This window comes from Lycium ferocissimum, chromosome 5 (assembly GCF_029784015.1).
Source record: "Lycium ferocissimum isolate CSIRO_LF1 chromosome 5, AGI_CSIRO_Lferr_CH_V1, whole genome shotgun sequence".
NCBI lineage: Eukaryota > Viridiplantae > Streptophyta > Magnoliopsida > Solanales > Solanaceae > Lycium > Lycium ferocissimum.
Window position 1 is genome coordinate 27,585 of NC_081346.1, and position 71,395 is coordinate 98,979.

At 34.9% G+C, this 71,395-nt stretch overlaps 6 protein-coding genes across 7 annotated transcripts; 5 read left to right on the forward strand and 1 right to left on the reverse strand.

Annotated features, from left to right (window-relative positions):
- The first annotated feature begins 1,803 nt into the window (after nt 1–1,803).
- On the forward strand, nt 1,804–4,573 carry LOC132055221 (large ribosomal subunit protein uL22y-like). The gene is made up of 7 exons (XM_059446922.1): nt 1,804–1,917; nt 2,009–2,045; nt 2,188–2,228; nt 3,613–3,843; nt 3,950–4,052; nt 4,127–4,194; nt 4,363–4,573. Exons 1-7 carry the CDS (start codon nt 1,915–1,917, stop codon nt 4,399–4,401), a joined length of 522 nt encoding a protein of 173 aa, XP_059302905.1. The 5' UTR covers nt 1,804–1,914; the 3' UTR covers nt 4,402–4,573.
- Nucleotides 4,574–11,949: 7,376 nt separating this feature from the next.
- Nucleotides 11,950–15,254, forward strand: LOC132055222 (large ribosomal subunit protein uL22y). The gene is made up of 7 exons (XM_059446923.1): nt 11,950–12,069; nt 12,155–12,191; nt 12,322–12,362; nt 14,252–14,482; nt 14,589–14,691; nt 14,775–14,842; nt 15,022–15,254. The coding sequence occupies exons 1-7, from the start codon at nt 12,067–12,069 to the stop codon at nt 15,058–15,060; spliced, it is 522 nt and encodes a 173-aa protein (XP_059302906.1). The 5' UTR covers nt 11,950–12,066; the 3' UTR covers nt 15,061–15,254.
- A 3,158-nt stretch (nt 15,255–18,412) lies between these two features.
- On the forward strand, nt 18,413–21,105 carry LOC132055223 (SWI/SNF complex component SNF12 homolog). Its single transcript, XM_059446924.1, has 2 exons — nt 18,413–20,113; nt 20,475–21,105. Exons 1-2 carry the CDS (start codon nt 18,615–18,617, stop codon nt 20,545–20,547), a joined length of 1,572 nt encoding a protein of 523 aa, XP_059302907.1. The 5' UTR covers nt 18,413–18,614; the 3' UTR covers nt 20,548–21,105.
- A 2,710-nt stretch (nt 21,106–23,815) lies between these two features.
- On the forward strand, nt 23,816–36,271 carry LOC132055224 (ribonuclease J). Of its 2 annotated transcripts, XM_059446926.1 has the most exons (18): nt 23,819–24,195; nt 25,148–25,376; nt 25,767–25,890; nt 26,283–26,339; nt 27,098–27,289; nt 27,411–27,488; nt 28,268–28,450; nt 28,572–28,652; nt 29,646–29,711; nt 29,788–29,880; nt 30,817–30,942; nt 31,602–31,715; nt 33,029–33,124; nt 33,234–33,331; nt 33,410–33,861; nt 34,733–34,818; nt 34,906–35,184; nt 35,631–36,271. In XM_059446926.1, the coding sequence occupies exons 1-18, from the start codon at nt 24,093–24,095 to the stop codon at nt 35,724–35,726; spliced, it is 2,553 nt and encodes an 850-aa protein (XP_059302909.1). In that variant the 5' UTR covers nt 23,819–24,092; the 3' UTR covers nt 35,727–36,271. The 2 variants fall into 2 exon arrangements, with proteins under 2 accessions (XP_059302908.1, XP_059302909.1); XM_059446925.1 differs by having other exon boundaries at nt 23,816–24,195; nt 34,733–35,184.
- Nucleotides 36,272–38,550: 2,279 nt separating this feature from the next.
- Nucleotides 38,551–46,481, forward strand: LOC132055225 (uncharacterized). Its single transcript, XM_059446927.1, has 6 exons — nt 38,551–38,735; nt 40,347–40,392; nt 40,837–40,951; nt 41,058–41,134; nt 44,561–44,658; nt 46,215–46,481. Exons 1-6 carry the CDS (start codon nt 38,616–38,618, stop codon nt 46,251–46,253), a joined length of 495 nt encoding a protein of 164 aa, XP_059302910.1. The 5' UTR covers nt 38,551–38,615; the 3' UTR covers nt 46,254–46,481.
- Nucleotides 46,482–64,156: 17,675 nt separating this feature from the next.
- Nucleotides 64,157–65,970, reverse strand: LOC132055226 (cytochrome P450 94B3-like). Its single transcript, XM_059446928.1, has one exon. It carries the CDS (start codon nt 65,887–65,889, stop codon nt 64,375–64,377), a length of 1,515 nt encoding a protein of 504 aa, XP_059302911.1. The 5' UTR covers nt 65,890–65,970; the 3' UTR covers nt 64,157–64,374.
- Nucleotides 65,971–71,395: the final 5,425 nt, after the last annotated feature.

Consider the following 71,395-nt stretch of genomic DNA (forward strand, 5'->3'; position numbering starts at 1 on the left):
GTTGGCTATAGCCATTCCCATTACCACATTGAATATGAACAAAATAGAAATGAATAAGTTCCCCTTTAGGACTTAAAAAAGAAATGCCTAAACGAAATGGCAACATTCATATCGGGCGATCACAATCGGCGGTTATCACGTGTTCACGGAATGAAGCACTTGTTCTTCAATTACTTACCCTAAAACTCAATGTTTTCCATCTAGATGGAAAGGTTGAGTAGTTGATAAAGGTACGATCCATTTGTGTTAAGGCTTAACATTAGTTATAAATATTGTTCCCTTTCATTCATGCATCAATTCACAATTTTAATCTTCAAATTTTAGCTAATACAGGTGTTACCGATACAATTGTCAACAGAAGTATCATTCACATTGCCTTGTGAAACTCTAATCACACAGAAAGAAGCTTGAAAGAAATTTTCTTTGCTCTGATTCATTAATGTCAAAAAATACTCAAATTCATATACACCACAAGTTCGTGTTTAGTATTATGTGGAGATTATTTTTTCTTACATAGTTAAATAAATAATGTATTATTTTATGCGATGTTTTTTATATTGGAATAATTGTTTAGTGTTTGCCCTTGGATTACAGAAGTAAAAAGAGGCCAGGAACAATGGACTGGTCTGCAAGTAAGTGTTGGTAGCAGTTTGGGGGCAATGGTCTATCATACTTGGAGAGCCTAGAATTGAAAATTATTTAAAAGCACATATGTCTAGATAGTTGAGGTAGTTACACAGATTAAAAGAGAGATTTTTGTTAGAGACCTTATAGATGTAGAGCTTTCTTGCAAAGGCTAAAAGTGTAATTAGTTTTGATTTGTTGGGGCCTGATCTGCACAATAAATAAAATCTATTTGTTTGGTTATACAGTTCAACCTCTCTATAACGACGTCATTTGTTCCAATAATTTTTGGCCGCCATAACGAGTTGTTGTTCTAGACAACATATAATACAACATAATATGAAAGGTCAAATCCACATAAAACATGATTGTTATAGTAGAGTGTTATTATATAATGATGCTGTTATAAAGACATCTCGATTGTAAAAAAATTCTTGTGATTGCCGCTTCTTTTGGGGTGGTCTTTAAATATTTTTTCTCGCTATTTGTGGTCTTTTTAAGTTTTGCCTTGACTTGAAAAATGGCCTTATCGAGGTTACCGAGTTGAACCTCCATTCGAGCATAAATTAAAAAAAAAAAATTGCAAGGCAAGGCTTGGCTTTCTCGCGTGTATACGAACCCGGCATACACTTGTTAAGGAATAACAAAGTTATGCGGACCGGCATCTTATGCGCTTGTATGGGCAAACTTTTAGTTAAGCCTTAACTAAAAGTACGCAGCAAAACAGACTTTTCCTTAAGACATAGTTTAGTTATGCCTTATGGGCGGACTTTTAGTTAGGCATAACTAAAAGTATGCACTGAAACGAACTTTTCATTAAGGCATAAACTTTGCCTTATAGGCGGAACTTATAGTTATGCGGATATTCACTGGAAAGTGTATGCAGTGCGGCGTACACGCGACAGCACTTGCTTTGCGATTTTTTTAATTTATGCCTAAGCGAGGGTTCGACAGGCGCCGTGGTACATTTGCTGGAAAATTCAGGAGTTCTGTATTGTGAAGAATGAAAATTAAAGACCAAACATTTTGAGGGGCAAAAACTAAAGACCATCCCAAAGGAAGGGCAATCGTGCGAATTGCCCATTGTAACTTGTATAACTACTGTACAAAAAGCGAACACCAAGAAAAACAAATAATTGGGAGGCCCATTACTGTAGAAAGCCCACTAGGCTAGCCCAATTGACATGTAAAACCCTATCATCTTCCCATTTAAGCTGAAAACCTAACTTTGTATTTCCTCTCCTTTGGGTTAACAAAGAACGGACTGACCTGAAGCAGCAGCTGGAAGCAATGGTAAGCCACCAATTAGTTTGCCGGTCGATTCATTATGACCAACAACCTTAACAAATTTTTTACTTACGTGGAAATGCTTTGGTTAATGTAGGTGAAGTATTCAAAGGAACCCGATAACCCCACCAAATGTGAGTACCTAATATTATTTGCATTTAGTTTTCGAGCTATGATCTATTCACATGTGTAGATTCGATTTATTGGACGTTGCTTTATATATTTTATTTTATTTTCTTTATAAAAATTTGAGTTTAATTCGCGTTCATGCATTAGCTTGCAAATCCAGGGGTTCAAGTCTCAGAGTTCATTTCAAGGTTCGTAATTTTACCTCTCATTGTCAATTGCTTGCACCCTTTATATTCATTTAAGTAACATAATTTTCTTAGAATAGATGCCTTCTCAAATTGTAATTTTATAGTATTCATTAAGTAACAAAAATTATTTATAAACTGGACCTTCCTCGAGACCCATCATTAACACAGTGTATGTGTAATACTGATAAATAAAAGCTGTGCATGTTTGGAATTAGTCTTAAACAGTGTCAGCTTGATGGTAGCAAGTAATTCAAAGGTGTAAGAAAACACTTCCCCTTGATCATAGAAGCATGCTATGAGTCTGCTGTTGATATAAATGTGGACAACTCTTAATTTGCTGTAACTAGTGAATGCCAAACAAGTGTGGTACTATATGAATGGATTTGGAGGGCGTATTTCAGTTTAAACTTAGAAGCAAGCTTGCATGTCGTAGTACGCCCTGAGGTGTGACCTAGTGGTCAATGTAGTGTCAAGCCTTGGTGGGGACACATTTACCCCTTACCTGTTCTGGTGGAGTTAGCATGTACCTCGTGGAATTAGCCTAGGTTTGTGCAACTAGTCCCAACACCACAATTATCAATAAAGAAGGTTTTGGAACCACTTGCCATTATGAAAACAGTCTCCGATGTTTCATTTGCCAAGCTGTTGCTAGTTGCAAATTGTTTATGGAAAATGAGTTTAGCTATTGACGAAAATAGTAATTTCAACAAAGTATTTTGCACTTCGATGGTTTCTGCAGAGTCTAGGTCGAGTTGTTTTCCAACATTCATTTTCAGATTCCCAATGTTTACTGTTAAACTATCTCACTTCAGATCTTGCATATCACATTTTGATCAATCCAAATATTTCTTTGACAACTAAAGTCGCAATGCCTTGTCTTTTCAATAATTCATGAGGGCGCAAGTTGTTATGTCACTCTTTTTGGTTTGAACATATGACTTATATGTCCTCAATTTCATTCTGGGTTTTAGTCCATTTTGCTTCAGCTATGTGTTACTTAATTTTTGTCATTCTTGTTGGCATTTAAGTGGTTTAAACATTCAGATGTATTTAACATGAGCTTCTGTTCTTTCATTTTTTTCTTTCTTATTTTAAATATATTTTGGTAAATAAGACTGATCTAGTAATATTCAGTGGTAATTTTTAGTGAGGTCCTTGTCGAAATAAATTTACTGAGGTACTTGGTGCAAAACCCAGGTCATGAATTAACCTTGATTCTAACCATTCCTGTGTAGCACAAAGCACTTTCTCAAAAATGAATTGGAATACTGTCTACAAATACGACCCCTTTCACCCTTTGTTGGAATTAGTAGTTCTGGAATTTCTGATGGTTTTGCTATCCTTACCAGTCCTTACTAAATATGTATGCATTATCGACTTACAGAATACACGAGAGACAGCACATGCACTTAGGAAGATGCCGTTGGACAAGGCCAAGAGATACCTTGAGGATGTTCTTGCCCACAAACAAGCCATCCCGTTCACACGCTTTTGTCGTGGGGTTGGTCGTACTGCTCAGGCAAAGAATCGCCATTCAAATGGTCAAGGACGTTGGCCTGTGAAATCTGCAGGGTTTATTCTAGATTTACTCAAAAATGCTGAGAGCAATGCTGAGGTAATGTCAGATTATGTTATGTTTTTTCCTAAAAAGAATATGCATAGCTTTCTTGATTGTTCTATGTGCCTTAAGCTGTTTTCGTTGTTCTTTTGAGTTTATTTAGGTTAAAGGCTTGGATGTGGATTCACTTTTCATTTCTCACATCCAAGTAAATGAAGCACAAAAACAGAGGCGCCGCACGTACCGAGCTCATGGACGAATCAACCGTAAGTGTCCTTGTTTTCTTCTTCTTGTATCTAGTGATGGATATCTCAATCCTAACCTCTTGGCATTTTTGTAGCCTATATGTCTCACCCTTGCCATATTGAGTTGACATTGTCTGAGAAGGAAGAGTCCGTCAAGAAGGAGGTAAACTATTTTCTTGTCACTGTTTATTTTATGATTTGCATATGCAGTGGAATCTTGCACTTGCTTATAGCTTGCCTATTGCTTTCTTTTGTCATCTGGATACCAGTTCTTTGTCTTTGCCAAACATGTTTTTTGAAATGTGCCTAAAACATTCTCATTGTGATGCAGCCGGAGACTCAGTTGGCTTCTAGAAAGACAAAGGCGTAAGCAATGAATACCGGAATGCAGAAGATGTTAAGTTTTAATGTCGTTATAGTCTCTGTTATGAAACAATTTTGGCAGATTGAACCATGTTCCTCCAGAAATTTGGTTTTGCATATTCTTACTTTTCCAAAACTTGAGTTGGATGTTACCTTATTCTATGGCTTAGTTGCTGGAATTTTTTCCTTGGTGGATCACAGTCTTTCATTTTCTATGCATAATCGTCTTAGTGGGTTTAACTACGGGTAGTTTTGCTGCGTTTGTTGTTTCGGGGGTGTGCAAAGATTATGACTAACGCATAATCCTGGGACTAATTTATCCGAGCTCTCACGTGGAATAAAATAACACCAAGTTTGTGGTATAAATTTATCTTGGAAGTTATACCTTCAACCAATCGAATTATAAGTTTAATTCCAAATTTAATCATGTGATATCCGCCTTTACCAAACGACCCGAGCAACTCAAGGTGTTGCTTTATACCCCACTAGTATTTAATGCAGAACAAAGCTAATCATAGTATGTTTTGTTCTGAAGGCCAAAGTGGCTAAATTGGTCGTTTGAAATACAAGTTTCCGTTAATGATGAATACATGTTCCAATTGGGGATTTTGAATCTAATGTTTTTCCCCATTCGTAGCATAAGAAAGATGTAATTGTTGTGTGCAGTTTTTTTAAACCAAATCAAAATCCTTGGAGAAACATTGACTTAGTAACTTCGATCCTACGAGGCGTTTCTGATCTTCAATTATCTTCGGAGGTTACTCAAGCATTGGCATATTATCTTTTGTATGTGAGATAGTGAGTTGACATGCAAAGTTTAGGAAGTAAAACGGTCTCTGACTATAAAGAAATTGATTCAACATGTGAAGAGGAAACGGATCAAACGAATGTTAAACGAATTTCGTCACTTGTATGTAGTTGATGAACACGAGTGTAATTTGATAAATTTTGGAGAGGAATCGAGTTGAAAAGGATGTTCTTGGTTAAGGTTATCTTGTTGACTTGACTCGCCTTATCGCCATTCCTTATGAAATTGACCAACATGCAAGAATATACCCATTTTGGTCCTTTATGTAAATGTTTCTTCTATTCACAAAGCAATTTACTATCATTAACTAAGCTTACATACGAATTTTGGTACGGGGTTGCATTTGTTAGGAAGTGTTTTATTTCTCAACGTGAGATTTTTCAATGCGAATCTGAATTTGGTCAGGCCTAATGAAAGTATCTGACAGTGGTTGAGAAACCAAAAGCCGCATTGGTTCATTTTAACCATCATCGGTAATAATGTGATGGTAATAATGTTAACTATCATCATCTTTCTGACTAAGGCCTCGTTTGTTTGCACTTGTTGGAGGTGCGAATCGAATGGTTCGGACCTTAAGCCATTAAGTGCATTTGTTTTGTGTCACGATTCAACCCGACATTCTTGATCGGGGTGTGATGGGCACCGAGCCACGTCCAACCGGAGCCAGCGAACCCGGCCGGCCTTACTACGTAAATTTTTTTTTTTGAAAACCTTTAAGACAAGTAAACATAAATAGATACTCCCCAAATTTCTTTTGTTGCTTTTAAGTTAAATAAAATATGTTGTATATAACTCGTGTCATAATACGATCGACTCCGGAACACCTCCACTCTGTCTGCACCAAGTCTCTGCCCTAATCGAAATCCACCCGTGTGCTATGACTCGGCTACACTCCACCCCCACTCAAATCACGACTACCACATCTCCACCATTACTAGTGAACATAAATGTTTTATTTTTTTTTTATCAAATAATATATTTTTTTTAATTAAATTTGTATTTATTTTCTACTATTTAGTTACTTTTTAATTTGAATCGTATATTTATTACGTTTAAATAAATACATGCAAACGTATATTGAAAAACAAATAGTCTTAATCATTCATTGTTCGCATCTAGAGACAACATCATGTGTACGCGCATTGACTTTTGTGCGTCTTAGTCTTAATGAAACAAACGGGGCCTAAACCTATCAGAGGACCAAATCTACATTTTGATGATTACCATGTTTGTACATCCCAAAATTACTTTTAAGCTTGGAGGCCTGCACTTCGACAATTAGAGAAATTTTTGCAACAACATTAATTTGTTTCTTCTTAGTTTGTACATAGTACACATACATACCTCCATTTGGGAAAACGTGAATGCCTTTTTACTGCCGGTACGGACGCGGGCTACAGTGCACCGCTCTCCCGGACCCACTCCTGTGCAAAAATTCCCGGTATATCATATTATATATATATATAGCGAGCTTAAGGAACGGACGCGCGTGGGTAGAATTTCTCCCATAAATACCCGCGTCCGGGCATCCGCGTCGGGATGACAACTTCTATCGGGTGGACAAAATTTGCCCTTAAATTTTCCCCGCGTATACGGTGTATACAAATACGTTCGTCAATATCGGGTATTATATACATTATCATATAAATAATTAAACGCATGCGTGGGAGCAAGACAAAAAAAAGCGCTATCGGAGTGACGTAAGTCGGTAACCTCAACTTTTATTATCAAAATAACCATGGGCGCTTTAAAAAGTCATTGAAGGAACTAGTAGTATTCAGTGAGATAATCAATGGAGGTCATACATTATGAATGAACATGGAATAGAATCAAAGTATGGCATTTCGTTACTTTGGAACCTTTAGACATAAGATCATTCTCGTCTTTAAGTTATCATAGTATCATTCCCGTTTTTTTTGACATCGTCGTATACCTTTCTTATTTACGGCATCATTATTATCATCGCAGCACTATGGTCGTCGTTTTAGTGTATAGGGCTTTTAATATTATAAAACTTGGTTTTTTTGAAGAAAAATGAGTATTTTATAAAACCCTTGTAAACTTTTGGGAAGAAAATCATGCGTTGGGGTCATAGGTTTAATTAAAACAACTACTAATTTGATAGTAGGAACGATAACCAAAAACTTTTATTAGCGATAACATGGAAATAAGCTTAATGTAACAATAAGAAGGGGTTTGGGAATAGTGGGCCCGCCTCGGTCGAATGAGGCGGCGTACACAATTTACGTATAATACGTTTCATAATGTTGCTTATGGAAGTCTTAGGACGATCGGGTCGGATTCTTGCAAGTCCTAGGGTATTTCGACCTTTCTTTCACTATTCCAGAACTTTTGGTTCAATGCCACTGAATGAATAGTAACTAGTTTTCAATCTCGGATTTCTAGAGTTGGGGAAGTCCCCGAGGCGCGAAATCAAGCCTATACGTCTAGGACATGCCAAAAAGGACCCAAGTGAAGTCTTACATACCTCTTGGCTCTACGCTTTCGAACTACCAAATCCAAGTTAAAATTCGCCGAGAAATCTCTGAATTGGTCATTTTTACCAAACCTTAGTTAAGCCATTCATGAGTTGATTCTTGAAAATAACACTTTATCTGTACGGAAATTTCGGCCATCGACTTTCTTTAAATACACCCGTACCCCAAGTTCAACTTGGCCCGATTTAAATTAACAACAACGAATTCAACGGCCAAACCATTCACAATCCATATTATCAACCATACATTAACACCGTTACTTATGCATTACAAAAATTGACTAATGTTGCATTTACTTCTCGACATTCCGATAGTGATTACAACTTCGTTTTAGAAAAAAAACCTTCATTTTTCATCATGGATTCTTAAGCAACATAACAACTAAAATATCAAATAGAGGTTAATTAGAAAAAAGAATCAAACACGCCTCATTATGAGCCCGTACCACCCCAACTACATGCATATTTTAACCGAATTTTCATCAATTTCTATACGTTACAACAACAACCAATATACTACATAAAGTTTAATCCATTTTTTTTTCTACATAACATCACGCTACACAGGAATTTGACCGTCACGCATTCGTACACCACCTTGATCAAAATGATCTCTTATTACTTCGTCCATTTTACATTATGGAATTCTGTATGCTTTGACAATCAAACTACTAGAATAAAATTAATTCATCATTTCTACGCAACACCTATGGATTTCGCCAACAGTGGTACATCGAAGTACTTTATGAATTTCATTCATTTCTTACCTACAACATATATGAACCATTAATGCTTACACTGAAAAGAGATGAAATGTTACGTTTATATTATTTCCAACTTGGTTTAGGATTGCTAAATTGATGAAACAAATATTTATCTTCAAAAAATATAACTATTTATGATACGTTGTAAGGGCCGCGTATATGACTTTGGTAGGAACACATGAAGGAAATAATTTTTGGAGCAAGATTTTCATGGGGACAAAAATCATGGAGCATCCCGAATGTATCTTCATTTTCTTTTTCTTCTTTTTTTTTTCTTTCTTTCTTTTCTTTCTTTCTCTCCTCTTCTAATTAAAAGATGACCAACTATATATATAATTCTCCCATCATCTTTCCATTTTTATTAGTTAGTCCTCGAAGTATGGCCTCGTATTTCTTTTTCCTATTCTGAACATGAAAATTTTCCTTTCTTTTTCTTGAATTTCTTGATTTTCCACAAGGATGACTAATTCTCTTCTTTGTCTCTTTTCTCTTTTCTTTTGTGTCCTGGCCAATTTGGCCTTTTTAAAATTTTCATGAACCCAAGTAAAGGTAAAAATTAAATTTCTTACCTTACTTTCTTAAAATATTTTAAGTTTCGTCCTAGTCTCACGAGCATTATTTTACGACCCATTTTGCGAATTTCCTTTTTCGCCCTCACCGCTGAAAACATTTCCATACTAATAATAGTCGTAAATAATATTTACAACAACTCGTCATATTAAATAAAATAATTTCTAAGAATGGTCTCGCCACTTAACTTTTCACGACGACTTTGGAATTTCCAAACGTACAATATACGGGCTATAACAGTTTGCATTAAGATCTAAGCACTTATTGGTTGTGAATCAGTCTTAATCATTAAGATCTTGAACCAAATCTTAATATCATTAAGTAGTATTTTTGTATGAAACTTTTTTTTGACTCCGACTCGACTCCCTCGACCCGTCGCCTCAGCCTTACCCACGACCACTCCATCAAACCTGCCCCTTATCTCGCACGCAGAGAGAGCGACCCACTACTCCTCCACCCCGCCCGGGAACGGGCCACGACCAGACCGGGATCCCTTTGCGGGAAACGGGATCAACCTCATCCTACCGTACGGATCTTCCACCACCGCCCGCGCACCGCGTCCTCTACGCGACTGCCATCGGCCAATAACGAGCTCGGGGAGCCCTGCCCCGCCTTGGCCTCGATACTCCGCTCCACAGTTCTCCACGCGCCTGACTCTCGCCCGTTCTGGACCTTACCCCTGCCCGACCACCCGCAAGCCCCCCTCCACCCTCTATGCTAACCCGTCAAGATGCGTAAATCTCCCGCATTTTTACTAGTGAACATAAATGTTTCATTTTTTTTTATCAAATAATATATTTTTTTAATTAAATTTGTATTTATTTTCTACTTATTTAGCTACTTTTTAATTTGAATTGTATATTTATTATGTTTAAATAAATACATTATGCACGTTCGGATATTGAAAAACGACCACGTCTTAATCATTCGTTGTTAGGACACAGAGACAATCTTAATAATTCGGACGTGCGTTCCGTGGGGATTCGAACGTCTTAGTCTTAATGAAAACAAATGGGGCCTAAACCTATCATCTCTCGGACCAAATCTACATTTTGATGATTACCATGTTTGTACATCCCAAAATTACTTTGAAGCTTGCAAGTTTGGCACTTCGACAATTAGAGAAATGATTGCAACAACATTAATTTGTATTAGCTTCTTAGTTTGGCTTGTACACATACATACCTCCATTGTGGGCAATTAGCAAGAATGCCCTTATTACGGGGTGGTCTTTAAGTTTTGCCCTTCAAAATGGTGGTCTTTAAATTTTGCCCTTTCTTTAGGCAAAATCCACACACACTTGGTCACGGGTTCAAAACCGTTCGCTCGAGCGATTTTTTTTAAAAAAAATGCTCCAAGAAAACCAAATAAGTTTTAGAAAAAGACGAGTTTAAGAAAGAAAGGCGAAATTTGCGAAATGGGTAGACATGCCTTTTTTTACAACACGTATTTGCAAAAAAAAAAAAAATTCGGCTGAGCGGGAGTTCGAACCGTGACCAAGGGGTCCTAGCGAAGGGCAAACCTTAAAGACCTCCGATTTGAAGGGCAAAACTTAAAGACCACCTAAATGAAGGACAATCCCCGAAAAAAAAAAGCTCCGTTGTAGGATTTCAAATCAAATTTCACATAACAACTTTTAAAAGTCAAGCAACAAATTCATGCGAAACCGATAAAAAGTCTTTGAAAAATAAAATAAAATTCAGTGTGTATAATCTGTATAGTTAAATAGTGAGTATAATTACTGTATGATCTCTATACAATTAGTGTAATTTTTTTTTTTTTTTTTTATTTTTTAACATGGATTGTCCTTCATTTGGGGTAGTCTTTAATTTTTATCCTCCAAATTGGTGGTCTTTAATTTTTTCCTCTGCCTTTGCACATTCTGCCTTAAAGTAGAATTTTGAATTTGCAAACGTAGAGGCCAAGAATTAAAGATCACCAATTTGAGGGACAAGAATTAAAGATCTGGTATGTTGTGTAATTAAGTTAATATGTTCTGTAAATAAGAAAAAATATCTTTATATTTTGTAATATAGAGTCTTAAGTAGTATTATTAGGTTATTTTCCCAATAATTTTGAGCATGCACAAATAGAAAAAATGAAAAAAAGAAGGCAACTTAAAATGAGTCGGAACCAAAATGACCCAAAAAAAAACATTTTGAACAAAAATACATTATGAAACAACAAAAAAAAAAGGTTACAAAACTACCTTTAGGGCGGTAAAACAACTTCTTTCAATTCATAAACAATATTTAACAACTAATTAATTCATAATCAATATTTCAAATAATCAATTAACAAAATAATAATTCATCTAACAATTCATAAACAATTAATAAATTAACAACTCATAAACATATAACAAATTAACAGTTGTATAAACTTTTTAAAAATTAACTTATAAACATTTAGCAAATAATGAATTAAATAAATAAATATCTGAGAATCTGGCAAAAACTTTCCGAACAAGAACAATTTAATAGAAAGGATTAAAACGTTTTTGGATATAAGTATACCAAAAAAATAACCTAACAAAAGGTTTAGCCTCCAATGATTTTTTTCAATTTTTTTTTGCCTTTGGAGGGACCCATGGTGGAACCACGGGATTTAATATTGGGTCTAAACTTTCCCGACGAAATTTAATAAAAAATGACTTTTGGGATATAGGTGAGAGCATTTTCCAAAAATCCTTTAGCGCGGAAAAAAAAATCTTGTGCTAAAGCACTTAACGGGCCGTTACGGTTAAGTGCTTTAGCGCGATTTTTCTTGCCTTAAAAAGGTAGTTTTGTAATTTTTTTTTTTTTTTTTTTTGTTGGGGTATTTTAGTTTAAAATGTTTTTTTGGGGTCATTTTGGTTCCGGACTCACTTAAAATTGGGAGGCCCATTACTCTAAAAGGCCGACTAGCCTAGCCCAATTGACATGTAAAACCCTATCATCATCCCACTTCAGTTGGAAACCCTATTTTTCATCTCCTTTCTTTTTGGGTTAACGAACAAGGGACTGACCTGGAGCAGCAGCATCGCCGGTAGACATGGTAAGACGATTAGTTTGTCGTAGAATCATTATGCCCAACAACCTTATAAGTTTTTACTTACGTGGTAATGCTTTGGTTAATGCAGGTTAAGTATTCCAAGGAACCCGATAACCCCACCAAATGTGAGTACCTAATTTGATTTGCATATACACTTCTTTCATGTTTCATGAATCGTGTCATGCGATGTTGCTTGATCTATTTTTTTCTTTTGTGAATATAATTTGTGGCTGTTTCGTGTTTTTTTTTTTATAGCTTGCAAATCCAGGGGTTCAAGTCTCCGAGTTCATTTTAAGGTGCCTACTTTCTCCTTTCATCATCTATTGCTTGCACCTTAAAGTTATTGTTATAGTGTTGGGTTGTAACAATTAGCAGTCTATGGCAACTAAATAACTTGCGAATAATCATCAAGTAATGCTTTGGTAATGTTTCTATTAATTTCTTACTTTTCTTGTTTGTAAGTTGGATTATTTGTATTGTCAAAAAAAGTTGGATTATATGTTTTGTTACTAATGTGAATGAGTAAAATACATACAAGTTTGGATTCTGTTTTGTCTTAGTGTATGTCAAGATTAGTGTCGAGTGATAACTGGTATGGATAAATAAAAGATATACAACTTGGTAATTTGCCTTAAACAGTGTCAGCTTGTTGATGGTAACAAGTGATTTAGTAGCCGTTTGGCCATAGATACCAAAAACAAATTCACTTTTTTTGGAATTTTTGAAGTCGGAGTTGGAGTTGTGTTTGGCCATAATTTTTGGTGAAATGTAGTTGTAAAAAAGTGTAATTTTTTTGAAAAATAAGTTTTTTGAGTTTTTGGTATTCCGGAATACAACTTCAAGTTGTATTCGTAATATTTATGGCCAAACGCCCAAAAGTGAAAAAAAATTCCGGAAAAAAGTGAATAATTTTTATGGCCAAACGGCACCTCAAAGGTTGAAGAAAATATTTCCCCTTGATCATAGAAGCATGCCTAGTGGTCAATGTTGAGAGTTAAGAACCCTGAGATCTCATGTTCAAGCCTTGGTGGACACACTTACCTGTGCAAGTGAGAGGTATTAGGTACCCGTGGAATTAGTTGATGTGTGTGCAAGCTGGCCAAGCAACACAATTATTAAAAAAGGTTCTGGAATCACTTGCCGTTACAAAAACTTAGTTCTGAGGATTCCTTTGCCAAACTGTTGTATTGCAAAGTCTTTAAGTAAAATATTTAGCTATTGACAAAATAAAATAAGTTTCGCTATCCACAAATCATTTTGCACTTTGTACTTAGTCGAGCATTCTCTACTTTCCCTCATCTTCTACTATTTTATTCTTCGATTTTATTATTATATGTTTCCTTTGCTCTGGTTACACTACTGTATTTCCTTTCGATACTTGTTTTTGTTATGCTTTACTTGAGTCGGGAGTCTATCGGAAACATCGTCTCTACCTTCACAAGGTAAGGGTACGGCTGCATACACACCACCCTCCCCAGACCCCAAACGTGGGATTACACGGGTTATGTTGTTGTTCCTGGGCAGGCTACCTTGAGTATTTTCCAGCATTCATTTTCAGATTCTCAACATGTGCTGTTAAAACAATCTCACTTCAAAATCTTTCACAGCACATTTTGATCACTCCAAATTTTTCAGTGATAGCCAAAGTTGGTTTAATCATTCATTTCGTAAGTTGGCATGTCACTCTTTTTGGTTCGAACATATGGTTTATTATGGTCATAAATGATCAGCTTGACCTTTCATTCTTGTCTGTGGTCCATCTTTGCTTGACCTATATGTTAATGAATTTTTGTCATTCTGGTTGACATTTAACTGGTTTGGTCCTTCCGATGTATTTAACATGAGCTTCCTTTGTCTTTTTCTTCTCATTCTTATTTTAATTATATTTTGGTAAATAGGACTGATCTAGTAATATACATTTTAGTTTGGTCTTTACTCATTTTAGTTTGGTCTTTACTAAAAGAAATTTAATGAGGTATTTGCCTATTTAATGCCAAACCCCAGGCCAGGAGGTTTCCTTGATTCTAACCATTTCTATGTAGTACAGAGCTCTTTCTCCAAAATGAACTGGAATACTGTTTACAAATACGATCTTTTCACCCCAAGTTGGAATTACCAGTTCTGGATTTCTGATGGTAGTTCTATCCTTAACCGTTCTTACTAAATATGCATTATCTACTTACAGAATACACGAGAGACAGCGCATGCACTTAGGAAGATGCCGTTGGACAAGGCCAAGAGATACCTTGAAGATGTTCTTGCCCACAAACAAGCCATTCCCTTCACACGCTTTTGTCGTGGGGTTGGTCGTACTGCTCAGGCGAAGAATCGCCATTCAAATGGTCAAGGACGCTGGCCTGTTAAATCTGCAGGGTTTATTCTAGATTTACTCAAGAATGCTGAGAGCAACGCTGAGGTAATATCAGATTATGTTTTTTTTTTTCTAGAAAGAATGTGTACAGCTTTCATGATTGTTCTATGTGCCATGAAGCTGATTTCGCTGTTCCTTTGAACTTATTTAGGTTAAAGGGTTGGATGTGGATTCACTTTTCATTTCTCACATCCAAGTAAATCAAGCACAAAAACAGAGGCGCCGCACATACCGAGCACACGGAAGAATTAACCGTAAGTGCTCTTATTTTCTATCTGCATCTTGTTGTATCTAGTCATTGATATATCTCAATCCTAACCTCTTGTCCTTTTTGCAGCCTATATGTCTCACCCCTGCCATATTGAGTTGACATTGTCTGAGAAGGAAGAGTCCGTCAAGAAGGAGGTAAACTATTTCCTTGTCACTGTTTATTTTATTATTTGCATATTCAGTGGACTCTTGCACTTGCATATAGCTTGCCTTTTGTTTTCTTCTGTCTTCTGCATAACGGTTAAATTTGCCAGTTCTTTGTCTTCTCCTAGCATTTTTAGAAATGTTCCTAAACATTTTCTTTTGTAATGCAGCCTGAGAGTCAGTTGGCTTCTAGAAAGGCAAAGGCGTGAGCTAAGAATCTTCTTGGAATGCAGAATGTGTTAAGTTTGTGTGTCCTTATAGTATCTGTTTTGAAACAATTTTGGCACCTTTGAACCACGTTTAGAAACTTGTGGTTCCATTATGCTTATTCTTACTATTCCGAGACTTGAGTTGGATGTTTACCTTATTTTATGGCTTAGACTGCTGGAATTTTTTTCCTTGATTGGATCTATCTGTCATTTTCCATTAATACTCGTCAGTGTGGGTCGAAGTACGATTGTAGTTTTGGTACCTCGTAAAGTTCCCCACCGAGTGCTTTCGCAACTCAAGGTGTTGCTTTATACCGCACTATTTAATGCACCGTAAAGGTAATTAATTATATATGGATTTACTGCTGGCCAAAATGACTGAAATTACTCGGGTGAAATATAAGGTTCCATCAATGATTAATATACATGTTAATTGGTGATTTGGGTCTTCTACGTTCATAGTAGAAAGAGCATGTAATACTTTGGTACTTGTTTTCTTCGTTAGAGCAAAGTGTTATCAATTCAGTTTCTCCCAAAATCTTTGCGAGGTACACACTTGCCTAGCATTATCATTCTTCTTACTTTTTGGTCATCTATCTTTGCAATATAAATCGATCAAGCTTAAAACCACTTAGGTTTTTAACGTTCGCTTTTATTCTATTCAAAGTAATTCGTATCTCTAGTAGAGTAGTAATTATATCACTGAGTTTAAGTTATATGCCTTTACTCTGTAAATGGATATTTGCCAATCTGTTCAAGTAAAAATATATATAGGTTTTACTCATAAACATTATTGGTAATAAAAACAACATACATAACCACTATTATAAATCAGTTAGCGTAAAAAACCATTTTAGTCTCTCTGTACTATTAGTGTATATAATCAAATTTTAGGTGTATACCTCCCATTTGAGGTCATATAATTTTACAGATACAATTCATTATTAAAAATGCAAACTTTCATGGATGGTGGCGGATGAGAATGTAAGGACTGAGGAGGGACTCAACGTTTTCAATCCAGTTCTTAGAAATATATGTGAAAATTAGTAAATTGTACTCCCTCCGTATCATAATAAGTGTCACATTAGCTAAAAAAAATTGTCCCATAATAAGTGTCACCTTAGGAAATCAAGACACAAATTGAATAGTTTTTTTCAATTCTATCCTTAGACAAAAATTGACAAGTTAAAGTATCATCTAAATGATGATTAGAAAAGTCACATGGTAATTTGGTATTGTTGGATTCTCAATATCAAAAGGTTTACTACTTGTGCATGCTCTAATCAAGAGGAAAAAGTAATTTATTTTTATTATATAGGGGTAATTTGGTAAATTTTACATTGCATTATTGATTTCTTAATATGCGTGTTTTTTTGTTAAGGTGACACTTATTATGGGACGGAGAGAGTAATAAATTACAGATTATAAACCCATAATCTCGAAAGTGTAATGGATTTAGCGCATAGACCGGGTTGTTCGGCTTTTTCAAATATCAAATCACACCAATCGGGTTTTTCAACCTCGGATTTTTTTGGATTTTTCTGTTTTCTTGGGTTTTTCTGGTTTTTTTTTTTAAAAAAAAAGTCTTCGTACAAAATATATAACTTTTACTTCAAATATTTATTTAGTCCTAGTAAGATACAACTATATATTAAAGTGTATCTTAAAGAAAATAAAATAAATGTGAGATGAGTGATGACATTGTAATAAAATATTCAACAAAAAAGATAATGAAATTGCATAAAATAAATATTGCTGATTAAGCCATAGTGAAATGATCATAATCTAAAAATACTAACTTATGCTAAAATAAGTGTTAATTACATGACAAAGAAAAAAATAAAATCAAATTATTTATTTTCACTATCTAAACCAATCAAAACTAAAGAATAGATATCCAATATTATTGTCATTGCTAGTGTTAGAATTGAATTTCTTTTGTTAGCATTAGTATTGATTTGGACTTTATTTGAATTACTAACATTTATGTGCTATAAAATTACTTTTTTTTTTGTGCGGATTGTCCTTCAAAGGCACAGAGCTTTAATTTTTGCACCTCAAATTGGTGGTCTTTCATTTTTCCTTTGCCTAATACCCCGAGGTTTTGGGTTCGAACCCCGGCTCAATAAAAAAAAAAAAAAAAAAATTTTGCACAACGAGGTTTATAGCGAAGTTAGGCATTAAGACAGAGGTTTGCCTTAAGGCAAACTTTTCTCAATATTAGGCCTTAAGGCAAATCTCTGCGTTAAGGCCTAACTTTTGCACAAAATTACGCTTATTTGGGCAAAAGTTAGGCCTTAATTCAAAGGTTTGTAAAATTCCAACTAAGTTAAAAAAAAAAAAAAAAAAAATTGCCCTAAGGCAGAGTTTTGCCTGCTTGAAGGCAAAACTATGCCTGTCTTGTGGTGAAGGCAAAACTCTACCATAAGGTAGAGTTTGAAACTCTGCCTTGCAAATCTAAACTCTACTTTACAATTTTTTTTAAAGAAAATTTTGACTGATCGGGGGTTCGAATCAGAAACCAAAGGATTTTTAGTGAAGGACAAAAAATTAAAGACCAGTGCCTTTGAAGGACAATTGTGCAAATGACCCTAAAATTTATTGGATCATTCAAAAGTTTAGGTCTAAGCTTGAAATAATATGTTAAAAGATCGAAAAATATGTATAGTTTTAAGAAATATTTATAAATTACATTACAAATAAATATTTTAATGTATAAAATATTTTAAAAAGTGTATACATGTAATGTCGGGTTGATTTGTTTCAGTGTGATTTTTTTTAGTTAAAACCAAACCAATTTTGGTCGATTTTTTTTTTCCAATACCAAATCAAGTCAAATCACTAATCAAGTTTTTTTCTCGGTTTGACTCAGATTATCGGTTTAGTGCGGTTTATCGATTTTCTTTTTGTACCCCTTCTCTATTCATGAGCAGAAATTGTCATTTGGGACAACTGTTTAGTAAATGGTCCACTTTTTATACTATGAATCTTTTTGAGCAAACTGAAAATTGTATGAGGAAACAGTAGAATAAAGTCTAAAACTTTGTAATTTATACAGATAGTAGACGATAGTCTAATATTTTGCTTGGAACGTTGAGAAATATAGGAGCAAACACTAGATCCGAGTATAACTCTGTCAGAAAGGATAACTTATAAGGAGCTATATTTGCGCAAATTTAAAAAATTAGGACAAATTCTAAATGATGGCCTAAAAAAGGGAATATTTGCATAAATCAGCCTTTTTAAAACGAACTTATTTGGGTTGTTTTCATGAAAGGGTTGGCAATCCGTGTTCCCTTTGGGCCGTATTATGGGCCAAGAAACAAGTGCATTTAAGTGCTGGCGCAGTAGTTGGGCCAACGATATTGAACGATCACTCTCCCTCACCGGCGAACTTGCTACTTCCGTCTCTTTCTCCGGCGAACTTCACCCGATTTTCCGGTATACTCCTTTTTCAGGTAAAATCCGTTTTGTGTTTCTATAATTGTTCAAAAGACCTCTATATTAAAACTTGAAAAGAAACCCTAATTCTGGTTTGTAGGTAGAAATCCGCTATGAATAATAACAATCCAGTTAAGAACGTCAGTTTAGCAAACTTAGTTTCTCAATCTATGCCCATAAACCACAATCAACCACCACCACCACATCACTTCTCTCAATCACCAGCACAACGTGGTTCACCCTACCCTGGCCATTTTCAATTATCCGAATCACAAACCCAACGTTCTAATGCTCAATTCCAAAGCCAAGCTCAAGCCTTTAGCCATTACATCACTTCAGGTGTTAACACCAATGCTGGTGGTGTCTCATCAACCGCTAATTCTACACCCAACACAGCCTCTGGTGGTGGTAATAGAAAAGTGCTGCATCGACCGCCTTCTCGAACCGGTGGTTCATCTAGCCATGGTCAAGCTACTGCTTCACCTTTAAAGACCATAGAACTAACCCCGGCTGTGAGAAGGAAAAAGCGTAAAGTTTCTGATAAGCTTATACCTGATAAAGTGGCTGCGGTGTTGCCCGAGTCAGCACTTTACTCTAATTTGCTTGAACTCGAGGCTCGTGTAGATGCTACTCTTTTTAGAAAGAAGATTGATATGTTGGAATCCCTTAAGAATCCTCCGCGTATCCAGAAAACCCTGAGAATTTATGTGTTCAATACTTTTGCTAATCAGACACCAGATAGTGTTGAGCCAGCTTCATGGTCTCTTAAGATTCTTGGGAGGATTTTGGGGGGTGGGCCGGATCCTTCTAGGTCGGAAATGGAGCAGAAATCGGTCGTTTCTTACCCAAAGTTTTCAGCTTTCTTCAAAAAAATTACTGTTTACTTGGATCAGAATCTATATCCTGATAACCATGTAATCTTGTGGGATAGTTCTCGATCACCAGCGCTTCATGAGGGTTATGAGATTAAGAGGAAAGGGGATAAGGAGTTTACTGCTATCATCAGGCTGGAAATGAATTATATGCCTGAGAAATTTAAACTTTCACCAGCTTTGCAAGAGGTTCTTGGTATTGAGGTTGAGACACGAGCTAGAGTTTTAGCTGCTTTATGGTACTATGTAAAAACTAGGAAGCTACAGATATCTGATGACACCTCCTCGTTCACTTGTGATGCTCCTCTAAAGAAGGTTTTTGGAGAAGAAAAGCTGAAATTTGCCCAGGTTTCCCAAAAGATTACTCAACATTTAACTGCCCCTCAACCTATTCATTTGGAGCACAGGATTAAGCTATCTGGAAATAGCCCAGCTGGGAACACTTGTTATGATGTACTGGTTGATGTTCCCTTGACATTGCAGAAGGAAATGTCCTCTTTCTTATCTAGTTTAGAGAAGAACAAGGAAATTGATGCATATGATGAAACTATTTCCAACGCTATAAAGAAAATCCATGAACATCAAAGAAGGCGAGCTTTCTTTCTGGGATTTAGTCAGTCGCCTGCCGATTTTATTAATGCGTTAGTTGCATCTCAAGCCAGGGATCTTAAGCTTGTTTCTGATGATTCCACCCGTGTTTCAGAAATGGAGAAACGTTCTGAATTCTACAATCAGCCTTGGTAAACTTCTTTCCTAACTATCCTAATTATTGATTATTTGGGCTTAAATTTTGTGGTGTTCACAATGCTGTATAACCACACTCTTTTTGTTCAATATTATGGTCACTATATCTTCTGAAAATAACATAAAATGTTATAATGTCACTTTGATTCTGTGAACATCTCTGATCTAACCCAGGAAAGATTTTCTAATCAAAATGCAGCCGGCTAAAACTTGATCTCCATCTGTCCACAACCATTATGATTTATGCTTTCGTTTGAACTTTGAAACTGTTTTGGTTGATCTGTCTAAGATAATCAACATTATGTGTACCTTACAAACTTTTCAGATCATCTAACCTACTTTCTGTGAACCTTACAGGACTGAAGATGCCGTCATTCACTACTTGAACCGCAAACAGGTTTCTGGTACTGACCATTCTGCAAGAAAATAGGGCTTGTCAGGCCATATTTTTTGGACAAAGGATGTCCTACATAAACTAGGGGATCTTATATAGCAGCATTCTAATAATCTGCTCAAGAGCATGCTTCTGCTGGTAGAAAGAGTGTATCGTATTTCAGTAGGTCTTGAATGTTAGGGATTTGTCAAATGCGCCCTAAGAAAAGGATAAAGAGGAACGAACTCCTGTGAGCAAATGGTTACTATCTGGCGCTTTGTAGTTATGTTGGAAATGCTTTGATTGTTAAGGGCTGGAGTAGAAATCAGAGCCACTCAGCAATTTGTAGTCAGCCATTCTTGACTTTATGATGTTTTATTAGATGTATGCTGGAATAGGAAATTACTCGTAACAACAGCTCACTACCAAGACAAGCTTTATAGGCGCGTAAATGCTTTGCTTTTGTAATCAGAAGTTCTTTTTGACTGAACCATCTAACTGATTGTAATAGGTAGAAACAGCTGATATCTACTTTATGCTTTCGACGGGTAGACAGACAATGGGTACTGTATATGATTAGAGCATATTTTAATAAAGAGGAAATTTCAGAGACCACTATAGTTTACTGCTAGCTAATTACCAGGCGCAGCTATGATTTCAATATTTACAATTCATAGCAAATGTTTGGTTGCCAGCCGCCTGTATCAACTGTATTTATTTGTGCAACGAATGGAACTTGTGTCAACTGTATTAGTTCGTGCTACGAATACAACCTGTATCAATTGTATTTATTCACGCAACGAATAAAACCAAAGCGAAATACAGAAAATAGGGGTGTATACACGGATAAAAACAACAAAAAAACCGGGATACAAACGACAAAAATACATCCCATGCCTAAAAAATAATACATACATGGTGCAAATGAAGGTGAAATATAGAATTACAAGGATATGATGGAAAAATTCTCCTTTGGAATATAGAAATACATCCCAGGTCTAAAAAATGTTTTCAATGCGGGAGAATTTCTCCTGCCCCAGCATGATAGAAGTGTCTCGGTCCGAATCTGATTTTCAAATCATATCAACAGCGGCACTCTGGAGTCTAAAGGGTTCATGTTGAGCAAGACCAAGACGGAATATTTGGAGTGCAAGTTCCATGATGCATCGGATGAGGCTGGCGTAGAAGTGAGGCTTGATATGCAGGTCATTCAAAAGAAAGGAAGTTTCAAATATCTAGGCTCTATTATCCAAGGGAATGGCGAGATTGATGATGACGTCGCACATCGTATTGGGGCAGGGTAGATGAAATGGAGCTAGCATCCGGAGTCTTGTGTGACAAGAAGGTGCCTCCAAAACTTAAAGGCAAGTTCTATAGAGTGGTGGTTAGACCAACTATCTTATATGGGGTGGAGTGTTAGCTAGTCAAGAACTCTTATGTTCAGAAGATTAAAGTTGTGGAAATGAGGATGTTGCGATGGATGTGCGGGCATATTAGGAGAGATAGGATTAGAATTGAAGATATCTGGGACAAAGTAGGAGTGGCCTCGGTGGATGAAAAGATGTGGGAAATGAGGCTGAGATGGTTTGGTCATGTGCAAAGGAAATGCATGGATGCCCCGGTGCGGAGGAGTGAGAGGTTGGCTAGGGACGGTTTCAGGAGAGGGAGGGGTAGGCCAAAGAAGAATTGGGGAGAGGTTATTAGACGGGAACATGGCGAAGGTACAGCTTACTGAGGACATGACCTTAGATAGGAAGCTATGGAGGTCACAGATTAGGGTAGAACGGTAGAGATAGCCGTGTGCCACACTACTTAGTAGGCCGGTAGTGGGAGTCGTAGTATTATATTCTTGACCTTTGACTTTCTGTTACATTCTGTTACGTCTTGTAATGCGATTAGTCCATTTGTATATCGACCGTAGGTACTGCCTTTTCTTAATGTATATCATGCTTTTTACTTTATGTATTTATTGCCTCTGTCTCATGCTTGCTTTATCATGGCTTTTTCGCTCTCGTTATTTTCATTTTCAAATTGCTTTGATCTATTTGTATGTATCTAACCTTTTTGACAAATTTTCTCTTGGTAGGGTCTTTTGGAAACAGCTTCTCTATCTTCCAAGTAGAGGTAAGGTCTGTATACATTCTATCCTTTCCAGACTCCACATTGTAGGATTTCCTTTGGGTATGTTGTTATTAACATCGACGGCACGACGAAAGTTCTCTCCATCAATTGTGGATTTTGTGCATTTGATTTTCAGATCATATCAGCAGCATGATGGAAGTTCTTCCATCAATGGTGGATTTCCTAGATTTAATTTTCAAATCACATCAACAGCAGCACGATGGAAGTTCTTTCCATCAATGGTGGATCTCATATGAGATTCGATGATTTTGAGTTAGGGATGGTGATTCCGACTAGGTGAGGAAGATCGGTAGTGGTGGATTTCGGAGAAGATGCAAAGAGGGTATTTGCTACAAAATAAAAAGTGTAGCTACTAATGGTAATTCCGTGAGAGTATACCTACGAATGTTAAATACAGTTAGATACACCATGTAATTCTTCCTTTAATAAATTGGTTTGAGATACTTTTATCTTCGACGAATGGCCCAACATTCAATGCGGGTCAAAGAATCTGACTGGCGAGTTGGTTAAATGCTTTTAATGAAAATAGTGCCTTCATGTTTGATGAGTGGCCTAACATTCAATGCGGGTCGAAGCGTCTGACTGCCGCATTATTTAACTGTTTTTAATGAAAATAGCAATTCATTATTCTTACCAACAGGCCCCACATTACATATTTCATAAAGGTGTTTGGCTGCCAGTGTTATAATTTAACATATATGGTGGTGTTGTAAAACTTACCCATATCAGGCGTTTGCACTAAACAACATTTGCTTACTATTGTCAAATGATTCATTAATGATTTAATGGAGTGAAATGCACGGTATTCAATCATAATTAAGTATAATAATTTAAATGTAGACACATGTCCTACATTTATTTGTTTTAGGAAACTTGTTGAAGGGCAACTTCAATAATTTATATACTTCGTGCGCTGATATGTAACATTGTAGCTGAATCTAAATACACAAGCGGAGCCATGGTTTAAATTTTATGGATTCTAGATCTTTGAATTATACTAAAACTATTGGATTTGGCCAAACGCGTAGCTAGCTTTCTAGTTCCGCCCCCCGTTAACAATATATTAAATAATCATTTATATATTGAAATAAATAAGAAATGATCTTCAATTACTAACCATTTATGCACACTTTATTTTTCGTTTATCAAGTAAATTCTCCACAATTGCGTTGTCACGTGCCTTACATCATCCCTTTGATCTTTTTCCCCTGTAAGGGAATGCAAATATCAGAGGCCAAAACGATAAGAAAGATATTTTTACGGTCTCACATTCTTTCTTTCAGTTTTCCAGCAAACAAATATCCTTTTTCCCCCCTTTATCTCTCTGCAAACGTAAACTCTCCATTTTCCGCTCTGTTGCAGAGCAATTAGCACTCTAATATAGCTTTTCTTTGTTAGCTAAACTTCCATTCATATACCTTCAATATAGTTGCTATTGTAGTTAAGGAGTATTTATTCACATGGCCGCTTTCAGCGCAATTTCACTGTGTCCGTACAAAATGTGTCATCAGTTAAACCCTAGAAAGGGTTATATTTCTTGCTATACTCCTTCTTCTACTATAGGTACATGGCATTCTTATTTTGCCTTCGTTTTAATTGGTTTGGTTTTGAGTTGAAGTAATGAGAAATGTTAGAGTGAAGTCATATTTGTGGAGTATTTGAAAGAAATCTGTTCACTTTGGTAAAACACTATGTCAGTAACAACATAGGAAACGAATAATTTCCCCACTGGATAAAACTACAAAAGAAATGAAGTAATGGCAATTTAATTGCTTAACTAGTTTTAATGGGTAAATTGCTGCCTAATGGTCAAAAACACCTAAACTCTATCACTTTTTCGTGAGTTTCATACCTCAACTTTCCATGGCTCCATTTACCTTCCTAAACTATCGCTCCTTTTGTATTAAAACACACCTCGATGCTGAGTTGGCTTCACGCGCAGGTTATCGATTGATTTTAAATATTTGGCTAACTCAGCATCGAGTTGTGTTTTAATACAAAGGGAGTGAGTAGTTTAGGTAGGTAAAGGGAACAATGGATAGTTGAGGTATGAAACTCGCGAAAAAGTGATAGTTTAGGTGTTAGTGATTGTAGTTCTTATCATTTGAGATTGACTTATTCGTTTTTGTTGTCGTGAAATGGGACAACTTTATCATTTTTGAACTTTCTAGCCTTCTTTGTAATGTTATCCTTGAGTTTCACAGTAAACCCTCCAGTCCTTTACAACTATAGTTGGATTTGCTGTTAAAGTCAGTCAATGTTATGATTTACGAATACACTTACAAACATATATTGTAGCCCTACTTGCATTACCTCTGAGTAAACTGTATGCTTACGTTTATGTAAGAGGCAGATATAGATACACTATGACCAGTGTTAATATAATTCGATTTAGCTCGGAGATGTTCTTTGATTCTTAATTCTTACATCCCTTCGCTTCTTGAAGCTGCTGTTAAGCTGAACTTCGTTGAAAGTTGTTTATTCTATTTATTGCTGAAAGTTAGTGTCGTTTCAGGTGTCCGCGGATCAAAAGGTCCTCGTAAAAGACCTCCAAAAATGGAGGGTACTGGAAGAAGCATCGACGATTCTGTCCAACGAAGGATGGAACAATTCCATGAAGGGTCTGATGGCCCACCTTTACGTGTTCTTCCTATTGGTGGTCTGGGAGAAATTGGGATGAATTGCATGCTTGTTGGAAATTATGATCGTTATATTCTTATTGATGCTGGAATAATGTTCCCAGGGTAGGTGTTACAAAGTAGTCTTTCGTGCAACTTTTTAACTATCTATTAAGATATCGCTGTGCAGAAAATTTTGCGGAATCTCCCTTTAATGATTCTTTTTGATTACTCTTTCTGTTTTAGTCATTAATCTAATGGTGGAGGTCCAAAGGATCTTTCTGTTTTAGTCGTTAATCTAATGGTGGAGGTCCAAAGGACCAGTCATCATGTCCTACTGAAAGCTCCTCTAAACTTTTATGTATAAGTTAAAAGTTCCTACGGGGAATGATGAACTGTTAAAAGAATTTCTTTCCTTAAATATTACTAGCTATGCTCGGCTTTGAAATTTTAGTTAACTTGTCCGTATTTCTTTGTCATGGACTGACTTGGGATCTTATTGGACGCCCTATCCAGCTATGACGAGCCTGGTGTCCAGAAGATTATTCCTGACACAACATTCATTAAGAAATGGAGCCACAAAATTGAAGCAGTTATTATAACCCATGGACATGAAGACCACATTGGTGCGCTGCCATGGGTAAAGTTTTTATTCTAATCTATTCATAGCGTTATGTGCACTGATGGACATATATTTGCATAGTAGGTTCAGGGAGAATGTACTCACACACTGGATCTAAGTTAAAGAATCATACTTCTAAATTTTCTAAGCAACTTGTCTATGTCATACAGAACTTATCCTTCTGTTAGAGGTCGTGTTTCTAAGGTTCTTTCTTTGATAGGTTTAGTAAGAATTTTCTCATCTTTATTATCCCATGTCCCTTTATGGATTGTCTCCCCTTTGTTGGTATTAGCCTTTTCTGATGCATGGAGTATATTTCTTGGTGTTCCAGTTCCTCTTGTTTAATATCCAAATATACTTGTATGTATTTTTCACAGTTTATGTTTCCTTGACATTTTTTATCCTAACAGGTAATTCCTGCTCTGGATTCTCATACACCGATTTTTGCATCGTCGTTCACAATGGAGGTTTGTTAAGATCCTATAAGTTCCTTGGCTGCTTTTGATTATATAGTAATCCTGTGTCCACAAGGATATGTGGTATTTTTAAGCCTAAAGCCATAAAAACCTAAATCTGCCTTCTATCTCAAAAGAAGAAAAGGAGAAGATCTCAAATCAAAGTGGAACCTTTTTCCTTGAGAAATAGTTGAAAGCATACTAAAACTGTTTATCCTTGAGATCCAGTAACAGAACAAAGTTTTTCGTCTTCTCTCTCCTACGGTCCTACCAAGCAAAGGAAAATCTGAAATTACTTGATTTTTCGTCTCTTCAGTCTTTCATTCATCTGTCTTTTCATTTTTATCTTCATCAAATTGAAAAAGTGAAACTTCCTTCTGATCTATTCTATTTGTTATCCTTGGTATCTCTCTCTCTCTACCTTTGTCTCTGTTTCTAACTTCTTCAGCCTTCTGATCTCCATTTGGAAATTTTCTTTTTGTTCTTTAGTTCTTTTCATTTTCTCCTTTCTATAAGTGCTTGGATGCCTTTCTTATTGTTGTTATTAATGAACAAGGTCAAGTGGTTGGTATACTATCTCATTGGCTGCAAGGCTAATTTAATTTTGTTGGAGCATGATCCAAAACCCATGCAGGACATGAATTGAGACACCAATACCTACTGTTGCATACTTATTGATTAGAGCATCATGTTCCTTTTGCTATAAGCTTTTCAACAGTGTTATATGCCGATATCTGTTGAACTAAGTATCTCTATTGTTTTGTAAGCAGCTAATTAAGAAGCGATTGAAGGAGTTTGGGATATTTGTTCCATCTAGGCTTAAGGTATTTAAAACAAGAAGGAAATTTACGGCTGGGCCCTTTGAGGTAGAACCTATAACGGTTACCCATTCTATTCCAGATTGTAGTGGAATAGTATTACGTTGTTCTGATGGTACCATCCTCCATACAGGTGACTGGAAGGTATTGCATTGTGTCCCTCTTATAGTCTTCCTTTCCGTTTAGGTTTATTATCTGTATTTTAGCATATGAGTGTTCTTTTCTGATTGGTAGCATTATGAGTCTTTTATTCTGTATTTGACAGATAGATGAGTCACCACTCGATGGGAAGGTTTTTGACCGTGAGGCCCTTGAGGAACTCTCAAAAGAAGGTGTTACTTTGGTACGGATAGTATCTTATTGTGGAATTTACTTTTTTCAATTAGACGTTTTACTTTTAGAATGATATTGAAATAAGGTGTGAAGTTATACATATTGAGGGGCTTGAAGAGTGCATGGTCGGCAAGAAATGAATTACTATTAACGTTCTCTAGCAGTAAACTGTGACTGCTATTCAGTTAGATAAAGTACATCCTTAGATACATCTTCTGTGAACTCCTTTCTTTTTCCTTTTAATATTCAGCTGTATGTACCACTATCATGAAATTTTGTGTTATGTTTGGATGATTTTAGGTTCTTTTATCGAGTGTATACATGCATATCTATGATGTATATTCTCCCACTGTGCTCTCCTCCCCCCTTCTCACATTGCTCTGAGCTCAGTCTCTCCCTTTTACATGCATATTTTCTTAAAAGTGTTGAAAAATCCTCTTGAATTAGATTAACACCACAATTTCGTCATTGTAACTTTTCTGTGCTATGAACAGTGTCTTATGTTGGAAAAAATGTCTTTTTATTTTATTTTGGTATATTTACTCTGAACATGTGATGCATATAGCACACCATGTTCGCTTGATTGTACCGGTTTGTTGCTCCATAATGGAAATTATCTCAGCGCCTGCCTCAAATATAGTGTTACTTATTTGCTTTATGCGTATGCACCTCTATTTCTTTTTTTATCATTCTAAAAAGTTTAAGTGCATGGCCGGAAAAAACATGGAGGATATGTTGTTCATTGAAGCAAACCTAAAATAAATTATTGTTGGGTGTATTCCTTTTCAGATGATGAGTGATTCAACAAATGTCCTTTCCCCTGGAAGGACACTCAGTGAAACTGTAGTTGCAGATTCGTTGCTGAGGCACATTTCGGCTGCAAAAGGAAGGGTTATCACTACTCAGTTTGCATCAAATATTCATCGTCTTGGCAGTGTGAAAGCTGCAGCTGACTTGACTGGCAGAAAGCTGGTAAACTGTCTCTCATCTCTGTTATTCAAATCTTTTCCACGTGTTCTTATGATCTTTTAGTGTTGTTTAGACTATCATTTTCTGTTTTCCAGATTCAGATTATAACATGATTGTTTAATAGGTATTTGTTGGCATGTCCTTGAGGACATATCTTGACGCTGCATGGAAAGATGGGAAAGCACCAATCGACCCATCAACTCTGGTAATGGCCTAAATTGTCAAGGTCTCTTTTGACTGGACACTGGAGGACATACCTTATCTGCTTCCAAAGAACCTGATAAGCCAATTGACATGCATAATTGTGCAAGACTGTTAAGCTTACAAGTCTCGACTTACATATTTTTCTATACCATAGTTGTAGTGTTAACCATTATATAAAATATAAATGGTAGAGTGCTTTGTAAGATCGTTACAAGATAAGGTGAGGATTAAATAATTTAGTTTTTCTTCGATTGTATTAAGACGAGATATTTGGAATTCATCCTGATACTTGTTATGTGGTGAAATTAACTTTGGTTCCATCATCACCCCTGAATTATATTCGTTGACATCATATTCAAAGGACACTTTGGCCATCTGAAGTCCTCAAGAGGTAGTTCTAATCCAGGAATCACCTCCTCAATGGCGTTGCTTAATAGATTGTATGCGGTTTGTGATTATGCCAGATTTTTATTACAATACACCAAAAGTGCAAACAAATGGCCATAACATGGTATTCGGTACATGATAGACTGACATGACTGTTTAGCCATGTACTAAAGACCCCTGATGGAAAAAGAGAACACGTTGTTGAGGTTGTTTGTTTCTTTTCTGATCTTCTGACCTGGGGTGTGGTTGGGGAAGGGGATAAGAAGGGGGAGGTGGAGTTTCCTTCCTTTCCCCGTCATACAACATTAAATTTTGTCTCCTCTTTGGATCTGCTACTCTGTTGAAGTTGAAGAATCCAGATCAAATGTCTTGATCAATTAGAATCTGATGATAGAGGGAGGGGAACACCTTGAGCATTAATCTAGTGAGGATTATCATTCAATCTTTTATATGATATCATTGTCTAATCTGTGTAATGCATCTTGTCATATACAGAAGGGATATTTTTGATATGTAACAGTGCCCATTTTCTTAAATTTCTTCCTTATAAATCTACTCTTCATATTCTAATTTCTTCCCCACTCATAAGTACACACATCTAATTCAGGTAAAGGTGGAAGATATTGATGCTTATGCCCCAAAAGATTTGTTGATTGTGACAACAGGTTCTCAAGTAAGTATTGTTGATGTGTCTGCCAGCTTTGGAAGCTTCACTTACACAATATGTAACCTACTCTCTGTCGTGTCAGGCAGAACCACGTGCTGCGTTGAATCTTGCGTCATATGGAAGTAGTCATTCCCTCAAATTAAACAAAGAAGATCTAGTTTTATATTCAGCCAAGGTACCGTATTGTAGAACTCAAGGCAATGTGAATTTTTCATTCATGACAAATTCATTCTCAGGAGTCCTATTCTCAGCAGATGTATCTGATCAATTAAGATCATCCGTGTCTTGACTTTGGCATAATAGCTTTAATCTTTGACTCTGACTCCAATGAGAGACTGTTTGATACATGCACGCCCCCCTGAAGAATTTTATTTCCTTGCAGCCGATGTACTAGTAGTTGAGGAATTTTAGTCTTGGTGTTTGTAGCTTCTCCCCAGATAGCTCTTCTTGTGCTTTCGCCATTTTGTGCTTCCTTACTATCTTAGCCATGTTTTAGTTTAAAGAGTTTATATGCTTTGTTTTAATAGAGCTTATTTGCTCTACAACATCTCTGCCATATGAAAGGAGGTGGTTTTGTTGATTAGTAGCTTTGCAAAGAGAATCTACTTTAAATGATGTGAACTATAAATTTCCCTCTTTGTGACTGAATAGTATCATGCTGCTGAGTTTCCTTCCAATACCAAACAAAATAGGAAAAGTGAAATAAATTTAAGGAAGAGATGCAAAATAAGGTCCTATTGGGGATAAATTTCTAGAGAAGGAGGATTGACAGCAAATGCAGTCTTGATTTGTATCCTTGACTGTTTCCTTTGCTTGCATGATGAACAGCTTAGGATAATCTTTATTTGGTAACTGTGAATATCTTTTTTTCTTTAATTTCTCTTTCCTATTTATATGATGAATGCTCAGGAACGTATCTTCTTGAATATTTTTTGGATCAGGTAAAGTAAAAGGAACACGTCTTCTTGATTTTGTTAATGCTTTTAGGCTCTTTTGAAACTATTCAAGAGAAAGATTCCTTGAGGTGTTCTTTGGAAGTCTTAAGTTTGCAGAAAGATAATTGATAATGTTTTTGGACTGCCATAATCAGCTATGCAATCTTCTTTTGTAGGTGATTCCTGGTAATGATACCCGGGTGATTCAAATGTTGAACCGGATATCAGATATAGGATCAACTATAGTGATGGGAAAGAATGAGCTGCTGCATACATCCGGCCATGCTCATCGTGAAGAGCTGGTAAAGTCTTCTTTTAAGTGAACACTTACACTTTAGGGAGTAAGGCTTCCTTTTTTTACCCAGGGGGGGCCTCTCGAGTCCCATGACTTTATCTTGAGTTATTCCTTTTACTGGTAGAAGCTAGTAGGAGTATACCTGTTAGATCTTCATTGGCTTTCCTCTCGTTCACTAACTTAACGGCGTTTTAAGTATCATTCTTGCTTCCACCTTATAGAAGCAAAATGAAAAGTTGGTTATAAGATCATGTGCATTTCTTTTTATCATATTGTGACAAGAAAATGAAGAAGGTACTTATTGTAATTGGAAAAGGGAAAATTTGAGAGCGGGCAAGTGAATCACATTGCGGGCACTTTTTTTAAGCTGGCTATACTTTTTATGTTCTTCATGGTTGGCCCGTGGATGAAAGACATGTTGAAGAGAGAAGAAGAAGGGCAGGAGGAATATGGTTTTCATTTTTATGAATCTTTTTGCTTTAGAAAAACAAAGAAAGGGACAAGAAATCGTGTCAAATTTCAAGAATTCCAGTTTCTCAGATTATATCCCGGAGCATTACACAGTTCTGATCCCGTTCTATTTTATCAATTTTCTTATCACCTTTTTACAATCTCATGCTCAATGTTCTAAGCTACAATATTTATGATGGATTTCCTGTTCTGAAGGAAGAAGTGTTAAGGATTGTGAAGCCACAACATTTTCTTCCAGTCCATGGCGAGCTCTTATTCCTTAAAGAGCATGAATTATTGGGGAAATCAACTGGAATTCGGCATACAACTGTAAGTAGTATGGTTTTGTTTCGATGTTTGATTAGTAATGCTTGTTGCTTCCAGTACCTTCAAATTGTATGGACATGTAGCCATTGGATTTAAGGTGTGTTGCGGGAACATTTTCTTGAGATAATGAGGGAAATAATTTATCCATAATGGTATTCTTGTTATTTTAGGAAACTGTATCATGATGGAAGCATGTCTCTTTTGGGAGTTTGCTTGAGGTGTATGCTCCAGTGGATTTCTCAAGATTTACAATTCTCCTACTTTCTCAAAATATAACGAATTGATGAAGTCAACTAGTTCGCTTTGTTTCCACGTGCCCATTGTGCTGATACTTGACTCTTTAGTATTCTTTTGTTTAAATTTGCTACTTCAGTTCACCCATAATTATAGAAAGCTCTATTAAGATTTTCTGAATTCCCACATTCCTCCCCAATAGTCCAACATTCAGGTTATGTCTTTCTGGGGCACTTAGCTAACTTGTGAGCTTCTGGAGGTCGATCCCAATCATGGATGATAAACAAGTTTTGTATCTTTATTCTAGAGGTCGACCTAGACCTTGCATTGTGTTCCACTGTGTCCTCTCTTATCTTTGCCAGCAGGAGCTGGGCAATAAGCTTGCAAGGACAATGCAGGTTGAAAGTCCACCTATAATTCCATTAGTGCCTTTCATCTCTGGCTAGAAAAGATGGCTGGGTCAGATGTTGATATCTCACTGGTTTAAGCTCAGAATGTGGCAGATAGTCCTTTTTTTAAACGTATTTTTGTATTTTTAAGATTCTGTATACGTCACCTCCCAGACCCACTATTTTCATCAATGGTAGATATAGTGTTTGAGGAAAGTGTGTCTTAGTATCCAATATGTTGCATACAATTCCTTTTTCAAGATTTAGCTAAGAGCTGTTCTAACAGTTCTAATTGATTCTCTGCTCCATTACCTTTTCTGTGACCAATGGTCCTAATGTCTGAAGATTCTAATTAAAGGATCAACTATTTAGACTGATTTTCTATTTGCCCGAATGGATCTAAGCTGAACAACCAAACAGTGCTTTTATTATGCATATTTCAGTTTCCAGTTTCCTCCCTTGGGTTGCAAGAAGTGCAAGCCTATTTATTTTGATGATTTGTCAAAAATATATGATTATATAGACTTGAAGAAAAATAAAGGGGATGAAAGGCTCCAAGCATTGGGAATGATCTGCAGTGAGAGAATGATTCAGTTGAATCGCTTGCATTATAAGCATTGTTGTTAAGCCTTCTCAGTTCATTCTCGATGCTGATTTAAAGTGACCTCTGTTATTGTAACTGTGTTTGAATAGGTTATCAAGAATGGAGAGATGCTTGGAATCTCTCATTTGAGGAACAGAAAAGTTCTATCCAATGGTTACATTTCCCTGGGGAAGCAAAATTTGCAGGTTTCTCACTCTGTCATTGTGTAAACAAAGACTGCAGTCTTTCATCTTGCTTTCTAGTTTAAGCTGATCTGTGCAGACATGACACTGGTCTTATAATTTGTTTTTGCAGTTGATGTATAGTGATGGCGACAAAGCATTTGGTACAGCTGCTGAACTTTGTATTGATGAGAGACTAAGAATTGCTTCCGATGGTATTATAGTGATCAGGTAATTTTCTTAAGCTTGTGATGCATCACATATTTTTCCACTTTGTGATCTGATTTTTGTAAGATATTTGTAATGCAGTATGGAAATATTACGTCCTCAATCCACGGATGGTATGACAGAGAAAGCTTTGAAAGGAAAAATAAGAATCACCACACGATGCTTGTGGCTTGACAAAGGGAAACTTCTGGATGCGCTTCATAAAGCTGCACATGCTGCACTGTCAAGCTGTCCATTGAATTGCCCATTGTCGCACATGGAAAGAACTGTGTCTGAAGTTCTTAGGAAAATGGTCAGGAAATACAGTAGTAAAAGACCTGAGGTTATTGCCGTTGCCTTTGAAAATCCTGCAGGAGTCCTGGCTGATGAAATCAATGGAAAACTTTCTGGAAAATCACATGTAGGTTTTGGAATTTCAGCACTGAAGAATGTGTTGGATGAAGATCAGAAAAGAAGACAGGCAAGTGGGGCAAGTGCAGAAGAAGGCAATGGCCATGGCTATCCAATTGATGATGCAGCTGAGCAAGTGAAAGGTTTTGTTCCTCTCATGCTTCTTTACAATGAAATAATTTTTCTCAGTAATTCTTTCCAATGCATTCCGTGGTTTTCTAATCTTATAATATGCTAGGCAGAGTAATCTCTTCGGGTTGGTATGCTAGTGATCCTCTTAATGTAATTGCTAATGGACCAATAAGTCTAGGGTTAGGGTGGTGGGGTTGGCCATTCATGTTTGTATATATGAATTTTGAGTAGAACTAGAACATCACTTACACTGAATCTACATGTTGGGGGTCACTCACATATGTACTGCAATTACGGGTTTAACTAACTATAGTTTGTTGTGTTACAATTTGGTTAACATTTGTCATGTTCATAACAAGTACTGAAAGGGGTTGCTCCAATATTTAGAAGCCCTTTAGTGGGTGAAAAGTAAGAGATTTGGTTTTACCCCTCTCACATGTTATGCTACTTTGACTTTTGGTCTTCAGGGAATCCCACTCCCCCAAAACCTGAGTTCTTGATTTCTGCTATTTACAATGGAATTCTCAGGGCATGTATAGCCTATAGCCCCTAGTCCACACCCCCCCCCCCCCACCCCCCCCCACCACCACCACCACAACAAACACACACACACACACAAAAAACCCAGAAAAAGGACAATGGAATTCTCACATGTTCTCTATTTGTCTAAAGGGCATGCAATTCTTGGCTAAAAGTATGCAAGTGTGCTTGTGCATCATGAAATTACTATCTTTTATTTTTCTTTTCTGGACAATTCAATTTCATTAGTCGGAGGATAGATATTACATCGGAAGTTGCTTGTTGATATTCGTCTTCTGATATGATTAGATCCGATACATGATTAAATTTTGCTGTCATTTCTTCCCTAACTTTTACGTGCAGGTGATGATATGGATATTGAGAGACTTACGCACGACGGAGCAACTACTTCAAGCTCAAACTCGCTGGATGAATATTCTCCCGCTCAGGTATTATTAGATGACTCTTCAAAGTCTTTTGTATCATCATCACTACTTGGTCAGTTAAAAGAAGGTAAGTTTGGTGCTTCAACACAGGAGGAATCAGAATCGTCCAGAAAAGAAAGCATTCAAATTGATTCTGGCTTTCCACAATCTATGATGAAATCTTCCAAGCCTTTGAAGAGAAACAGATGGAAACATGAGGAAATAAAGAAATTGATTAAATTGCGCGGGGAACTCCACAGCAGGTTCCAAGTTGTTCGGGGACGAATGGCACTATGGGAAGAGATATCTTCAAATTTACTATCTATTGGAGTCAATCGAAGTCCTGGACAGTGTAAATCTCTCTGGGCTTCTCTGGTTCAAAAGTATGAGGTGAGTGTTTCTTTTTCTTGTTTCCTAATTGAGCGCATGTACATTTGGTTGTGCTGATTAGCATGCTCAAACTTTATTGGAAGAAAATATATTTCACAATAGAACCATAAACCATGCATTTTGACTATCCCTTTCAGAACATTTTTTTCCTGAAGGATATCACATTATTTCTGTCTGAGGACATTGAAATGAAAGTAGGGATAGGTACCCTTTTGTTATGGTGTGTTGTGACCGCTCAAGGGAAAAAAGAGAGAAATAAGATTTATCGATTTCTTGAATTGTAGATACATGGAGACTGCTAAAACAAAATAGACACACAGGAAATATTTTGTATATTTTCTTTTAGTTGAAGATTCGCCTTTCACCTGCATCCTGTTGAAATTCTTGTCCAAAGATTTTCTGTTTGGAGAGCTACTTTTTAACAATGTTTTGGCATTCTATAACAGGAAAACAAGAGTGACAAGAAAAGCCAGGAAAAATGGCCTTATTTTGAGGAGATGAGTAAAATCTTGTCTGATTTGGAGGCAACGGCCCAGAAATGATTGCATATGTGTACTTAAGGGTAGTGTTTGTGGAGGCAATTCTTCATTGGCGGGATATGGAATTTGGATACTGAGATTTATCCAAAAATACTAACGCGCCCTTAACATAAAAGAATCCGGATCAAGACTTCAGCATTTGTCCTGGTCGATAAGCTGTTGCACAAGCTCTTCATATGAAAGCCAAGGCAGGGAAGTGGTTGATTTATTAGGGGTCCTTATATGCTGGGGAAGGACTGGTAAATTCTGCAATGTCTTTTAGTGATTTTAGGGGTTGAAAGTTTGTTATGCTGGTAATATTTTTGGAGTGGATACAGTTGGAAGTGGTTCTAAAGTTGTCGAGATTTTGATGGTAAGAGTTGGCATACGATTGATTTTGGGTACTTGTAGGGTAGTAGACACTATTGATTGTGTATTGCATGTTGTACCAACTATATCATTGAATGTGTTGAAGATGGGATGTAGGAATATTGCTTTATCAAGGAAAAGGTAAAAGGCGATAATTTATAGAACAATTGCTCCAAATTAATTAATTCTTGGTACTGTAACATATAATCTTACTCATAAGGTTTCCTTGCATTAGACGGTTCCACTTTTTCTTCCTAGTTCCATCAATAGTCATTCATATAGAGATTTTAAATTTGAAGTTATGACATGTCCAAACATGCCCAGCAGAAGAGAGCAAAGAACCAAAAAGCTTCATATTTTGGTTTTACTGTATATCGCCTAGTCAACAATTAAAATCTTTATTAGTGAATCGTCATGTTAGCAACTAGAAGTGTTTATTGTCAAGATGTCCAGTCACTGAGGCAGCATGAAGTAATATTCGTGATTTAGTTTGAACTCCTTTACGGGAAAAGTTTCCCATGTGCATACGTTAAAAAAGAATAATAAGTACATTTGGGTGGAACTATACGTGTATATCTAAGAGTTTAATGTTATATATATATTGACAATGTAAATTTATGTTACATTTTTTTAAAACTTAATCAGCTATAGCAGGTTATTACTTTGATTTTTTGGGTTATGTCATCATGCTTGATATGAGAGTTACTCGTTGTTGCAAGTCAACTTTAATCTAATATTGTAAAAAACATTTTTTTTAAAATTTTGTTGTGCATGAGTTCGACATAAACTCAAATTTAATAACTTATTCAAACGCACTAGTTACTCACTCACTTATATTTATGCTTCTCATCTTCCGAAGTTCTAAATACGTCTTCCATAAAGACTTTAAATTTGGTTTGACTTTGCTCAAGAAATTTTTTTTATTTTTGTAAAATTATTAGCTTATAGAAAGAGTTATTCAAGGTTCCCATAGGCAGCAAAAAAAAGTTTACATTAAAGCGAATAGAAGTATTTAATATTCTTAAAATATAACAGTTTATAATAATATTGAATCAGATAGCATTCTATTAACATAGAGGTCATTATTTGAGCTAAAGCCTTGGCCTTAAACCAGTTGTGTTCCAACGTTCCTTCTTAATTAAAAGATTAACAAAATACTACTGCTTAACAACAAAAGAAAGGAATTTTTTTTTTAAAATGAGATACAATTTTCTCTTACAAAATTTTAGCATTTCAGGTTATACAAAATCGGAGCAAAAAAAAAAAAAAAAAAAAAAATAGAAAGAAAAAAAGTGGTATTTAAAAGTGTTATGTAAGGGAAAAATAACTTAGTTGAGTAACTTTTATGTAATTAAACTTTTAGTTAAAATTATATAAGAAAAAATGATTTTTTATACCCGCAAAAAAATGTAAGTTTACCATGTGCATACTCTATACGTGTATATCTAAGAGTTTAATGTTATACATATTGACCATGTAAATTTCTGTTACATTTTTTTAAAACTTAATTTAGTATTACTTTGATTTTTTGGGTTATGTCATCATGCTTGATATGAGAGTTACCCGTTGTTGCAAGTCAATTTTAATCTAATATTGTAAAAAACATTTACACTGTTGTGCATAGGACATAAACTCAAATTTAATAACTTATTCAAACGCACTAGTTACTCACTCACTTATATTTATGCTTCTCACCTCCCGAAGTTCTAAATACGTGCTTCCAAAAGCCGTTTGACTTTGCTCAAGAAATTTTTTATTTTTGTAAAATTATTAGCTTATAGAAAGAGTTATTCGGTTCCCATATTAAAAAAAGTTTACATTAAAGCGAATAGAAGTATTTAATATTCTTAAAATATAACAGTTTATAATAATATTGAATTAGATAGCATTCTATTAACATAGAGCTCATTATTTGAGCTAAAGCCTTAGCCTTAAACCAGTTGTGTTCCAACGTTCCTTCTTTATTAAAAGATTAACAAAATACTACTGCTTAACAACAAAGGAAAGGAATTTTTTTTTTTTTTTAAATGAGATACAGTTTTCTTTTACAAAATTTTAGCATTTCAGGTTATACAAAATCGGAGCAAAAAAAAAAAAAAAAAAAAAAAATAACTATTTAAAAGTGTTATATAAGGGAAAAATAATAAATTTTAAAAGATAAAATTATATTATTAATAATTACCTCCTAGAAAAAGCTTACATATCAAAAGTAAGTGATGATTTTTTTTTATATTTATAAATAATTTAACTAAATATAAATAAATTAAAAGATAATTATTATTAATAATTACCTCCTAGAAAAAGTTATATCAAGTGATTTTTTTTTATATTTATAAATAATTTAACTTTATGAGATATTTTATAACCATATAAATATCTACGGTTTATTTTGTATCATAAATTTCAATAGTTATCATGTTTTTCTTAAACTCGGTATATTTTACCGCCCCCAGGAACATAGAGGGGGGAAAATTCATTTTCCTGCCCTTTGAAGAGAGCCTCCTTTTCTTTCTAACTTGAATCAAATTAGTAGTGTGTGTGATTATGGAGGATAATAATAGCTCATCATCCACCAATGCAACAACTAGTTCCGGTGCTGCCAAATACCTAACCGGCCTCCCTTCTCGAGGCCTCTTCTCCTCCACTGTCCCTTCCTCTACTCCCGTAACTTCTTCTTTCTCCCTCCCCTTAAACCCTAATTTTTTTGCACCCTTTTCCTTTACTGCTGTACAGATAAAATTGAGTAGATATAACCTTTTTTCTTGTCTTTTTATGTTTTGAGTAGATGTAACTGTTATATAATTGTCCCTAACTTATGCTCATTCCATCCCAATTTATGTGAAATAGTTTGACTAGTCACGGAGTTTAAAAAAGAAACGAAAAGTATTTTTTAAACTTGTGGTCTAAAATAAACCATACATATTTGTGTGGCTCTAAATCATTTTATTAAGGGTAAAAGGTGAAGTTTTGAAAATGTATGATTCTTTTTGGGACAGAATAAAATGAAAGTGTATCACATAAATTGGGACAGAGGGAGTAGCTTGTCATCTTTGGTTGGTAAATTCTGGAGATCAAGTTTAGGCTTTATGTTGGATATAGAATTTAGGGAGATCAATGGCAGATCGTTGATACAACCTTATAGTACTGGGTTCATCTGAACCGGTACTTTTAACATGGAGTATAAGCTTATGTGTAAAAGTTTATTAAGATTGCAATAATAGTTGGTCTGAACCTGTAATTTAGAAAAATATAACAGATTCAATGCTAAGAATCTTAGAGGTTGAAGTCGGTAGAGAGGGAGATCTTAGGGAGAATTTAAAATTTTGTTCATTTGATTTCCTCTACTTTTGTTTTGACCTGTACCAAGCATATTAGTACATGTAAAAGAAGTTCAAAGTTACAACTACACTTAACTTGGTCTTTGTTATCCTTATTGTCGAATTCAGTCTTCCTTCAACTATAGAGATTTTCCATGTCAACAGAACTCCTCGTATGTGATCTTAAAACAACGTGGTTGTGATACAAATACAACTATGCACGTTGTAGTATGTTTCCTGGAAAGGATTTCATTTAGACTGAGAAACTGGTCTGGCCCTTCTTGTCTTTTGGTTGGAAGTTGGAACACTATTAAACCCAGCCCACACAGTAATAGTAGTACATATAAAAGAAGTTCAAATTAACAGTTGCACAGGACTTGGTCTTTATTATCCTTCTTGTGGAATTCAGTCTTCCTCCAATTATAGGGATTTTTAACAGAACTACTCGTATGTGGTCTTATAATCAACATGGTGATAAAACTCAACTCATGCAGTAGTGTTTTTTTCTGGAAAGGTTTTATTTAGATTGAGAAACTGTTCTGTCCCTTCTTGCTTTTTGGTTGGAATACTATTAAACCCCAGCCTAGACAGTAACAAGGTTTTATGTCCAAAAGAAATGGCTATCAGGTGATGCTAAGCCGTGCGTGAATCAGTGTATGATCAGAAAGGTGTTTGAAAGATAAATAAGTAGGTGGTACCTCTTATCTGAGTTCAACGGCCTCCTTGCACCTTTTAGAGCAGCAATCAACTTTGTTTTTCTTTCTTTTGTCTTCACTGTAAGATAGTATTATGCATGTGGTCTTAACCTCTTATATGTTTTTGATATCGTCATATCTTCCGGCCAGCATTAAATGGAAATAATTTGGTTATTCAAAAGTGAAGTGAGGCTCTCAGGAAATGTTTAATAATGCTTCTTTCATTTTCTTTTGATCTCCACTAATTTTGAAACTTTATGCAGGGTGGAATGCGAATATATGTTTGCGATCATGAAACGTCACCTCCAGGTCTATTTCTATATATTAATGCCTTTTAAATTTTAATGAGCTGCAATTCTATATTAACGAATTAGCTGAGCAATCCCTTTATTACGGTGAAAATTGATTAAGCCTCTATTCTCCTGTTTTTCTTGTCCTTCGAATGGTTTTACTTGCATATGGTTATTTTATTGCTTAGTTTTTTTTTTTTTTTTTGGACTTTGCCTTTGCACTTTTGTTGTAAGTCTTTCTAAAGCGTTGATATCCTCTCACTGTGTCTCCTTTAGTTTATGGTTAAATCTTAGAGATATCTCGCCATCTCGAGTCTTGATGATTCAGGCAATTTAAATGTCTCTCTCTTTTTAAGATTATAAATTTTATTCTTTCCCCATTTACCATTTTCTTTTGAGGCTAGATTGCTGACTTCATCAATCTGGAGTTCTAGTTATGTTTTACAAAATGTTGTACATGCAGAGGATCAGCTTATTAAGACAAACCAGCAAAACATATTGATTAGGTCTCTCATGCTTAAGAAGCAGAGTTCAAAAGATGGCAAGGCGATTTCCTCAAATGATAATGGTAGAAAAAGGTAATTGGCCATGTTTTCTTTGTTCCTGTTATTGTTATCCTTTACTAGCTAGTGTATCTCTGTTCAGTTAACATATTTGTATCTCCTGATACCACCTAATTTCCAGATCTGCTGAAAAAGCATTGGATAGTAGGGCAGCAACCAAGAAGGCTACAACCAGTAATCAAGTTGCCTCTTCCCAAGGTGAGCCCGTTATTAATCATCACGTACGGTCTTTCTAGGTGGTACAATCAAAAGTATTTTTTAAAAGAAGTGGTCTTTCATCAAAAAGATACTTGGAATTATTGTAGTTGTTCGTGCATCCTTATCTCTATTACTTCATCTATTTAAGTTGTCCAATTTGACTCTTAATCCTAGCTCAAAGCTTTTATAGCATTTTTGAATACCAGCTCTAATACTTTTGGGTCCACAAAAAGAGAACAATAGTTCTGTTTGGAAAAGATTGCTCTTTCCCTTCCATTTTATGAAATACCATTTGAATGGGTACGGAGGAGTTCAAGATGTTACTTGATTATTATGCATTAGTAGGAGCGGTAGAAGGATATATTGCATATATATTGAAAATTTATCTTGATTGGAAAACATCACATCAAGTTTTAAATTTGAATAGTCAATTTAAATCCTAGAAGTTGTTGTTGTAATTTAAATCCTAAAAGCTCTTTTTTTTTTTGAGAAGGTAACAGTTAAAAAATCCTAGAAGCTCTTACGAACTATAATAACTTTATTAGTTATATTAAGTTACTAGTTTCAAAAAAATAGCTTCATTAGTTATATATATATATATGGGATAAGGCACCATTACCCCCCTGAACTATACCCGAATTTGCTACGACACACTTTAAGGTCCTATTACCCCCTAAACTTATTTAAAACGGAATAATTACCACCCTAAAAGCTGATGCCCACTCATATGGGAGAGTGACATACACTCTCCTTGCCACATGTGTATTTATTTGTTTTCTTCTTTTTTTTTTTTTTAATTTTTTCAGCTTACGTGTCAATTTTTTTTAAAATAAAAATAAAAAACTGAATTTTCATTAAAAAAATGAGTTTTAAAACTTTTTTTTTTTTTAATTTGAAAATTTGATTTTTTTTAAACCCATTTAAAAAAAAAAAAAAACTAAAAACATGGATTAAAAAACTGAATTTTCTTTTAAAAAAAGGATTTTTAAAACCCTTTTTAAAAAAAAAAAAATTGAAAATTTGTTTTTTTTTTAAAACCCGTTTTTGAAAAAGAAAAAAAAAACTGAAAAATGATTTTTTTTTTAAAATATGGAAAAATGGATTTGTTAAAAATATGGAAAACTTGATTATTTTTTTAAAATGTCTTAAAAAAATCTTGATTTTCATGATTTCATTTTCTTAGGACACTTTTGTTTTTCAAATAAAATCCGGAAAAGTGTTTCTCTTGCCAAAATGTGAAAAAAACTGAATTTTTATAAAATTTTGAAAAAATTAATTATTTTCTTAACATGTGGAAAACCCTTTTTTTAGCACTAAATGTGGAAGACTAGATTTATTTTCAAATTTTAAGAAAATGCAGATTTTTAAGAAAAAAAAATTAAGTTTTCCCCTTTTTTATGTTTTCACTCTCTCAAAGAGAGTGAAACACATTCCCTTTGCCACATCGGCGTTTAGGGGGTAATTATTCCGTTTTAAATAAGTTTAGGGGGTAATAGGGCCCAGGGAAAGGTAAGGTGTGTCGTAGCAAATTCGGGTATAGTTCAGGGGGGTAATGGTGCCTTATATATATATATATATATTTTTTTTTTTTTTGATGACATGGGAACCCGCAGCCGCTACCTTTTGGGTTCATTAGTTATATTACCTTGGAATGTTGAGCCGAGGGTCTATCGGAAATAATCTCTCTACCCCACAAAGGTAGGGGTAAGGTCTGCGTACACCCCGCCCTCCCCAAACCCCATAAGTGGGACTACAGTGTTGTTGTACCTTGGAATATTTTAGGACATTGTGAAATGGAAAGTCATGTAGATTGGGATAGAAGCCTCGGTAGTTAAATGACTGATGACTTCCAAGCATGGATTTCTTTCATTTGAACAGCCTCAGTTTACCTTAAAAGTCAATCTTGATATTTTAAGGCAAGGTCATGAATTAAAGCTTAACCTAAAATATTAATTGCAGAAGCCAGAGGAACACTAGGTTTGTAATGGAAGCAAAAAGAGGTGGGCAGGAGGGGATTCATATATTTTACAAAGTTAATCACAGAACACAAAGTGGGAAGTCTAGGCTTGCAGCGAAAGAGGGGGGGGGGGGGGGGGGGTTGTTAATATAATTTTAATAACTGGGAGGCCCTCTTGTATTATGATAAGTGGAGAGGATATTCGACAATTATACATTGATGACATCATGAGATGAAGTGTATTTATCACCTATAAAGAAACCAATAACAATATCAGTATTGTGCTACACAATGCACAAAGTCAAACTCGACTTTCTGATTTTTTTTTTTTTTGGCTAAAAGAAGAGTGTTGATGGGTTCAAAGAGCTTGTGTGGTTCCTAGGCTCGTTGTTCATTGAAGTCTTTTATGCTCATGTACATTGTTCATTAAAAGATCTACGTCTTTTTGTGTTTACTCCTTCTGCCTTGTGCCTCTGCTATGCTGCATGTCAGTTTAACTACTTTCGACCTTCAGTTAGAAATTTGCTGAAATCTTGTTAGGAGTGATTTTAAGATCATAACATTTACTACCAACTTTTTTTTTTTTGGGTGAGAAGGTAAAGATCGTACTCCTAACATTTACCACCAATAATTAAGTCGTGTGAATTACTGTCAAGCATCAATACATTAACTATATCTAATGAGACTAGCTGGTGAATATAGGCTGCTTCAAGAAAATGTGTCTTTGGGTCATTGAGTGACATGAAAATCGGTGATTAATATGCCTTATCTCTAACTTCTGTAAATGTCCCTTCGGTGGCTTTGAGTGCCATATTCCCCGCAGTGTTATCAAAGTCCAACACTAATAATAATAAGCATGAATAACAAATATATGGACAAAGAAATTGTAAAAACATTACGATAAAGTGAAATATCAATTATCTAGTGTCATGTCTTCAAGAGAGGGGCTCATTGGCAAGGAAAAGAATGTCTTAGGGCCTTGATGATGACACTGAAGCGCACATAAAGTGAGTCGAACTGCTCAACATGTTTTGAGCCTCGCTTCAGGGCTTAAGCGCGCCTTTGACAACACTGATTCCCCGAATCTCAGGAATGTGGAAAACACTTACAATGAGGTCTGTTGATTTGACAGTTACCAGTTTCAAAAATAAATAAATGAGGTCTGTTTTGATTTATCAGTGATGCCTGAAAATAAAATGCAAAGGTCCAGGAAATAGTATAGTCTCCCTTGTGGTCCGGCCCTTCCCGGACCCCGCGCATAGCGGGAGCTTAGTGCACCGGGCTGCCCTCTCATTTTTTTTTTTTTTAATGTGTACACTGGTAGATTTTCATTATTAATATTTCCTACCCTGTCTTTGTGCAAATCTACTTGTTTGAAGTCTTTCTTGAAACTACGTATTTTTGCAGAATAAAATCACGGGAATTATCATTTATAGTTAGTAATGTATTAAACTGTCTTATTCCTGCAGAATCTTCAAAAGCTCGTACACCTGACATACAAAATATGACTGTTGAGAGGCTACGGGTTCTGCTGAAGGAGAAAGGTCTTTCACTGAGGGGAAGGAAGGTAAATATTTTATATCCTTTTCTCTTAATTAGGTTTTGAACTTTTCATTGTGGTCCACTGTTCTACTTTTTCTCCTTAAGGAGCTTGTTGGTAAATCTATCAAAATGGGACATTATACAGTTTTTAAGTTGTAGTTTTTTTTTTTTTTTTTTTTTGGGATCAAGTAAAAGTATTTTCATTCATAAACATTGCCACAACGGCCGTATACAAAGGGTATACCAAAAGATCAAGAATCTACAAACTATGATTCTCTACAAACTCTACCCAATCCTCTATACAACTAGGAGTTTTCTGTTTACACCAAAAGTAAATACGAGAGCGGAGACTACTCCTCAATTGAGAAAAATTCGACTCCAATCCTTCAAAAGCTCTCCTATTTCTCTCATTCCATATTACCCACATTAACGCAAGCGGTACCACGTTCCAAGCCCTTCGTCTTCTCCTCCTCTAGCTCTTCCAACTAAACATCAAATTTTCACATTTCTTGGCATTACCCAAAGTGTGTGAAACCACCTAAACATATCCCACCATAATCTCAGGGTAAACCCGCAATGTAGAAGAAGGTGATCCACGTCCTCGCCCGTCTCTTTACGCAGACAACCTTCTGCCTTCTAAGATTTTTCTCCGTCAAAATCACCCCTCTAGAGGCTAGCCAAGTGAAAAAACACACTTTTCTCGGCACACTTGGAATCCATATTGCATTACCTGGGAAATCAACCTTCTCCACACTCATAAAAAGACTTCACAGATAACACTCCATTATTTCCCAGTCCCCACCACCACACATCGGGATTAATCGCCGGATTGACTTGCCTATGAAGTAAGTCTATCAATCTTTGAAACTTACTCACTTCCCACTCTTGAAAATCTCTTCTAAATCTCAATCCCCAAAAAGTCTCTCCACCTTGTGTCCCCCTAATTTGTTGAATTGTCACATTTCTTTGGCAAGATATTCTAGACTCCGGAATTCAACTTTCAAGAAAATATTCCCACACCAATTATGTCCCCAAAAATATACTCTACTCCCGTCTCCTACCTTGAATGAGATATTTTCCACAAAATCATCCCATCCCTTCATGATATTCCTCCCGAAACCACACCCAAAAGGCAACACGATATCTCTAGTTTTCCAACCCCCTTCTGTAGTCCCATGTTTATCAACTATCACCTCTCTCCATAAAGCTTGTACCTCCAACCCGAATCGTTACATCCATTTGCCCAACAAAGCTTTATTAAAAACTTTTAAATCTTTAAGGCCTCCCCATTTTTTTGGTGATGTGACCATGTCCCACCGCACCAAGTGAAACTTCTTTTCCCCATCTGCCGCATCCCAAAGGAAATCTCTCTGAATTTTTTCCAACTTTCCAGTTACCAAAGTCGGAGCGAGAAACAAAGACAAGTAGTTGTATGATATGTTTTCCCCAACTTGTTTGTATTGAGGCGTAGTTGTTGTTGTACTTGAAATGATGTGTTTTGTTGAATATTTGGCCTATTCTGTAGCATGGCATGTCAATTCTCTTTCAATACAAGTTCTCACGATGCAATTCTCTCGGCAGGATGAACTAATTGCACGGTTAAAGGCGACACATAACTAAGCATATTCCAAGAGTTAGAGGCAGCTGATACTAAATTCCATTTTGTACACCAAGCAGCTGGTCTAAGTAGGCTTTTGCTTCTCTATTATTCGTGTGCTTTACAACTAAGTCAACTTATGGCCCTTACAACACTCTGTGCATTTTGTGTGTGTCTGTGTTCGTGTTGTAAAAATGCTGTAGCATTTTGTTAAATTATATGAGGGTGCACTACACATGCCTTAATAGTTACATCATACGTCTAATCTGTGAAAAAGTGCATCTCAACAATTCGCTACTCTTTGCAAATTCACAATGAAACTGGTCTTTCAAAATCTACTCTTGTCAGCCTTTGAATCTAATTTTGGCTTCAGTGTCCGTTGGACTTTCTCATTTTACCTCTTCATTTTCTTGTGCTGCTGCTGCTGATATTTTTGTTGTATTCGATTGAGCTTCTTCGCTCCCTTACTGTTGGCATCTTATGGCGTCGTCTTTGATTTAATGATGCATTTCAAATTAATTAAGACTGATTTCACTTGACTGAATTACCTCTTCTGATGAGTTGGTCAAGTAATAATGAAATATTCTTCATAGAAGTAACTGAAAGTCTGAAAGCAATCAATCGATAAATGGCAGCATAAATTTCCAGATTATATTTGTATCTTCGGAAAGAAACACCTGAGGTGGAAGGCATTTATATTAACTCTTCCTAATGTGTTTTCTCCTAAAAATGCACTAAACGTTAACAAAATGTTAGGTATTTTCTTTTCATCTACTAAATTTTGGTGAGTTGAGTTACTTTTATTTTATTTTATTACATAGGGGGTAGGGGAAGGGTATATGGGGAGGGGATTATAATATGGGGATTCGAACCCTCACCAACAAGGTGAAAGTTCAGATAGTCAACCAACTGAGTTACTAGATTCATATTGTTTTTTTTTTTTCTTTCTTTTTTTGAAAAATTGTTTTTATTACATAGGGGGTAGGGGAAGGGGAAATGGGGAAAGGGATTACTGATGTGGGGCGACCCTCACATTAACAAGGTGAGAGTTCGGGTGGTGATAATTTGAACCTACTAAATTCCTACAGTTGAGTTACTCAATGCATGTGCCGCTGATTAAAAACCACCCGTACAATTGAAAAATGGCTTCCTTCAACTCATTCTTACGCGCAAAGATGCACAAATCCCGCTGTCGTACTACATGAATTCTACTTGTATTTAATCCTCACTCCCTAGTCTAGGCAGGGTAATTCAAAATTGTTGACTCCATGTTGGTAAGGATGAAGATGTAGTGTATCTATGTACGCTCTGTTGATCCGTTCTTGTTTAACACAAGTCGAATTTTCTTCTGAAGCTATTTTAAGATTAAACTCCCAAAAAGTTTATGACAATAGGAAAGAATGATAAATTGCACAATTAGTACTTCCAAGCGGAGGATCTAGAATTTTCAAAACAACTGAAATCCATTTAGCACTGCATCTCAAGGAAGTAACAATTGTTGAAAGTTAACATGGTTTGAGACGGTAATATATTAACGTATACATAGGCTATTGTATTCGCGAATCATCCTAATAAATTCTTCACCCTACTCATTTGCATGGTTGGTAGGGGTGTTCATGGTCTGGTTTGATTCGGTTTTTGGTTAAAATCAAACCAAACCAATTAAATCGGTTTTTTCTAATATTCAAACCAAATCAAATCATTATAGTATAAATTCTAGCGGTTTCGGTTTAGTCGGTTTGGTTCCGTTTTTGCGATTTTTTTGTATTTTAAGAATGTATTAATAAAAAGAACCTTTGAATCAAATGGTAACTAAATACGACTATGACCGTGATCTATTCAAATCTAAGAATCTTCTTAATTAATTCACTAACTTTATTTAGGTATAGGCCTATGGCTATGGGTATAGGAAAAATAATATTAACCTTTCATGATTCTAGTTACCTGCTTACATATAGCCTTTTGATATTACGCCGCCCCTCCAGAATTTTTGTTATCTAGACTCATCGTGTTTATGAAGCATTGAGAAGAAAGCACAGAAGTTAAAATGGAAAATGATAAACAAAAAGACAAAGTCATCTAACCAAACTTTTTAAATTCCAATTGCCATTTTCTTCCCTTTAATTTGTTATAGATAAAATGCTAGCTTATTAATAGTAATTTAACAAATTTCTTTTTATTTTACCTTAAACTTAAATGGGCTACACTTTTCTTTCTAATTATTTGAATTTGTATTGGACTTGGAATGAGCCAAAATTTTGAAGAAGATATATATGTATCTATAATTTGTATTGGACTTGGAATGAGCCAAAATTTTAAATATGTATGTATCTATTGGTTTGGTTCGGTTTTTTTTTGGTTTAACACCAAACCAAACCAAATGTTATCGGTTTTTTAAAATTTAAGACCAAATCAAGTCAAACGAAGCCGGTTTTCGGTTTATTAAGTTAGTTTACCGATTCGGATCGGTTTTTCGGTCTCATTTGAACACCCTATTGATTGAGTATTAAATTCTGATACATTCTTCATGCACATAAATCTTTTTCTTTAAATATTCTATTCGTGAGTACAGGATTTGTGTGTATCCGGTTACGTGGAAAATTGCCATCCTATTATACTTTGAGGAGAGTGTATTTGTTTTTTGTTGTTTTATTTGTTGATTAATAAAATAAGCCACTAGGGGGTGAAAAGCCTAGTGGTCTTTAATTTTTTTTTTAAAAAAGAGGAGAGTGTATTCATGATGCTAATCACACTCAAAGTAACTTTTATGTTTAGCAAATCATTTTTCACTATAATCATATGCAACGCATATGTATAGACTAGTAAGTATAATATTTAATCCACTTCTATGCATAATGCATCTTGAGTAAAAATTGGGGAACCACCACCGTCGGTGGGGTGTTGGAATAGTTAGTAGGTAACGGCAATAGATTCCAAATATCTTTCACTTTATTGGAATGTATGAAGTTGAAGATGAAGTTGTGTTTGGTTATACTTTGCAAAGAATATTTGAACTAAAGTTCATGCTTGAATATACTTTTCAAATTTGTAATACAACTCCAACATTGAAAAGTGATTTGGAAAACATGTTATAATTTTTTTTTTGCCAAATGTGAAATACAACTTCTAGTTGGATTTGGAACTTTCATAACCAAACATGATTTTCAAATAAAGTTAAAAATTATTTCAAAAAAAGTGAATAACTTTTATGGACAAAGGGGTCATTAGTCCCCGTTTGTCCAAGGATAGTTTTCACTTACATAACTGTTTTCACAATTTTCACTCCAAATCACTAACAAAAATTCAAAAACAACTCCAATTTGTATTCATGTCTAAAATACCATTTTCAACTTGAAAACAATTTTTTTTTTTTTTTTTTTGAATTTCTCATTTCTTATATTCAAATGCCCCGCTTAGTGTTCCTTTATCCTTAACTAAAGATTTTGGATTTGAATCACGTGAATGGCGAACTTTTTGACAAGGAGCGTTTTAATACATAGCCTTGTATCCAATTTAGATTTGTCTGGCTTTGTGAGTTTTGAATACAGAATGATCAAAATAAATAAAATAGAAAAACTATGATCTGAAATTTATGCAATTCATATTGATCAACAGATTTTACTTTAAGTAGTAAAAGTGAATTACGATAGTGTCTGGCGCAGCGTCTGGATGTCGACATGAAATGGTTGAATTAAAGAAGTGACATTCGCCCAAAAATCAGCAATAATATCCCAACAGTTGGTACCAACATTAATGGCAATAACTTCTACTTGCTGCTGTAGCAGCCACTTTTTCACTAGTAATTTTATTAGCACATGCTTTGAAATCTTATTAGCGAATGAAAATGATTGTTCAAACTGTTAATAGCTGTTAGCAGTGGTATGTTTTCCAATTTTTTTTTATAACCGTGGTGAAATATTATTATAGAACGGTCTAACTCTATCTACATCAAACTGTCAATTTCACTTGTTTAAAGTCGACTGGCAGTTGCTTTTCTCTGACAGAGCAAAAACGTGTTCAGAAGCTACTACTTGTATCAAAGGAGAGACTGAAATGTGAGATCCTTTTTTCTTTTTTATCCTTAGTTTTCAGTTGACAAAAGGTCACAGAGTTGTCTTCATTTCTTTTTTCCTCCCTTTTTTTGTTGACAAAATTGCAGAGTATTCGACTTCGAAATATATTTTTGTGGTTTGTGGCCAATATACGTGGCCCACAATAATATGATAAGATGTTTGACTTGCTTAATATTCTGTAAGCTTGTACTAATTGTCTATCAAATTATTTCATCGAGACTTTAACTTAATTATTATTATATTATTAAACCCTTTTAACTTATTCTGGATGCTCACAATTTAAGACCTTAAATTGTTAGCCCGTCGACATCAATGAAGTCCACTCTCTTATTGATTTGTTTTTCGACTTTAAACTCATAAACCTTGCATTTGATTGGTCAAAGCACCCCACAACAACTAATTTTGAAGTGATATAATTGAAAAAGTAATAAAAGAACAAATCAAAAGGTCATTCAATTAAGAATCAGAAGCCACCATAATATACAGTCCACCCTCTCCATAATACGTTGTTGGATCAAGAAATTTTTTTTCTTGTTATAGAGAATTCTCGCTATACACATATAACAACATTGACATTTAAATAATATTTCGCTAAAATAATGCATATAATCTAATTTTTCGTTTTTTATTGCCAAATTCTAAGCTTAATCACATTTGTATAATGAAGGAAAATCTTTTAATGATGAAAATATATAGGCTTAATGGATATACGTACCCACGAACTTACTCCTTTTTCTATTTTGCACCTTAACTAAGTGTTGTTTATTGAATCACGAACTAAATCCTCAGTGTGTAATATTATACACAATCTGACTTACATAGTATTCTATCTTCAATGTAGCAACATGCTAATATATATATTCTAATTTAATTATGTCATCTTTTAGCTAAGATTAGCAACAATTAAGAGGGGAAAAAAGAGTAAGCTCTTAATTAAGCTGATAGTGGAAGAGCAGAACCAGCAGAAACCGACACATTCATAACCTAAAGAATAGCTTACCACACTTCTAAAATATTACTTCACCTTCATTACCACAATTCAATTTTCACTTCTAATAAAAATCAGATTTAGAGGGTTTGATAGACACACTTGAGGACGAGTTCAGGGGTTCAATAGGAACAAAACTTAGTTGAGGTGCCAAAATGGAAAAAAAGGACAAGTTTAGGGGGCTGCATATGCATTAAGCCAAATATATATATATATTCATATGATATTTTTAGTCATAAATAGTGTATTAAATGATCAAATGTTTGGTCAAAATCTCTACACTTATTATTGGTAATCATAAATATTCTATTTTTTTATAAAGCTGGTTAGTTATTCTATTACCAAAAAAAGAATATAACTGTTATATGGGGGGTAATCTTACAAAGTGCGTACTGTTATAAAGTTAGTTGTTGATGTTATAGGTGAAATGTTGTTATAGAGAAGTAAAATATAACATAAAAAATCAATTACGAAAAAACTTGGCTGTTATAGAGAGGTGCTGTTATATGTGAATGCCCTTATAGAGAGTTCTGACTGTATATATGATGCTTTTAACGATCCCTCTATAGGTGGATGAAGACTAAATGCATTTTGCTGCACGTTATAGTTGGAACAATTATCTGAAATTGTAAGTTATACACATGGATACCGTAAATAATATTTATATTATAGAGTAATTTAACAGGTTATAGCTGATAGAGGCCAAGGAGTGTCACTCGATATCGCTGGGTCGGATAATTATACTAACTATGCATTATGCATGCATTATAAGAAATAAAATATAGATATATAAATTGAAACTAGTGTATATTGTGCAACTCTTAGTTCAACCTATATCAAACACATTATTTAATCACGGTTAGGAATTCGAACCCCTACTTACATGTATATGTGTTAGACATTTTTAGCCTCGTTAATAAAAGAATTGAGAACATTACATAATCGAACCCTAATCTTCTTACAATAACAATCAACTAAATCACTATGTCAGCTTCTTTTGGTGTCTATAAAAAAAAGATATATTTAAAAAGCCTCTCTAACGAGGTTGTTATGAATACAAATTATAGAAAATAAAAAACCGTCGACAAGACTTGTAACAATATATTAAAATTATTTTTTATTGTTTAGATTGTGTCTTCATAATATATCATTGCAATAAATTATATATTTGTTCACTTCTTTAAATATTGACATCGCTTATAAATAGTTCTGCCTACACTTTGTAGATTACTTACTATGCACTTACTATGCTTTTAAGATTATCAATCAATTAATTGTTATTAAAGAGTTATTTACAATTGTTTTCTAGTGATTTACATGTGCAAAATATATTTTACATATTAAAAATAAATATATGTTACATGTTAAATGTGTATAAAATTTAAACTCTTTTAAAATTTAATGCTTTATATTATGTCTTCTTTGGAAAAATGGTACCAAGTGGCAGATAGCAAAGCCAGAGATGTGACCAGTTGTAAATTGAGCAGGTTTTTTCCCTCTTGAAATTTGGACGGTGGGACTCCTAGAAAATTACGTAATCCAAACTCTCAACGCTCGAAGTTTCTGTTCCTTTTTTTCTTTTACATCATGCGCTTCAGTAGATAACAGTTAACTGTGACAGGACATAAACTATATCCTTAAACGACAGGTGAGAGTTTCTTTCTCTGTCATTATAATTCGAAGAGAAAAATGTTGATAACGGCCCGACTCCCGAGCATGAAATATGAATCATGTGTGCTTTTTTAAGTACAGTGAGTTATGACCGTACTAGTAGTATTATAGTTTTTTTTTTTTTTTTTTTAAATTTTATCATCTGATGTTCAAAATTTACTTATTAAGTAATTCAAATTGACGCACGGTCCTCTTTACTTGTGTCAAAATATAGTGTAATACTAGTCATTGTAGTGTGGTAAGGTTTTTCATCACAGAAAAAGAAAATTAGAAGAAAAAAAAGAAGAATTTCGATTCTAAAACAAATCAACCAATTGATGCAATTCAATGGTATGGGTCTATGGGATACTTTGGGGTGTACCCGGCCTAATTGAAAATTTGCTTCAGCTGCATAGGAGACGCGCTTTCTACTAAAAATATCTTCTTTCTCAGATCTTGAATGTCAGACTTCTCATTAAGGTCGGATGAATTTCATCCATTCTACCATATCGGGGCAATTGGAATGTAGTTGAAAGCTCTAAATTGAACATACATTGAAGGGAAAACAAAAGGAAGAAGAAAGTAATGAAGAGTGTTGGTGAAGTTCTACTTCCTTTATCCCAATTTATGTAGCATACTTTTTTTGACCTATCACAAAAAAATGTCATACTTTATTAAGTAGAAATAATTTAATCTTAAACTTTCATTTTTCTCTTAATAAGGTGAGCACAATTATAAATATGTCTATGATTTATTCTAAACCACAAAATTTGACATTTAAAAAAAAAAAAAATAATGTCCAGACAAATATTGCATAGATTTGGACGGAGGGAATAACTGGTTTTTGATCATTATAGGGGATCGAGAATTGCTTAGATGGCACTACACTGATGAGTAGTGATGACTGATATGAAAGAAATGTTTTGCAAGTGGGGTGAAGCCTTTTCCTTTAATTCATAAATCATAAGTTAAACTCTACTCACGTGCAATAATTATTCGTTATGATATTATATAATGCTTCAACTAGTGAACCAAATCCAACCACGTTTTCAGATTGGAGAATGATAAAGTTATCAATAATGAATATTTATAATATAGTTAATTGGCCAGAAAAAGAGGTAAAGAAAATTAAAGAGTTATCACTACCGAAGGAATATCGTCACAAATCACAATGATGAAGTTGAGAGAAATGCGTAAATAAATTTAACAAATGATTACTGAGGTTATTGACCAACACAACTTAATTAGATCCTATGATGATTGCTATTCCTGAAAAAAATGTTATATCTGTTTACGGCGTGAATAATATTTTTGACAAAAGATTATTTGATTAGAAACCACTTTGCTTAAAGCAATAATAGTTAACGGCTCAAGGCCTATCCAAGCAATTGATGTACACCAAAATAGGGAAAGAGATATTTCTTATGATATTATCATTAATGACTTTAAGTTTCTAACTAACAGACCTTTTAATCATGACTAGTGAATATGTCTGCGCTTCGCACGGTTATGAATATTTTTCTTACAAATATAAAAAATGTGTTGTAGATAAATAAAATGAAGTTATTTTTGTTTATATCAAAGACATATAATTTTACAATATAAATGCATAAAAATACAACTACCATGCTAATAGGCTAATAACGGTAGATTTTGTGAAAAGAAAAAAAATGAAAAAAGGGAAAACGAAGAGGGCTAAGAATATAACACGTGTTGACCTCTCTCCATTTTAAAATACACAAATGACCCAATAACCTGCCATCAACAAAACGAAAAGGAAAAAAAAAACAATACAAAATAATTTTACTCTCAGTAATAATTAAGAAATAAAACCATTACTTAAATACCTGTCAAAATTTTCTGAAAACCTCTTGACTCATTCGATTTGTCATATTATGCCTTATAAACTTGTGCACAATACCTGCATATTCATCATTATGATTCATTATACCGCCTATATATGAATATTTTCCAACAAAACTTCATATGTGACATCAAATTCCAGATATATTAGTGTCTTCTAATCAACAATAATTTTAAAAAGACAATTACATCAGAGCATAGAGCGTGGTAATAGTATAAGCAAAAAATGAGGCCTTTAGGGAAATATTTCTAGGAACGGAGAGCTTAAAAATAAATAATTACGTGAAGAATAAATTGTATCTTTATATATACTAATCTAGGAAGGCAAATAGGTGTAAATATATTACCTTTCCTGCACAAAATGTGAGCAAAGGGATTTTTCAGCTTAAAAAAGAAAAAAAAAGTTTGGACAAAAGGGGTTTGAATAGTCCCTTAGCAGCCGGTTCATTAGCTTCTATTTAAGGAGATTATTTTGTTACTTTAATTGTATGAACCTAGAATTTAAGGAGATTCTTTATTATTTTGTAACTTGGCCATCTTAATCGTGGAAGCTGTTAAATTCTTCCTTTTGCAAGGAAGAAATAATTAAACATAATTTAACAGGCAAATGAGAAAAAAGATAAATCAGCCTTATAAAGGTGGCCACATGACATTTTTAATGCCTAACTTTATACAGAGACATAGATTTCTTTTTTCTTTTAACATTCAAATAATCATTTTTTCCTCTAACATTCATCATTTAGAGATATTAAACTTCACTAAATATTTAATTTAAATCCCCCAAATTAAGGAAATGCACAGCCACAAATCTTGGCTCAAATGGACGTGGATTGTCTCTCTCTTTCCTTATTCCTTTTCCATTTTTACCACCCGATTTTCTAGTTTCACTCCAAATCTTATGGAAAATTCCCATAATTCTTCCTCTTCCTTTTGTATTTTATGTACCATCCCAATACTTCCATAGTCATCCTATAAATTCATCACACATAATATAATATAAAGGAGTTCAAGAAAAACAGAAAAAGAAGAAGAGAAGGAGAATATAACTCCCATTAATACTTTTGTTGTCCTTGTTGCACATTCTTTAGTACCAAAAACGAAAAAATGTCCATGAAATTTTAAATACATCATGTTCCGCCATCTTATATCATTTTCATCCTCATATTCATGAATGAATGTTGACACATCGAGCTATGAAAGGCGGGCTTTGGAGACACAGTGGTCAATCGTATCTTCTCCAGAGAATTGTTTTCATATCTTTTTGCTAATCCTTTGAAGGCGAAACCTATAAGAAAAAGAGGTGAGCTCTGAAATGGAAGAGGATATGTGCTTAAAGTCGAATGCTACTAAAGTAGTATTTATAGGTTTGAGGCAAGTTACAATTATATTTACGTAATCAATGATTGAAGTAATGGGTTTAAGTAGGTAAAAGAACGTGGTTACATAGGTAAGAAAAGAGAAATGTGTGTGCGCGGCTCATCAAGAGGGGAAAAATGCTTTGATAAAGAGAGGAACGTGGGCATAATTAGAATTATGAAGGAAATAAATGCAAATAATAAGAAATACCATAAATGAGATTCATTGAACTTTTTGCAAACTTTCTGGACATCAAATAGTGGGTAAAACATTAACATAACAATAGAGAAAAAAGATAAAGAAATAGTTTTGTAACTTATTTTGATAGTTGAAGAGGCCAAAAACAGTAGTCAATACTGTATGATTTCAGTTAATTTTAATTAATAAACCTTTAAAACGGTTATTTGACTTTACTGCTTTGTCGTAAAAATCCGAATTGATTATATTTAGTTAATAGATTGTGTAGAAATTTGTTTAAAAAATCCAAAGAAAGGAAAAAAAAAGATAAATGTCAATGGAGACCATAGAGAGGTCTTACATAGGATTCTTTATTACCAGCTTTATATTATATATGATGATTCATGACTTCCTTTCTTTCATTTTATTACTTAACTATTTAAAAATTTATGGTATTTCAGAATAATCTTTATTAATACATGAACATTAAAAGTAACGAAAATGTAATCTTTTGTAAAAACAAAATCTTGAAAATATTTCAACAGTAATTAAATAAAAGTCATAATTCATAACACCTAATTATTAATGACATGAAATTAAGATTAGATGGGGAACGAATAGGGTGATTAAGCATTTTACATCTGAAAGTAAATATTTGACTCACCACATGTTGCTATTATTTAATTTTCATATTAAATTTTTTTTCACTTTTTAAATTATCATATAACACTTTTACAAGCATTATATAAATGATAATAGCATTCAAGGAAAAAAAAATGAAAACACACGTATTTAAATTTAGAGAGGATCGAGAAATATTTTTATCTTTTGCTTAGGAAATCAGTCACGCGATGAAAATATTTTGTGACTTCTAAACCGCACAAGTGTCGCGAAAAGATAAAAAGGAAGAAAAATAAAGCAAATTTCAAGACATATCACAATGAAAATGAAAATAAATAGATCACATTCATTAAGAGTAAGTGATGAATTCTTTGGTCATGCTTTTCAAATTTACCACTTTAAACTGTCGAAAGTCAAATAAATATGCATCAATAGTTTTGCTCAAAATTCAAGCTCGAAGAACAAATATTGATCTTTCTAATCATCTCCGTCAGGGTCTCCATGAATAAACATATAGCTAGTCCTTTTCTCCCGTAGTCCTTTTTGTGACCTCAATCTATCCCATAATTCCATCTCTTAAACATCTGAAATGTCGTGACATGAGTCATGAGCTAAGGCTGAAAAATGTTTGCAGCTTCATTTCCAGCTACTGCTTCAAACGTTGATACAACTACCTTTATTTGATTGTAATAGTTTTTGTATTGTCTATCCATCTATATATACTACCAAAATAAGTTTTAGATAAACATAAAAAAGGGACATGTAAATAACTGTGATCAAATGAATATAAAGGTAAATAACTTGATCAACGAACATAAAGGTATTAAAGATAAAACAAAACCGAAAAGAAAAAAGAAGGCCTAGAGTCATTCTTAAGTTTCTTACAGAAACTAAAACATATGGAAAAAAAAAAAAAAACAATTTAAATCCTAGTGCCATAAGTTTCTCAAGCGTCGATTTTGGGATATGTTATGTGAAAGCTCTACTATCCTTCAGATACCTGAGAATCATCCCTAGAGGCTGCTGCTGCTGCTGCTCTGAGTAGTGGTGCATTGTTGAATGCTCCATCTTCTAGGAAAACAATGACTGATGTGGGTTAGTGGCATTGTATGAGACATTGTATGGTTTTTTTTATAGATATAATACTTGTAACTGATGTAGACTTAAAGAGGCAGAATAATAAGCCTTTATTAGTATGCGTGATGCTTATAATGATTGTAATCAATTTGTAATTGATGTAGAGATTTTAATATTCAGAAGTTAATTGGCAGTTAAAGACACAAAATGGAAGAAAAAATGAAGTGGAAAAAAAGGTAAAAAAAAAAAAGAGATAAAAAGATAAATAGCAATGGTGACCATAGAGAAGTGTCACGTCACCTTGTTTATGCCTAGTTTTATATTATATATAAATTTTTTAAAATTTTGATACTCCAAATTATAATTTTTTTTTTTTGTCTCAAAGATATATATCCTTGGATAGAAAACATTAACAAAACTATCGACAAAGGGATGAGGAAAATGTGAGGGTGATGCTTAAGGGTGTGATTGTCACAACCCAAAGCCGATGAGTCGTGACGACCGTCGACCTCTAGCGACCAAACACCCCGAAATCCGTATCGAACCATCTGAACATCAAGGGCCCGTAAACGGCATAAGGCGATCTCATAAAAAGCGGAAACATCAAACTCAGCACAATGCGCAAATATACACGACAAGCGGAAGAACGGTGCAAGCCGGCTAAGGGCGCTACATATCTTGTACACGAAAAGAATAAAAGCCGACAAGGCTACGTCGTCGACTACTACATACAGGCGTCTCCCTGGAGGACCTCTCACCCCGGAATGAAAAGGTAGCAAAGGGGCGGACGAGGGCCCGTTATGCCCGTATCCTCCACAATATCTCGAGGAGCCGCACCAAAGCCAGGCAGCAACTCGGATCAAATGGACGTCTTGACCTTGTGATCCAGAGGTCTTGCGAGGTACCGGACCACCTGTCATGCTTGTCTGTAACGAGCATGAACGCAACCCCTCGACGAACGGGAGTCGGTACGGATAATGTACCCAGTATGTAAGGTAGAAGAACAACATATATACAATTGCCGATAAGATGCGAACTCATAAATCAAATGATTTCGCACGTACTTGTATGAACCGATGTCTGCCCTAAATGCGCAAGATAAATAGCAAGTAATGCCTTTGTGGGCACATAATATGCATGTATGCACATAATGATGGTCATGCATCTACGTATGTGTGCGTATATAACGATATATGTGCATATATAACGCATGTATGTGTGCGTATATAACGTATGTAAAGCCTTCTGCGGCATCTTCATCATATATCGCTCCTCTCTTCACCACTTAATCAATATCATCATCAATGTGTAATACTAGCTGATCGGTGTGTTATATAACGCTTCTATCCCTTCTTTTTAACCCCCATATATATACATATACAATATTTCGCAGATATAACGCCGTCATGTAGGTCGATGTACATAAATATATAAGGAATGTAATGCGTAATCATCAGATGCATAAAATGGCTACATAAGACTGACCCGTGAATAGAAGGATCATTCATAAACGGGTACATGAACATCAAAGGCTAAGTACTTCTTAATGCGTTATAGAGTAATATGGAAGCTTGCTTACTCTTTCTTGTGAGATCATATCATAGATTATGCCAAAGAAGGAAAAATGGCCTTAACATACATTTTCAAGTATACTCAATCGTCTAACTTCTACCTCTCGAACTTGCAAGTCTACGATTAAGATAACATAGGGCTTAATTAGGCTATTTACCTCGCTTACTAATCATTTTAAACACGAATAGAGCTTGATAATTTATGGGCAACATTTTCTTATAAACTTAACAACTCTTGACTTCTCATTCGATCCAACATCAACCACAATACCTATAACACAATGACAACACACACGCGCACACACACACACACACACACACACACACACACACACATATATATATATATATATATATATATATATATATATATATATATATATATATCACAAAAATACTTAAATCCATTCCCAATCATCTCTTAAAAATAGCCTCGAGTCAACTACTTTGCCGCATCAACTTACCACTTCCACAAATATCTCTTTACTTAGAATCACTATAACGCGTAAAAGCCTCTATGGCATCTCATCATATCATATCGGCTCTCCTGCTGCCCATAATCATTATCATCGTCAATGTACACTAGCTGATCAGGTGGTAATGCGTATATAACGCCTATCCTCTTCTCGCACACCCCGCTTATATATACATATACGTATTCGCGTATATAACGCCTTTCATGGGTCAACGCCCACAATATATATGAATGTAATGCATGAATCAACTGTATGCATAAAGCGGCTACAAGATCGACCCATGAACGGTTGATCACTCATAACCGGGGTACATGAACACTAAAGATTGATAGGTGACTTCAATCAGCTTTAAGGTAAGTATGTGGAAGCTTGCTATCACAAGTAGATCATATCATGAGATCGTGCCAAAAGAAGGAAAGAATGGCCTTAACATACTCGCGCATACTCAATCGCTCCAATCTACTCTAACCTTTTAAGTCTACAATTAAGATAACATAGGTTTAATTAGGCTATTTACCTTCGCTACTAATAATTTTAAACACGAATAGAGTTTGAGAATTTGTGTGGTAACATTTTTCATATAATGTTTAACAACTATTCAACTTCTCATTCTGACATCAACCACAATACCCACAACACGATGACAACACATATATATATATATAAAACTATACTTAAATCCATTCCCAATCAACTGCTTAAAAATAGCCTCGAGTATTCACGCATAGCAGTGACTTACCATACACAAATATCACTCTCTTTACTTAGAGCTCGCTCTTGATATTGACTTAAATATAAGGTGAAATCATTTACATACCTTGAGGGTCAGAATCAGCAGCTTGACTCCCTAAACTTTCTGACCTTGAAAAGCCAAAGCACCATAACCTTCCACGACTCGAGGTTTACGGTGGGATCTTGTCAAATCTTCACTAATATGATGGAAAATATTGGGAGCGAATATCAGCCAGGGTTTTTCGGTTGGAAAGGAGAAAAATATGAAATAGGGTCGTAACCACCTATTTATACTTGAAAGTCAAAAAGGCTACCGACGGTCCAGGATTCGACGAGCGGGTTAGTGCCGTCGACGTGTCGTGGATAAATCGCTTGCTTCGTCGACTTGCTTTCTTGAGATACAGGCTAGCAGGACTTTGTCGACGCCCGCGTATCGACAGGGAGTCAGTAAACTGTGTCGACGATATTTGGTGTTATAACGATTTTACGGTCGGTTTTAGATCGACGTCGATCTGGAATTAGATTCAGCCGTCTATTTCTGTAAATGTAGGAATATCTGTTGGTACCCTCGATACCGCAGTGGAGGCAACTGTCCCTCCCAGGCTTCCGACTGGTCTGCAGTAAAGAGCGTACCCGACTGGAAAATGTAAGGTTTTACCTTGCAACTTGAGGGAGTGTGTAGGTGATACAGTGGTTAATGAAGTGAATTGATAATTATGAGTCTCGGGATTTCGGTGAGGCTAAACAATGATGATTTTTTTTTCTTATTATAAATTACCTATGCTAGGTGATTTTTATCTTATTACTTGATAGCTATGTTTTTTCTTATTACCTAATATCTATGCTAGTAAGAGATGACCTATACCACATAAAATTAATCAAGGTGCGCCTGGCTTGAGTGAGAAATAAGGAAATTTTATTTTATGAGTCACTGCTTTACACTACTTGTGTGAAATTTCTTTCTGCCGCCAGCCAGTGGGCACTTGCTTGTTTATGTAGCAGACAGGCAAAGTCCACATTTTCCTTAATCAATTAAATTGCCTAGCTAGAACTTAAAAAAAAAAAAAAAAAAAAAGAGAGAAATAAAGAGTTAAAAATATCTCCAAAATGCGCAAATAAAGAATGGTAACAAAATTGGCGTTATGAAATTTTATGTAATTAGTCAAAACCTTTACTCGTAATATAATTTTTTATTGAAGATCTAAAATAAGTGACTCTCTAAATGTTATTTTATTTTTATATCAAATATTAAATTGTACTTATTCAAAAAAATGACTATCTGATTCAGTGTTATATGCAACTGACTAGTAAGTCCCATGATCATGTATCATTAATTATAACTCTATTTTTTTTAGGAAAATTAAAGAAGAAGATCAATCGCATTTAGGACCAATTTTTGGGATTTTAACACTAATTATTTGGAGAAGTTCTAATAGCAGAAATTGATTACTACATGTTAGTATAAAAGAAGAAAAGTAATATAAAATCATCAATATATATATATTGTTACCATTCTCCAATCGTCGATTTTGAAGATATTTTAAGTTTTTTTTTTTTTTCTAGCTAAGCATTTTAATTAAGAAAAAATTAACATTGCATTCCTTGTTTAAGCTTAAAACAAGTAAATGTCCACTTGTCAAGTAGCAAAGAGCCTCACACAAGTAGCGTTGGTTATATGACTCACAAAATAAAATTTCTCAGTGGGAAATCACAACTACTTTTGAAACTTGTGGTTCAAAATAAGTCTTGACTATTTGTGTTGCATCATTTCAAAAAGTGAATTTGTTTCTAAATTAGGAACGAAGTTATTCATTTTGGCGAGGACTAAAAAGAAAATAGGTTCACATAAATTGAAACAGAGGCAGTATAAATTATGATTGTATAATATAAATCTTACTACTCCACTCCGTCCCATTTTAAGTGTCTTACTTTTCTTTTTGGTCGTCACTTAAATAGGTGTAATCTTTTTATATTTAGTAAGGATTCACAATTTAAAGCATTCCCATGTGTACAAGCTTTTAAAACCACAAGATTCAAAGATTTTTTAATACTTTACTTTATCTATCTTTAATTTAACTTGATGCCGACGTTAAAACAAAATTCAATTTTTTTTTTTTTTCTTAAATCCTACATGGTCCTGGACATCTTGATTCTTGACCGCTTCTCTAAGTTACGGAACAAACACTTAAACCGTGGAACGTGCTCTAAATTATATCACGTGTCCAATTCTCATCACTGGTAGTCTACTACTACTACATCACAGCTGGACCAGCCATTATTCAGAAACACTGTTTGGACACCGGCACTTCCTTTTTTTCCTTTCCGAAAATAGAACTTACATATTCATAAATCACCCATAAATAATATACTCCTTCTGTTTTAATTTATGTGAACCCATTTGATCGAACACAAAATTTTAAAAAAAAGAGAATACTTTTAAACTTGTGGTGTTAGGTGAGACGCATATATTTTGTGTGACTATAAATTATTGTATAAAGGAAAATTGTTTTCAAATATAGAAATGGGTCATTTTTTTGTCACAGATTAATAAAGAAATGGGTTCACATAAATTGAAATCGAGGTGATATATCCTAGTGAACTGTTCATGTTAAAACGTTCCAACATGAGTTTAATGCTTTTAATAAGATAAAGTAGTTAAAGTCAGAAAGTATAACATTATAAAATAAAAATTTGTAATTAATTATTACTGGTTGTCTGAAATTTCATTTAATTTTTTTAAGAAATCCAGATTCAAGTGCACGCCGAAACTGAATACGTTGACCTTTGGATATTAATTAAAAGCCATCACTTTTTTTTTTTTTAACTACTTTAACTCACCAAGTGGACAAATTGAATGCGTAGACTATATTATGTGAAAGTCAAATAGCACTACTATGCCCACCCAAACACTAAAATTGAACTTGTCTGCTTGATCGACTAAATTCAATAAGAGTTCGAGTTATATATAAATTATTCGTGTAAGAAATATTTATATAATCTAATTATTTATTTTCAATAATTATAAGTAAGTATCTCGACAAACATTAATTGAAACTCCCTCCATCCACTTTTATTTGTCACGTTTCGTTTTTTGAGAATCAATTTGGCTAATCTTGTAGCTAAATTAAATTAGATTAATTCAATAGTTTAATAAAATTTAGATGTTCAGAAACTATATAAAAAATATTATACGTTGCAATTCTTCTCAAATTAATATGATGAATAAATGCATCTCAAAATGTTAATTGGTCCTAATTTATGCAGTTTGACTCTTAAGAAATGAAACATGACAAGTAAAAGTGGACAGAGGGAGTAATACGATAAAAATGATAATTCACCTGCTAGGCAGATAATATAAGTCTGTTCAATAATCATTAATTACTCCTTGAATGCCAAATTTCTATCTTATTATAAACGTTGATCATCAAGGACCTTCGAAAAAACCACAAGCATGCTTCGAGCTATATATTCATATAGCTTGTTAATTTAAATATTACATTTGCAAAAAAATATAACAAGCAGCAAATGCTAATTAATCAGCATAATAGTACTAATATTTTTTATTTCACCCGCTCGCTACCACGGTGATAGATTCTCACATTGAAACCACCAACCATGTGTGCAGTTAAAAGAGGCACAAAAACCGGCTTATCTACATTAACCGGTTTAATCTCGAACCGCCTAAGAACCGAAGCCAACACATACTTCATCTGCGTGAAAGCCATTTCTTTCCCCAAACACACCCTTGGACCTGCTTGAAACACTGGAAACTTATACGGACAAACACTTTTCAACGCCCCATTTTCATCGAACCAGCGGTCCGGTTTAAATTCAAGCCGGTCTTTTCCCCATATCTCCTCCATTCTACCCATTCCGTACTGAAAATAAGTAACTCTATTGCCTTTTTGAACCCTTGTTCCGTCAGGCAAAATGTCATCTTTAGCCGCGTGCTTAGAGTCCCAAGCTACTGGTGGGTAAAGCCTCATTGATTCATTCAAGCACGCTTGTAAATACTTCATATCTTTTAAGTCGTCGAATTCGAGGGCCTTATCGCCGTTGTTGATAGACGTTATTTCATTGATCATTTCGTTTTTCACGTTGTGGTGATTGGTAGTGAGCCATAAAAGCCACGTCAATGCGGAAGAAGTAGTATCTCTTCCCGCCATGAGAAAACTTATGACCATATCTCTCACCACTTCATCTTCGTGTCCTGCAATTAATAATCTGGAGAGAAGATCCGTATTAATATGATCTCCATTTTCATTAATGATCTTTTGTTTCTTTTTCTGTATGATCTCGTTGATGCAACAGTGAACTTTCTTTACATTTTCGCTCAACTTCTTCTCGGATCCTATATTGAGCGCTCTCTTGCTTTTCCAAACCGCGTATATAGGGGCCATCCCGCGCATTGCACAGGCTTGAGAAGCGGTGTCGAACGCTGCTACGAGATTTGGCACGTTGGAGAGATCATCCAAGCAATGTGGATCTGTACCGAGTGACACCTTGCAAATAGTGTCGAAGGCAAAACGCCTAAGCACGTCTTGCATGTCCAACACTTTGCCAGATTTTGCAGCCTGGTTTAGTAAAGGAATGAGCCTGGTTTCAACTACTTCTTCTAGAGTTTTGACCACAAATTCCCTCAATGACTTTGTGCTGAACTCGTGGCTAGCCAATTTGCGCTGTGCGTTCCATAGCTCACCGTCCACGTTGAATATTCCACGCCCAAGAAAATCGCCTAGAAGCTCTGTAAAGGGTTGCCCCTTTGGATAATTAATAAAGTTTGTTTTGAGAATGTGCTCAACGTTATTTGGATTGGCTGTGATTATGGTTCGAGGGGCACCGAAGCGTTGAACTAGAATGGTTTGTGTAGGCGATTCTGACAAGAGTTCAGTATACCAATCTAATAGTCGATGGCGATTTTTGTAGAAGGCAATAAGACAGCCAAGGATGGGGAAAGAGGAAGGGCCATAGATGGGAGTGAATTTTCGGAACTTGGGATGAAGTTTTAGGGAGAAGGACAAAAATGAGAAGGAAAGAAACCCTAAAATGAAGAAAAGAAAGAGCGAAAAAAACATCTTTTTTTAGCAAAGTGAATGTTAAGGCTTTAGAGGAAGATAACTGAAAAAGTGAATGAGGTTTGAATGATTTCGAGGGATAATTGTGGCTCTCTATTTATATTTGTGGAATGAAAATGACACGAGGGGGTGGACATTTGCCACACTTAATTAAGTATGCAACTTTATCACGTGATTGTTATGCGGAAAGTGAAACTTGGATAAGTAGGCTACGGCGGAGAACTTTTGACAACTATAGCGCCGGGAAAATGTCTTCCGGTCGACATATACACGGGAACTTTCGCTTTTTTGAGATTTTGTCTTTTAATCGTCGACAAACCTCAATTAACTCTATGTGTATCTTTTAACCATATGGGAGTATCAAACTTTGATTGCTCAATGTATCTAACCTAGTTATTGATGTTTGGTTAATATTAGGCAAGATCAATAAAAGCCAATTCAGAATTTAAAATTTATAAATTTTGACTTTTTTTTTTCTGTACTTACAATCCGTTTATATTATTGTATTTGTAGTTTATTGTATATACATTTTTAATTTCACACACGGGTGGTAACTTTCAATTGTTTAACACTTATTAAAGGATCTGATACCAATTTAAAGTAGAGATCTAATTATCTTAAAATTGAAAATCTACAGGTTTGAGATCTTTGAGCTTCTAATTCTCGCTTAGATAAATACAAATTTACTTACCAAAAAAATAAATAAATTGAAAATCTATCCTTATGTACTTTTAACTGCAAAATCTTTAAATTAATTAAACTGCTATTACATCTGTTCACCTTTATTTGTCCATAAATATAAATTTTGCACTCACTTTAAAGAATACTATTTCATCTTAATTGGTGTATAGTCTTAGATCTTAAGAAATAATTTGAGAAATAAGTAACTAAAGTTAAGGATAAAACATTCAATTTTTTTTAGTTTCTCTATTACGTTAATATAATGGACAAAAAAAAGTGAACGTAGAAAGTAATAAATACCAAATTCAAAACAATTTTGATTTCCTACCACTTTAAATCAATCCTACACCAAAATTATTAGGTGTCACCAATAAAAGCAATATGTGTCCGCCACTGGCTATGACATCTTGTTCTAAGTAATGACGAAGACCAAGACACCACTAGTAAGCTTCTTTCTTTTATTCAACGGGGAGCTTCTTTTCATGATAATACACGCACCTCATATAATGTAGTAACAATTTCAATACCTTTGACCATCCAACTTTTTAAATCTTTCATGTATTAAAGTCAAATCAATAATTTTGACCACTCAACTTAATGATCTTCCCTGTATTAGAATCAAATACATATATTACAAAATTACTAAGGGGCGTTTTGCACTTCTGGAGAATGGCGTTTGGATTTAGACGACCTGATTGCTAACCAAATATGTACTAACATTAACTAATTAAGAGTTCAATTAATTTTTATTGACAGTGTGTGAATTTTTCCACTATCAAATTTCAGCCAAAGAATGAGCCACACAAACTGTCTATTGAATGAGTAACCAAGAAAGTAAAGTAGATTACAAATAAGAATATAATAACAGTGTTAGAATTTCATACTGCCACTATAAATAAGTTAAATTCCCATTCTGTAGTAAGAAGCAACCATGATGAACCTTTTTACGATACCACCATGAGTGGACGCAGATACTAAGTGCATTTTGGTGCATGTTATAGTTGAATACTTATTTGAAACGGTTACACATGGAATTGGATAGTGCAAATAACTTTTTTTTTTTTTAAATTATTATGATCTGTTTACCTATAAAATGGTTCAGTTGAATTTGTAGACGTGGTCAAGGACACGTGGATCAAAGTGACCAATAAGATTAAGATGTTCGTATTAAGCTAATGTAAATATGCATAATCAAAGTAAGTAGTAAGGAATAGTTTGGGCTACCGTTAGTAATTCCAGTCTGGTCGTGGCACCGAAGCTTAGTAAAAGATGACAATAAAATTAAACCGTAAGCAAAGAATAATTGTGTGAACTGAGTATATTAGCTTGTATCTCGTGTCCCTACAATGGGAATGACAAGCCCTATATACACTAAGAGAAGTTAAGTGGCGGCCGCCGAACTGCCCGTAAAACCCGCCCACCACCGCCGCCCAGACCCACTAAGAGATGTAAGGGGGCCGGGCTAAAAAGGGATTTAAAGGTTCGGCGGACGAGGTGGATGAGCCCACCAAGAACCCGGTGATGGCCCACCTGCACCGTTAACGGCCCGTCCCACTTCAAATAAAAAAAAAAAAAAAATAAGATATGTACTACATTTATTACTAATAATAAGTATTTTAAAAAATCGTATCCCAATAAATTAGGAGTCTCTTTTTACGAAAGCACTTTAGTTTTCTTTAAAATTGTATTTTAAAGCTAGACACTCTTGTTTTCTCAACAAATATACCTTTGATACATTTTCAGTATATAGTATATATTAGATTGTTATAGTACTTATCTCAACAAATATACCTTTGATAAATCATTCAGTTCAATTTCATACCTTTTCGTGTTGTCTACGCAACACACCGTACTCCCCTCCACCCCCACCCCCCTAATAGGCTAATACCCGACGCTTCGTACTTGTGGAGATATATGTCACCACAATGTTGACATTTAACATGTTCCTCATTCACTCGCTCAAAATGCATCCACACCGCACTCGAAGTTGATCTTCGAACTCGATGCTTATAAGGTGGAGGTGAAGTAATGCACACTAGTTGAATAGCAAATTTAGATAAAGAGAGAATTGTGGAAGAATTGTGTGAAAATGAAGAAGAATGGAGGGGTATTTATAGTTTGAAAATATGACCAAAGTGCAGTTATTCATAAATTTAGGGGTTCAAATAAAATTAGCAACGACTAGTTTTTTAAATTTACAACGGCTAGCTTTTTGAATTTGACGACGACTAAACTTTTTTTAATTTAGCAATTTTATCATTAGTTGTAAATGTTAATTTTATTATTAGTAGTAAATGTAAATGTCTATTTTTGTATTAGAACTTAAAAAAAAAAAAAAAAAAAAAAGCTCGGCCCGCTAACTAAAACCAGGCCCGGAGCCCACTTAGCCCACTACGTACCCTACCCGGTGGGCATGGGACACCCCTTTCCTCCTCCAACCCGCCCACTAACTATGGCCGGCCGGCCCATGTGACCCTATTTATATGGCCGCACTGCCGGCCCTACCACTTGACACCCTTACCCGCAGCTAGGCCACACACATTCCATGTGTTACGCCCCTATTCATAATGTGTTTTAAATACATAGCAATAATGGGTAATGAAGAGGGCCATAAAGCATGATTACACCGTATCTGTAACGCTTGAACTGACCCGTAATGGAAGACCGTTACACTCTTGTCTGGAGCTGTTCTAATCTTCCACCGGGCCTGGCACTTTTTTCGGTACCACGGTTCTACCATCGGTGGTAATCATGCTAACTCATCTTATGACTTGTCCTCTATGCCACGTGTCCTAACCACATTGGTATAGCTGTATCCTCCGTATATTGTCCAATACATGTTCTATGATTATAGCATATCACTCACCATTAATTTTAGGTTATTAATTAATGGTTGTTATGTAGTACTCATGTTTTGTCCTGTAAGTATTAGTGATAGTGTATTAAAATTTAAACTTTATGAGGTCGTTTGGTATAATGGATAAGCAAAAATAGTCTTGGGATAAAAATTTAGTACCATCTTATCCCACGTTTGGTTGGGATAAATCCACGGGATAACTAATCCCGTGATTAGTTATCCCGGTATTAGAGTGTTATTTTATCCCACATAGAGGGTGGAATAACAATCCCGGGATAACTTATTCCCCAACCAAACGAGGCCTATGGGTGTGTTTGCTACAGAGGAAACATTTTTCAGAAAGTGTTTTTAAAATTTTTCCTTTCGGTTGGTCAAAATTTATGAAAAATATTTTTTCTAGGAAAACAAGTTCTTTAAATATGAGAAAAATGACTTCCCTAATAGAAGTAGGGAAAACAAGTTCCACAAGTGGCAATTTGCATTTGATTGTATCCTCCCAACCTCCAATACTGTGTTGGCATCACACATCATCTTCACCCTATCCCCACCACACCATCATCATCACCGACCTCTCATAATATTTGCCTAGATTATATACCAATGTTTTTAGTAGGCTAAATACCTAGATAACCCCTTAAACTTGGCACCTTTTATTAGATATGTACTTAAACTTACATAGTAACCAGATAGACACTTGAACTTGATAGTCTTGTATCTTTTAAATAACCATGTCTATGAGACCAGACGCGTGAAAGCAACTACATCTCACATACCAATTGAACCAATCAGGTATTGACACTTGTAATTTAAAGGGAAAAATGACTTGTAGTTATAAAAAAGAAAAATAGACAATAAAAAAGAAAAAGAATAAAAAGGAAAAACGTTCCCAGCCATCTCCCAAACCCATAATCCCTTGCCTTTTTCTTTTTTCATCCATCTGTCATTATTCATATTCATGTTTATTATAGGTTCTATCTAATTAAAGAGATCAGTGGAGGTAAAATCTAACTTAATTATGATGTCCACCTTAAATCTTCTTCGGCTCTAAAGAAACAATTAATTCCTCACGCAATCTGTCATGGTTTTCGAGATGGCCGGAGAACACACATATTTGCCATAGTTTCCGGCAATTTGAAGGTGGCAGAAGAACACGTAATCTGCTATAGCTTTCATCATTTTGGTTCCAGTTTCTTTTTCAATCCAAAAATTCATCTCCAGATTTAAGCTTATGCTGACTTTAACAAATTAATCATTGATTATTGAATATTTTCTAGAAAATTGCCAGTTTCTTTCTTTGTACATCCATGGCCACTTTCCTCGATCGGCAGTGAAGTGTTTTTATAAAATGGTTAAAGTATTAGGTCCATAAAAAAAATTCTAAAAAGAAAGAAAGAAAGAAAGAGAAATAGAATAAGAAAATTTGAGGCCTCCACTCGCTCAAGTATGCATGAAACACACGTGACATTCCATGTTAGGGTGAGGTAATCTACATGATACACATTTGCCAAGTTAAAGTGTCTATCGGATTATTATGTAAGTTTAAGTATCTAATTTACAAAATGTGCCATGTTTATGGGGGCTAAATAGGTATTTAGCGTTTTTAGTATAATATATTTTGCTTATGTTTCTGTTGGGTTTTTAAAGTCACAAAGTGATGGACTTTTAAGAGGAAGTGTGAATTGAGAAATGGACGGAAACAAAATTGGAGGGAAATGAGATTTTGAAAAAATAACTTTTCCAAGTGAGCATTCTCACACATTGGTAGTGGAAAGTGATATTTGCGTGCTTATATATAGAAGCACATCTTCTAGCTCATAAAGAGTTGAGAAGAGGACCTCCACTCGCGCCGTCGTCATCGCTCGGCTCAGCTTTGGCTTCAGTCAAATGATTGATTGATAATCTTTTTTGACCAAATTTATGCTCCACTTTCATTATTTAATTTTTCTTTTCCTAATATTAATTCGCGCA

Excerpts from the sequence above, each read along its gene's own strand:
- LOC132055221 (XM_059446922.1), top strand. Across the intron at positions 3,844-3,949 it reads ATGCTGAGAGCAATGCTGAG|GTTAAAGGCTTGGATGTGGA; the intron begins GTAATGTCAGAT and ends GAGTTTATTTAG. Across the intron at positions 4,195-4,362 it reads AAGAGTCCGTCAAGAAGGAG|CCGGAGACTCAGTTGGCTTC; the intron begins GTAAACTATTTT and ends ATTGTGATGCAG.
- LOC132055222 (XM_059446923.1), top strand. Across the intron at positions 14,692-14,774 it reads AGCACACGGAAGAATTAACC|CCTATATGTCTCACCCCTGC; the intron begins GTAAGTGCTCTT and ends TCCTTTTTGCAG. Across the intron at positions 14,843-15,021 it reads AAGAGTCCGTCAAGAAGGAG|CCTGAGAGTCAGTTGGCTTC; the intron begins GTAAACTATTTC and ends TTTGTAATGCAG.
- LOC132055223 (XM_059446924.1), top strand. The coding sequence starts at position 18,615 with ATGAATAATAACAATCCAGTTAAGAACGTCAGTTTAGCAAACTTAGTT. Across the intron at positions 20,114-20,474 it reads GAATTCTACAATCAGCCTTG|GACTGAAGATGCCGTCATTC; the intron begins GTAAACTTCTTT and ends TGAACCTTACAG.
- LOC132055224 (XM_059446925.1), top strand. The coding sequence starts at position 24,093 with ATGGCCGCTTTCAGCGCAATTTCACTGTGTCCGTACAAAATGTGTCAT. Across the intron at positions 25,377-25,766 it reads GCTGGAATAATGTTCCCAGG|CTATGACGAGCCTGGTGTCC; the intron begins GTAGGTGTTACA and ends CGCCCTATCCAG. Across the intron at positions 28,451-28,571 it reads ACTTGACTGGCAGAAAGCTG|GTATTTGTTGGCATGTCCTT; the intron begins GTAAACTGTCTC and ends ATTGTTTAATAG.
- LOC132055225 (XM_059446927.1), top strand. The coding sequence starts at position 38,616 with ATGGAGGATAATAATAGCTCATCATCCACCAATGCAACAACTAGTTCC. Across the intron at positions 41,135-44,560 it reads TCAAGTTGCCTCTTCCCAAG|AATCTTCAAAAGCTCGTACA; the intron begins GTGAGCCCGTTA and ends TTATTCCTGCAG. Across the intron at positions 44,659-46,214 it reads TTTCACTGAGGGGAAGGAAG|GATGAACTAATTGCACGGTT; the intron begins GTAAATATTTTA and ends TTCTCTCGGCAG.
- LOC132055226 (XM_059446928.1), bottom strand. The coding sequence starts at position 65,889 with ATGTTTTTTTCGCTCTTTCTTTTCTTCATTTTAGGGTTTCTTTCCTTC.